This window comes from Myodes glareolus, chromosome 1 (assembly GCF_982192425.1).
Source record: "Myodes glareolus chromosome 1, mMyoGla1.1, whole genome shotgun sequence".
Lineage (NCBI taxonomy): Eukaryota > Metazoa > Chordata > Mammalia > Rodentia > Cricetidae > Myodes > Myodes glareolus.
Window position 1 is genome coordinate 76,571,100 of NC_142026.1, and position 51,448 is coordinate 76,622,547.

Genomic DNA, 51,448 nt, shown 5'->3' on the forward strand with positions numbered 1-51,448 from the left:
TCTGAGTGCCCAATTGGTCACAATGTATTAGGAGGTTTAGTTGTTGGAGCATTATTGATATAAATTATGTCACTGGTAGTTGGATGAGAGGAAAAAAAACCACAAGTGTCCTTATTTTTAAATCTCCCACTTAGTGATTGGGAAAGAAGATATAAACTCTCAGCATTGTATCCCACCAACATGACTGTTGGCTGTCATCCCTCCCTGCCATGATGGGCTCGTTTGTCTTTGGAACCATTAGTCAAAGTAAATACCTTCTTTTATAAATTGTCTTGGTCATGGTACTTTATGAAAAAAGCAGAGAAATAATTCCTATGAAAACTATTTTTGAGTGGATTTATGCTCCCTTTGAGAGATAGAATTCATGCAGATTCTGAAACCTGGTAAGAAAAGGAATAATATCTTAAGTCATGTGCACTTACTGTTGTTTTCCAAAAATAGTACCAATGGCAAACCTCCTTGTAAATATTTGCTTATATATTTTTTTTAAAAAGTGCTGTGCTAAGTTTCCATCAGTGAATTTTCTTGCTCTAGTGCAGATATTAGTACAGAAAACCATGAGGGGTTAAACTGAGATATTAAATGGTGCCAGAGTCCCCTATGTTAAATGGAGCATATGTATTACCCTCTCCAAATAAATATGTATTACCCCAATGCTAAATGGAGCACATCAGTTAACCCCTTCAAAAGAAGGATTTTGAAATCCTGGTTTAATCGTTTGAAGGTTCTTTAACTCTCTGTGCATTCTCAAAATTTCTCATATAGTTAGGATCACTTTGTTCAGAAACAAATTGCTTAGACTCTATAGAAAACAGACACCTAACAAATTGTGTTCTCTTATTTTAAGGAGAAGAATCTAGCCCATGTGTCACCATTCAAGTGTTATGTATTAATTTTCTGATTCAATTTGCTATTGCTGTTTATATACATTTTGATTTAGACTATAGAGTAATACATCACCCCATCTGATTGGTGATGCCTAGATCAATCAGAGATTTTTCCTTGAGACTCATATATATAGAGAAGGAATACCATTCTTCCTCTTTAATGGAAAATATCCTTGGCAGAGCCAGGAATGATTTGACTCAAGGGACTTGGGGAGTTATGACTTCTGACCTAGAGAATGCCTCTTAACACCATCAGGTGCTAGGAATCTCCGTCTCAAGGCTGCTGTGTGCTTTTCTCTGTTGCTGTTGAGATAGTCCATGTTTCTGTTGTGAAATATTGACTGATTGAATATATCTATACTCTGTCTCACAGTATTATATTCCTTTGCTGACACCATCCCATTTTCATTTTTGTTGGAGAAAAATGGTGTAGAACATGGTGTACTTCTTAATAACCCTGCTTGGCTTAAGATGCTGTGGAACAATCTTTGTACACTGTGAATATGTATTAATCTTGTTAATAAACAGCTGATTAACTGGTAACCAAGCAGGAAGTATAGGTGGGAAAACCAAACTAAACAATCTGGGATCAATAAGAGTACAGTCAGAAGAGTCCCAGACTCAGAATGAGTTGGATACACAAAATGGGATAGAAGTAAAACCACAAGCCTCAATGCAGCACATAGATTAATAGATATGGGTTAAGTTGTAAGAGCTAGATATTAACAATCCTGAGCTCTCAACTGAACATTTACATTTAATATTAATTCTCTGAGTTATTTATTTGGGAAGTGGGTGCCAGGACAGGAATATTTCCACCTACAAATGACTCCCAAATATGTATCAACTATATCTACATAAAACCCAAAAGACATTGGGAAAGGGTTCTATGTGCACAGAAACAGAGCCAAGAGTGACTTCTTAGTCTCATGCCAGCTAAGGCTGCCTCCTACAGGCTTGAACCTCTAGCTCGCCATAAGACAACCTGCATAGCAGCTTTCTGTAGTCTCTTGCATTGGCTATGTGGCAGGTTTCTGATATCTCGTAGGTTCCTGACATCTCTCATGCAAGCCACCTCTTCTGAGAACTGCCCCCAACCATCACATGCTACCATCATGTGCTATGCAAAGGAATGGCAATAGGTGATGTGAGATTCTGTTTGCTGTGATTACCATTAATGAATAAATAAACTTCTTTGGACCCATAGCAGGGCAGAACTTAGCTAGGTGGGGAAAAATAAACTGAATGATGGTAGGAAGAAGGCAGAGTCAGAGAGAAGTCATGTAGCCCTGATAGAGACAGATGCTGGAACTTTAGCCAGTAAGCCACAGTCACTTGGCAATACACAGATTAATAGAAATGGGTTAAATTAACATGTAAGAGCCAATAAGAAGCTAGAGCTAAAAGAAGCTAGAGCTAATGGGCCAAGCAGTGATTTAATTAATGCAGTTTCTGTGTGATTATTTTGGGGCTGAGCTGCCAGGTGGCTGGGAAACAAACAAGTGGCCTCTTTACAACAAGTAGCTGACATAGCAGTTTAAAATATGTCTCATGTGATCAAAAAATACTAAATACACAATAAATACAGATTAAACTTGAATAACAAAACTGATTGGGTTACAGTGTTTTAAAAAATATACATAGATGTGGGCGAGAGAAGAGAAAGGGTATATAAAAAATAGTTTAAGAATCAAATAACAAAATCCTTTAAAAAGGAATAAAAATTATATAAAAATATAATAAGACATATAAAGATGGAAAATACTCAGAGTCTGGGTTCTGTATGTTATTTTGTTTCCTTTTAAATTTTTGACTGCAGAACCAGGAGGTGTGGTGCACACCATTAATCCCAACACTCAAGTGGCAGGCAGATATCTGTGAATTCTAGGCCAGTGTGGTCTACAGAGTGTGTTCCAATACAGGCTCCAAAGCTTCACAGAGAAACTCTGCCTTGAAAAATTTTTTTTAAAAAATCCCGCTTAAAGATGCTTCAAAGACCTATAGAATATGGCATTTAGTATGTTAAATAATCTAATGCTTTTCCTGACAGTGAGACACATCTGCTACTGGCAGTGTCCATTCACTTCAAAGGAATGTGAAGGAACTGAAGAACCTCTATTGCTGTGGGACAATAGTTTGTACCCTGTCACTTATATTTTAAATAAACACTGATTAGCCAGTAGTCAGGCAGAAAGTATAGGCGGGGTGACCAGGCAGGAAGTAAAGGTGGAACAAGAATTCTCAGAAGAGGGAAGTTTCAGTCTGCAGTCGCCACCCAGACATAGAGGAAGCCAGACACAGAACAAGCAAGGTGTGACTGCCTTGTCGAAAAAGGTACCAAGCCACGTGGCTAACACAGACAAGAATAATGGGCTAATATAACATGTAAAAAATAGTTAATAAGAAGCCTGAGCTAATAGACCAATCCGTTTATAATTAATGTAGGCTTCTGTGTGTTTATTTGAAACAAAGGGATGTGGAACTCAGGCAGGACAGAAAACCTCTGTCAATACTCCATATGGAATTTCTTTTGTTTATGACAAAAGCTAGCCATTTGTGCAATAAAAAACTGTTCTCTCCTCAATTTGCTAACAATGCACTGTTCAAAGTAGACCAGCAGGATGCAAGAAAGGCAACTACCAAACTTTGCTAAGACAAGGTAGGACAGTTCTTCAGAATTCCCTGCTTCATAGTTCAGTCTGTCAGATATGCTAAGCTTGAAGGCCAGAGTTGAATGTCCCAACACTACAGAGGAAACGTTGGGTGTCTGGCAAGGAAGCCTGATGTCCCAGTCATTGGGTACCATTTCATCCTTCTGGGTTCTTTGATGGAGTTAAAGACTAAATAGTTAAACTTATAGTTTTCCTTAGTTATAATTGAAAGCATATTAGGTATAAACTTTGGAGACTCACAAAGATAGAATAATAGTGGATTACTTTCTCTGATTATGCCAAATTCAAATGGACTGTATATAATAACTGTGTTTCTTGATAAATGTTTTGTTGCATATAATTTTACTAGGTTAAAATTAAAACCTTCTTTTTTATTAGACAAAAAGCAGTAAATGTTGTGGAACAATCTTTGTACTCTGCAAATATGCACTCATTATTAATAAAAAGAAGATTGGTCAGTAGCCAGGCAGGAAGTACATGCAGAAAAAACAAACTAATGGTGCTGGGAAGAAGAACAGTGGAGTCAGAGGAGTCAATAGCCAGATGCAGAACGAGTTTGACATACAAAATGGGATAAAAGTAAAATCCGTGAGCCTTGGGGCAGCACAATGATTAATAACTTCTTTACATTTTTTTGAAATGGAATTGTGTCTTATTTCAGTCTTTGACAAAAAAGACAAGAAATTCTGTTTACATTTCTCACACTTATATGTACATTTCTAAATTTTTGGTGAATTCCAGAAGTGGTGGTTCATATCTTTAGTCTCAACCCTCTGGAAGCAGAGGTGGATTAATCTCTATTAGTCAAGACAAACCTGGTCTACATGGTGAATTCTAGAACAGCCAGGGATTCTCAGTGAGGCCCTGGCTCAGAAAAAAAAAAAATATCTGAGAACTGGAGAGGTGGCTCAATGGTTAAAGCACTGACTGCTCTTTCAGAGAATCCAGGTTCTACTACCAGCACCTACATGACAGTCCACAATCATCTGTAAATCCAGTCAAGGGGATCTGTTGACCTTTTCTGGTACTTTCTGACCTTTGTGAGTACTGCATGCATATGGTCCAAAGACAAATATGCAGCTAAAGCACCCAAATATATATGCTGTGGGATAATGCTCTTGTACACTGTAAAGATTTGTCACTCATATTAGTTTAATAAAATGCTGATTGGCCAGTAGCCCGGCAGGAAGTATAGGTAGAGCAACCAGACTAGGAAAAAAGCAGAGACACAGTCACCAGCCAGACACAGAGGAAGCAAGATGAGAATGCCTCACTGAGAAAAGGTACCAAGCCACACGGCTAACCATAGACAAGGATTATGGGTTAATTTAAGCTGTAAGAGCTAGTTCATGATAATCCTGAGCTAATAGGTCAAACATCTTATAATTAACATAAGCCTCTGTGTGTTTCTTTGGGACTTAACAGCTGCAGGACTGGGTGGGACAGAAACTTCTGTATACACACATAAAATAAAAATAAATAAATGAGCTGGGCATTGGTGGCACACACCTTTAATCCCAGCACTTGGGAGGCAGAGGCAGACAGATCTCTGTGAGTACGAGGCTAGCCTGGTCTACAATAACTAGTTCCAGGACAGGCTCCAACTTCAGAGAAACCCTGTCTGGAAAATACAAAAACAAACAAACAAACAAACAAATGAATAAATGATTTTTTAAAAAGCCCAATAGAAGCCAGGTGATGGTGGCACATGCCTTTAATCCCAGCACTCAGGAGGCAGAGGCAGGCATATCTCTGTGAGTTCAAGGCCAACCTCCTCTACAAAATTATTTCCAGGACAGCCCGGGCTGTTATACACAGAGAAACTGTGTATGTATGTATGTATATATACATACATATATATATTTATATGTGTGTGTGTGTATGTGTGTGTACACACTGTCCCAATATATATATATAACAAAAAAACAAAGAAAAACCACAATGGAACCATCTGTGGTATGGTGTTCACTCGATGAATAACATCTACAAAGAGAAAAAGTATATCTTCTTTATCTGGCTTTAACAGATAAACCTGAACTTAATGCAGTCTTATTTTTTAACAGATTTTATTTATTTGTTATGTATACAGTGCATGTATGCCTGCTATCCAGAAGAGGGCACCAGACCCCATTACAGATGGTAGTATGCCACCTTACTGGGAATTGACTCAGGACCCTTGGAAGAACAGGCAATTCTCTTAACCACTGAGCCAGCCCTCAGTGTAGTCTTAGTTTTACAGGGACTGCTCTAATACACTGCTACTTTGGTTTTTAATGTTACTAATGATTTGTTCTGCAGTTCTGGGTGTCCACTCCAGGGACCCACACATAACAAGGATTTTATGACCCATATACCTCAATAGTCTTGCTAGCAATTTTTGAAGTTTTTGCTCACAAATACAATCTGCCTGTCTCTTGTGATGAACAGTGGAAGCATCAGTTTATGTATCCCAAGAGGCTCACTATAATTGGAAACTTGTATTTTCAGGAAGGGATTCAAGAAAATATGATGAAATCAGAACAGATTTTCTGACTTAATTAGGGGCACACTGCACTGTAAGGTATTCCCTATCTTTTAGATGAAATCCTTTCTGAAGAAGACACACTTCACTAATCCTGTTGGGAAAGCAGTGAATATGACCAGAAAGAAATACTGCAGGCAGAATATGACATTTTCCAGATTTGCAATTTCCCACATAGTCTTGGACTTAAGGTGAAAATAGAAAAGTTTAGGCAATGACTTCCACATGGTCAACAGCTCTACTATCTGAAGATATGATAGAATGTATCACAGGAAGTAGACAGTTGTGTTTGGCCTAATATTACTGATTACAGCTGTAATCATTGTCAAGTGGATCTATTTGTGCTTCCTAACTCACTAAACTGAAATGAATTGTTAAATAATCAATTTTTCTCTCTTAGAACTGTCACAGCAAAAATCATAGCTGTAAAATGTATTTGGGGTCACATACATCCAACATTTCATTTGCAGATTTCCAGAAAATGAGTTCTTTTCTCATTACCTATATATTTTATTTAGGTTTTTTTGAGACAGATTCTCTGTAGCTTTTGGAGCCTGCCCTGGAACTCACTTGTCCCGCCCAATCTGCAAAACCCACTCTCCAATACAGGTGCGCGCTTCCCGAACCAAACCAAATATTGAGACTGGATCAATATCCTAGGAGTTGAACAGACACACACAGAGAGACCAGGCTCATTCACCCAAAGGGTAAATGACAACTTTATTAAGCACAAGTCGGGTATATATACTTGGGGGCAGAAGGATGAGAGCCCCCTTCCATCCGGGACAGGAAAAGAGGGTGCCAGGCACTAGAGAACTGAGGGGAGGGAGTGTCAGCAGCTGCGGTGTCAGACCTTTTAGGTGTGCATGGGAACCTTTGCTTGCAGGTGGAATTACCATATCAAAAGAGGACAAAGCTCTCTCTAAACTAATCCCCCAAGCTGGTGCAGCAAGCAGAGAAGGCATGAAGCTAGGAGAAAGACAGCCCTGCATAGCACCTCAAAGAAAGGGGAAAAAGCCCGGATACCAACACTCACTCTGTAGACCAGTGTGGCCTCAAGCTCACAAAGATCTGCCTGTTCTCTGTCCCTTGGGTACTGGGATTAAAGGCATGTACCACCACCACCTGGCCTCACTTCCTCTTTTAAAAAGGGCATTTTTACTTATTATTTGAGTATTCCAGGCATGTATACAGAAATATTCTCTTGGTATCATTCTGATTACTGCACAGTTCTTCTCTTCTCTACTGCTGAATCTCTGACCCAGATGCTGAAAAGATTGAGGCTAATTGTAAGTAAGGAGTTAGAGAAAAAAGCATGCAGGTCACTAATTTATATTATAAAATATTGTTCAAGCAATTTTTATATATTTATTATGTATTCAGTGTTCTGTCTGTATGTATCCCTACAGGCCAGAAGAGGGCACCAAATCTTATTACAGATGGTTATGAGCCACCACGTGGTTGCTGGGAATTGAACTCAGGACCTTTGAAAGAGTAGGCAAACCTCTTAACCATTAAGCCATCTCTCCAGCCCCCTTGTTCAAGCATTTTATCAAGAGGATATGAACTTCTAACGTCTCTAAACATACATTAACATTTTCATGGCCCACAATAGATAGATAGTTTATGAAGTAATCTTGGGTTTACTTAGATTTATTTATTTTCATTTTATGTGCATGAGTGATTTACCTCCATAAGTGTGGATGCAGCACATGACTGCCTGATATCTGTGAATATCAGAAGAGGGATTCGGGGCCCCTGGAAATGGAGACAGCTTTGACCCCCTCTGTAGGTCTTGTGAGCAAAAGCTGCATCCTCTTCAAGAGCATCAAATGCTGCAGACAACTGAGTCATCACTCCAGCCCCCAACCCTAACCCATAGAGGAAGTGCTCAGCTGATGACTCTCTATTTGTCTCTTTCCTTCTTGCCAGTTCCTTTAAACAAACAGGTTGTTAATCATCTTTATCTGAGTGAAAAAGTATAGGAAGTAAGTGTTCTTAACCTCTGAGCCATCTATCCAGCCCTCTTTTTCTTTTTAAAGAGAAAGAAAACATAATGTTTAGTAAATATGGAGTTTTGGGATATTTGGAGCATTTGTGAGGTTATAAAATTGATCAAAATACTGTATGAAGACATATTTCAAAAAAGATACTAAAAGAAAATGATTCAAATCTCTAAATAAAGAAATAGAAGATTTCAGAAGATGGAATATGTCTCATGCTCATGGACTGGTTGGAGTAATATAAAAAACATCATGATCATCCTAAATAAAGCAAACAACAGATTCAAATCCCCATCAAAATTTCAACATAATTCTGGTATTTTTTTTTAAGTTCTGGTATTTGGAGACATGGTTTCTCTTTATAACTCCCTTTGTAGTCCAGGCTGCCTTCAACTCAGAGTTCTGCCTCCCTCTGCTTCCAGAGTAATGTGATTGAAGGCATGCACCACCACTGCCAGGCATCTTCACAGATCACAAAGGGACAATTTTCAATTTCATATGAAAATACACACACACACACACACACACACACACACACACACACACACACACACCAAACCAGGATAGCCAAGACAAACCTGAATAATATAGAAACTCTGGGATGATGCACTAAAAGCTTTAGCAGTAAAAACAGCACAGCATTGGAAAAGCAGACACAATGATGAATTGTGTAGTTACTGGGCTAAAAATCAGCTAAAAAAAAATTGAAATATTGGTGGACTTCCTGCTCTAGGGTGTTAACTCCCAAATCAGATGTTTTGTTGATATGGCAGCCAGGGAGACAGACTGATCTTCAGAAGACAGAATGAAAGTGTGCTACAAAATTCTGTAAGTGGCATACATTCTCCAAACCGAGCTGTACCAGTGAAACACTGAAAGTATGGTTTGACCATTATGATTCAGTGTCTGCAAAACATTTATTTATTTATGCAAAAATGCAATAATTTATTAGAAAAAACTCACAAAAAATGACCATAAAAGACAGCTTTTCCTTACACTGTATGAAATGTCTTTCCCTAAGTCCCACGTCCTATTCTGTAGTTGTAATTCTCGCTGAATCCTTGCCTGATTATCAGGTAGGGTTGATGTTCTAACCCAATAATGACCCAGAATTTCCATATCTCAACTTCTCAGCCTCTCTTTATGCAAATGCTATGGTTTGGGCTCACAATATACACGTAAGAAACCAGGACATGACTAGAATTCCAGGTCTGAAATAGGGTGTCCACAATCAGCTCAGGGATAGTCAGCAATAGTTTCATGCAATCGAGCTTTGCTTAGTAATTATTTTGGACATACAAATCAGTTTAAAGAGTACTTATTCTTGTAAACATTGTTTAAAAGACAAAAAAGTTTATTTCCTCCAAAGGTGAGAAAAACTCCAATTAGTTTTTTGTTTGTTTTCGAGACCAAGTCTCTCTATAGCTTTAGAGCCTGTCCTGGAACTAGGCCTTTTAGCTGGCACACGCGTTTAATTCCAGCATTTGGGAGGCAGAGACAAGCGGATCTCTGTGAGTTTGAGGCCAGCATGGTCTGCAGAGCTGGAACTCCGCGGGGGGGGGGGTGTAACCGGAAGTGGGTGTGGTGGGCGGGGCCCGGAAGAATGGCTCCAAGGAACCAGGCTGAAGTGACAGGAAATCTCGCTAATCCCTTTTGGACTCAGGGAGCTGTGTCTGGAACTGGGTGAGGAATTCCCCGCTGTGTGTTCGGGGACCTGAAAACTCCCGGAGCCGCAGTCGCCGCGGGGCGGCCTGGGAAAACCAGCAGTCAGCAGCACAGTGGGGGAACCGCAGCCCGGGGCCCTGGAACCTCACAGGTCAGAGGAGCTGCGGGGCTGGGATCCAGGAGGAAGCGATGGGGCTGTGCTCGCTGAGGCTGCTCAGGTCACTATCAGCTCTCGCAGTCCTGCCCGTGGCTCTGACGGAGGCGGCGTCAGCTCACGTCTTCACCTGCAGCCAGGTGCTTTCTTATGTGCCACGCGCGTCCCTTAAACTTGTTCATCCGTCCGCCACAGTTTTCGCTCTTGCTCCTCGCAGGCTCTCTTACCTGGTCTCTGTCCGCCTCTCTCTCAGTCTCCACGCGAAAATGGCCTTTCGCTGTATTACTCATCCTCCTTCCCGAGCGTGTTCTCTTAGCGGCTACCCTGGCCTGCCTCCAAAGATACCCGGTTTTCCACTTCTTTAGCCTTATAGACACTGCTTTCAATATTATGTTGTCAGTATCTGTCCATTGTTGGTAAGTTTGAGATTCCATGAAGTGGGTCTTATTATGATTATTTTTCACTTATCTTACGGTTGCCAGATTATTCTGTCATAATATAATTCTTAAAATAATCTAGCAGAGCATTTGCATTGTGTGTTGTTTACAAACAGGGTTTTCTTTGCTATTGTGACTGTTCAAATGGTCCTAGAAGTTAAATTCATTCATGCTTTCTAGTTCCTGTTTTACCACTTGACTCTTCAAGAGCATGGCCCTTGTCCCTGAGACTAGGTAGCCCCGGAGAGGTTTGTAGATAGTAATCACATGAGAAACTAATGAGATATGATTAAACTGAAAATTATATTTTATGGAGTACCTCAGATACGTTTCTAAGCGTTAAGCAAGCCGTTTACTCCCCATTCTTTTCTGTCTAAGACATGCAGTCTAGGATGTAAAGACAGCATTCACAAATGTGTCTTGGTATGCTGTGTTCTTATGTTACACCTAAGGACCAGGCAAGCCTAACATGCATGCTGCGAGAGTATATCAGGCCACACTATTTTATAGTTAGCAAATGCACTTTAAACAAAATTATAAAGCATCTTTTAAGTATTTATGATCACTCACCTGTATCATAAAAATGTCTCTTTTGTTGGACTAGTGACCAACAATTTTTTTTTTTAAATTTCAGGATTTGCTGACATTTAGTGCTGTGACTGTGAACTTCTTGTAGGTGTGGGAATGCCTAGATCCTACTCACGGGGCTTTTAGCTGAGATCTCCTGTTGAAGAACTGCAGCAGCTGGGATTCTGAGGGTGAGAATAGTTTTTTTGCAGTCTCCCTTGCTTCTGCTCCGGGTTCCTGGGAAAACTACTGTGGATGTGTGGGAGTTGTGTGTGAATGAGTCTCACATCTCACAGAGTAAACTGAAATCCAAGGAGAAAGAGACATTTTTCTTTTCTTTCTTTTTCTTTTCTTTTCTTTTTTATTTTATTTTTTGTTTGTTTGTTTGTTTGTTTGGTTGGTTGGTTGGTTGGTTGGTTTTTCAAGACAGGGTTTCTCTGTAGCTTTGGAGCTTGTCCTGAAACTTGCTCTTGTAGACCACACTGGCCTTGAACTCACAGAGATCTCTCTGCCTCTGCCTTTAGTGCTGGGATTAAAGGCATATGCCACCACCGCCCGGCTAGAGACCTTTTTATTAATATTTTCTCTTTCCTTGATCTTTTTCCTTTTGGCAGATGTTAGCATCTTTACTTTTTGCTCCTTAAAAAGCTCCAAGTGCTTTCTGAAGACTCTTTCTCCTGTGCAGTCTCACATTGCTCAGCTGGACCTGCTCACCTGGGAATCAGAACAAAGAGCCCTGGATGGTGAAGAGAGGGGAGACAATAGCAAAGGATTCAGGTATGTTACAGTTTTTGAGGAAGGCGTAAAGAGACTGAGAAGGGCTCAAGTGACAGAAAAATAGGACGTGAAATTGGTTTTGCTACATTCTGTTTAATTCTAAATGATTCTAAAGAATTCCACGGACAGTAATCTCAGGATTGTCCTATTGGTAGGTGTTTGAAGACTGTGTATGTAAAAAAATTAATACTCAGAGGCAAATATAATTTTATTTGACATTGCATGGGAATGATGTCCCTCTCTAATTTCCATCTCTGGTTGTGTTTTTATATCACTATTAAGTGGTTTCATTACTATAATTTTTTAGAAGATTTATTTATTTATTTATTATATAGTGATCTACCTGCATGTATGTCTGCACACCAGAAGAGGGCACCAGATGTCATTATGGATAGTTGTGAGCCACTATGTGTTTGCTGGGAATTGAAATCAGGACCTCTGGAAGAACAACTAGTGCTCTTAACCTCTGAGCCATCTCTCCAACCCCCTCATTATTATAATTTTAACATGCCATTTAGTTGGGACTATTTAAGTCTCTTGGTTGATCCTGTACACAGGTTTTTTTTTTTAATGTTTTTTTGATTGATATTTATTGAGCTCTACATTTTTCTCTGCTCCCCTCCCTGCTTCTCCCCTCTCTTGTTCAACTCTCCCCTAAGGTCCCCATGCTCCCAATTTACTCAGGAGATCTTGTCTTTTTCTACTTTCTACTTCCCATGTAGATTAGATCTATGTAAGTCTCTCTTAGTGTCCTCATTGTTGTCTAAGTTTTCTGGGATTGTGGCTTGTAGGCTGGCTTTCTTTGCTTTATGTTTAAAAACCACCTATGAGTGGTATGTGATAATTGTCTTTCTGTGTCTGGGTTACCTCACTCAAAATAATGTTGTCTAGCTCCATCCATTTTCCTGCAAAATTCAAGCTGTCATTATTTTTTTTCTGCTGTGTAGTACTCCATTGTGTAAATGTACCACATTTTTCTTATCCATTTTTCAGTCGAGGGTCATTTAGGTTGTTTCTAGGCGTTGGCTATGACAAACAAAGCTGCTATGAACATAGTTGAACACATATCCTTGTGGCATGAGTGAGCATCCTTTGGATATATACCCAAAAGTGGTATTACTGGGCCTTGTGGAAGATTGTTTCCTAATTTTCTGAGAAATTGCCACACTGACATCCAAAGGGGTTGTACCAGCTTGCATTCCCACCAGCAATGCAGAAGTGTTTCCTTTCCCCCACAACCTTTCCAGCAAAAGTTGTCATCAGTGTTTTTGATTTTCCCATTCTTACAGGTTTAAGATGGAATCTCAGAATTGTTTTGATTTGCATTTCTCTGATGACTAAGGATGTTGAACATTTCCTTAAGTGTCTTTCAGCCTTTTTAGATTCCTCTGTTGAGAGTTGTCTGTTTAGGTATGTACTCCATTTTTTTATTGGATTATGTGATCTTTTGGTGTCCAATTTCTTGAGTTCATTGTGTATTTTGGAGATCAGACCTCTGTCTGCTGTGGGGTTAGTGAAGATCTTTTTCCATTCTGTAGTCTATCTGGAGGGCTGCTAAGCATTATTGGTTTTCTGTTTATGGTAATCTTTCTCAGTGATAGATATTGAAGCTTCCTGTATCATTGTCTATTTGCTTCTTACACGTCAGTCATTGATTGCTTCATGTAATTAGAAACTTATAAAATATATTCATATTGATCACATACCTGTCTGGAAATGGACCCTTTGATTATTTATTAATATTCTTTGTTTTTTTACATTTATAGATTTGTCTTTTCCTGTTACCTATCATAATCATGACCAACCCTATTCACAGGTAATCTTTATAACGTTTCTTCATTCTTAGCACTATGTATACTTATGTTTGAAGTAAATACTTTCATAGAAAGTATATATTTTGATTTTAGGACCATTTAGGGCCTATTTTGGTTTTAGTATTATCCTGTTTTCATGTTTGGTTTAACACATATATACATTTCAAGAAATCACTGAAGAAAATTATAAACACTTAACTATTTTGTTATTTTTCTGTATTATGTTTCTTTTCCTCTTTCTGTATTTCTATTTCATTGATAGTTTGCAATTTATTTTATTCCTTTAAAATTTGAGTAGTATCTTTACTATGTTTTATCTTTTTATTGTTTAGTTTTTCATAAAATTGCACACTGACTTGCCTGCTGGTTGCAGTGAGTTAGATTCCCACTGAAGAATACCGTCTCTGTATTCTTTGTTCAGCTTTTCTCTGTGTTTGCTGTTTAACACCCTGAGTGTAGTTACTGATTGGACAGAGAATTGTCAGTGTATACAAGAGGAGCATTTTCTTCATCAGTAAATGTGTGGAACATGTGCTATTTACATTTAGGCTATGCTACAGCTTTTTTGCATTGTCACTTTTTTTGGTTTATTTTTTTGATTAAAATATTTACTTTGCTTTTTTAACTTCTTGGTAAAATCTGGGCATATATGTATTGTAGTATAATATGTTTGCTAATAAATTTCACCATTTAGTATGCTGTTTCTTTATACTTTCAGGTATGCATTTTTTCAAGTTTCACACAGTCAAATTTAACCAATTCATTGATTTTTACCTATTTTCATTCTTTTATATGTGGATATGAACCTTTCCCTTCAACACAGGTCAATGATGCTGTCATCTGTACGATAAGTTTTTGGTATTTCCAGTTGGTCACCCAGGTTGGATTGGTTCTGGATCTGCTGCTCATAGTGCTTTAGGTGTCCACTCTTCTGTCCCTGCCATGGTGCTGTTGTTCCTCTAGTTCTACAGTATCATCTGAATCACAGCTGGGATGACTCAAGTTTTACTCTCTTTGTCCGGGCTTGCTCTGACTCTTAGGGTCTTTGTTATTTGTAAGTAATGTAAATTTGTATTAGTCTCCTTTCTGTACCTGTGAAGTAAATCATGGGTAGCTTGTTTGTCACAGATTTTGAGCTAATTATATGAATTTTGTAACACTGTCCTTCCCACAAGAATGCATTCTGTTCTATGTGCATGCCTATTTTTCCCATCTTCCAGTGTTATCCTCTATTCTTTCAGTGAATTCAGGTTTCTATTCCAATGATCTCTCTTGTGCTGTGTTAGTTTTTTTCTTTTTTTTAAACTATTGTTTTGATTGTTTACTGCTCGGTTTGAATTATATAATAGAAGCAAAAATAGATAGTATAAATCTTCTCTAATTGGTTGGTTGAGTACATGAAAAAACAAAAGTTCTACCTCCAAACAGACATTGATATCTCCTCTTAAGTTTTATTTCTATAAATTTTGTTCAATTTTGATAATAAAATATTGATATTTAATGAAAGCACATTTTAATTTGCTTGTTCTTACCCTCTGGTCACGCCCTGTCTTTTCCATGGGTAGACGTGTTTTCTTCCCTGTTGTCCTTCTCATATTTCATGTATGATTTGGGGCAGGTTTAGGCTGTGTACCAGGCTGTAATGTGTTAATAATTCTAATTGTCATGTCATATGGCAAAAGAGTTTTTCATGTGTCACCTTCCTATCCTCCAGCTCTTAAATCTTTTATCTCCTCTTCTGTTATGTTCCCTGCAATTTAGATGTGGGGATATGTAATTCCCATCATAGACTGTACAGTTAGCATTCAGTTTTTCTCAGTTTTTGATGAGGTATAATTCTCTGAAATAACTATTGTCCGTTGAAAACAGTTTCTCAGACCCTTGCCGAAAGCAGCACCAAGCTGTGGTGTGATCAGAATCAGTAAAAGGCAGTTTGAATATTTGTACATGTAGCAGCATGTCATTAGTGAATTCTGTGTTAGAGCATTTCACTTTCACATCACAGGCTTTTGGCCATCCATGTATTTCCTTCTGTGAATCTGCTTCAGATCAAACCAGAAGACCTGTTACCCACAAAATAATCATGCTGCTATCACACCAATGGGCTTGTTTCGCCTCGCAGGCTGGGATTATAGCATACAGCATCCAAATCTGATTGGCCTTTGATAACTCTGCCCCCTTCCCCAGCTTGCATAACATTTTTGACACTATGAGTGCTACCATGTTTGTATTGGGAAACAATTCAGGTTCTTGATTTAACACTGCTAAATCTGAAACACAGTATCTTTTACCGGAGCAGGAATTTTTGATTGGCTGCCGATAGCGCTGACATTTCTCAGCCTGTATGTTATCCTGGTATTCTCCCATGAAACTCATGCATTGCTGTACCCATTTTTCCTTGCCATTCTGATGCTGATCATGAGCCCCTGTGCATCAAATTTTAAATATTGTAAATTCACCACAACTTTCTATTTAACCTGGCTCTCAAAATTCTGTTGTGCTGTCACTAAATTTTCATTTACATGAGCTGAGGCATATCCTGATCTTTTCACTCTTTTTGTGGTTGTTGAAGAGTAGTGTTCTAGTAGTGTATTTTCATTATCCATTTTCTTCGGTACTGCGGCTATTACAAAGTTCCTGGAGCTTTCTAAAGTGTGCGCAGTTACTCATCATCCTCTGTTAGTCTAGTTATCCATGTGTTCATTGCATTAGTCCCCTTGTATTTCATGTGTGTTTGGAGGCAGATGTTTGTATCAAGGTAAAGCCAGCTTTGTGTGATGATGGTCTAGCATTCCTTTTCCTTCAGTTTTTGACAATATTTTTCTTTTCAGGGTTAGTGTAGGAATTTGTAAAGGAATTAGGGAAAGAAGGGAACCCCCGCACCCTGGCCCCCCCAAAGCATATCCAAACACCTGTTTTTACAGAGAGAAATTTTATTGAGCAGGAAAGAAAAGATAAAATGACCACTTTCTGTCTCTGGCAGAAAAACAGCAGTAAATGACTTCGCAGGTGGAATATTTTGTTGTTGTTGTTATTTTGTTTTGTTTTTTTGAGACAGGGTTTCTCTATGTAACATTTCTGACTGTCCTGGTACTCATTTTGTACACCAGACTGGCCTCGAATTTAGAGATCTACCTGCTTCTGCCTTCTGAGTTCTGGGATTAAAGGCGTGTGCCACCATTGCCCAGATGCACGTGGTTTTTTGTTGTTGTTGTTGTTGTTGTTTGTTTGTTTTTGGACAGGCCCTAAATATCTTTATTGTCAAACAGCACATATAGATTTCATCTTTTCTATGTTCTCTGCATGTAGCACTAAGTGAGCAAGCAGAAAAAACATGGCAAGCAGCTTGCATGAGGCACGGGTGAGAACAAGAGCCAGGCTTGTGAATAAAAAGGATTCATTTTCAAGTCCACTTTGTGAACAGATGTCATGATTTTCATGGCCAGGACCATCGGTATGCTGGGAGCCCAAGCATCTCATCAGCTCAAACAAAAGAGAAAACGCCATTCCAGGGAAAAAGGCCCCCATATTCCTTTTCACCCAGGAATCAGAGACAGACAGAGCCTGCTGGCTTTTCATAGCAAAACCTGTCTAGATCGCGTCAGTGCTGTGCCATTATCAGAGAGTATGTTTCTTCTCATGGGGGCAAATTGAAATTGCAGTGGAGCCACTTTTATTCCCTCGCATTTGTGTGTAGAGAAATGCATTTCTAACAATCGGCCAGAAGAAAGGGGAAAGTTATCATCTCTTCAAACAACTCAGAGAAACGTTCTAAACAGGACATATAGTCGATGCTAAAGCTCCAGTTAAATTGCTCAATTAAAAATGAATTTAATAACTGACAAGTGCCAGCTGCCATCCTGCCAGCCCTGTGAATGGGAAGAATTAGGTTCCCTCCAACTGCTGCTGACACCAGCTTTCATTAGAAGAGCAGCCATTTATTTCCACTAATGTGAAATTGAGTCTTTGTTTACAAGATGCCTAAGGAGCATGATAATGGATCCAAATGCCGAAATTGGCAGCCTGCGCCTTGCATGGTTGCTGGTTGAGTGGGCAGTTTTAAGGCAGCTTCCAAATCAGTGGTTTTCAGTCTTGTGAATTTTGGAGTGCCTCTGATAGCAGTGTGCACCTAAGACTGCATGAATCATGCTTTCCATGACAAGGCCTTGCAAGTGTACTTTGTCTAGCCAGGCGGCCCAGGTATGGGCATCAGTGAGCATGGCACAGGACTGGATGTCTCTGTGCATTGGGCTGGGAAGGTACCCGTATGCTTTCTGCTCTTGGACTGATGGCCTAACTGGATCTTATTTTTAGCATGATATTGATGTATCATGAGAAGGGTTTTGGCTTTTGTTAAATTGTCAGCTGGCTTCCTTGTAACTTTGATACAGAGCAGGTGGAATTCTTAAGAAGAGAAAAAGGGGAAACTTTGTGTTAGAATGGGCTCCTTTGGTAAAGGAGACAGTGGATGAGGGAGAAGGGGAAGGTAACAAAGGAAAGGGGGCAGGGATATTTGTCCTAGAGGGACAGAACACTGCCTCTGAATAGAGGGGACAGAGTAGTGACACATAGGCAAATGTGAGTTCATAAAGGTAAAGGGGGAAACCCCATGTTGGGAAGAAGTGATTAATTTGACATATTAAATAGTTGAACAAAAGGGGGCTTCTGATTGCTAGACTTCAATTTTTCCATTGCTGGACCTTGGGAGAAACCTCGTGAGAATGAAGTGGCCAAATAAGGGAATAGCCCTTGTTGGCTAGATCTAGGGATGTAATCTAATGGGAGAGAGAGCGTCCTAAATTACTTTTCTAATTGACATTATTAATAAATAGAGAAAGTAGTAATTTTGTGTGTTAGTTTTGTTCTTTTTGATAATGTGTGAAACACTTAGTAAATCTAACATTTTCCTGTAGTGACGCTGGAAAGTTTTTGCATGATCACATCATCTTTAAAAGAAAATTTGGTACCTTTCCTTTCTGTTTTTCTTGGTTTTCCTTATTCAGGATTTTCTGACTTACTCTTATGCCTCTAGATTCACTAAGACTGGAGAGCATATGTTGTCTTACTCTCCTTTTAGTTTTTCTGTTATTGCTATTAATCTTTTCCCCCTGCGCTGTACTGTTGGCGTCATTGTAGCGTACCTTCCCTTTACTGTGTTCCACTGTGTTACATTTCTTCATAGTTCCTTAAGGAGTTTATCACACAATCTCTTGATATTTGTCTTATGAAATATTTCTTAATACTTATATTTTCATATTATGGGACTCTTATTCATGATTTGTTTTTTTAATATTTTTGTGGGTAAAATTAGAGGTAGTAATTTTCTTATGTCTGATAAGAATGGTAATTTTCTGGTTTTATGTGTTGGAAATAATCTGTTACTCCCCAGCTCTCCTGTTCATCTATTCCTTTTGTAAAGTGCCTTGTTTTCTGAGTTGTCATGCTTAATTTTCCTCTGATTTTTCTATGTAAACCTTGCCTCAAATTATCATCTGCAGTGCAGCTTGTGAGTGGATGGCCTTATTCGTTTTATAACTTTTATTATGCACTTCCTTCTTCATGAATTTTAAGAGCCCATGTTTCTGTGTGCAGTGATAAGGTTCATAGTCATTTTATTTCATCACTGACATCCCTGAGCAATTTATAGAAATGTAGAATTAGAAGAGACTCGTTTTCTTGAAACCTAATAGTAAATATTTTAGCACCCAGAGAACACAGATTATGGAAGTGTTATGTGATTTGCTCTTGCCAGAGAGTTGCTTTGTCTGTGAGGAGATGAAGGTTGCAGTATTATGGTTTCTCTTTTTGCAATATTATGTCACACAGTGATGATGACTATGTTGACACCTGAAATGTACTTGTCTCAGGACACCTTCTATTCAGAACTCAGTGGTTAGCTCTGATTAGAAAATTCTTATTTTTTTTCTTTATCTTTTGTTTCCTTATTAAGGGGCATAAGCACTGCTGTGTCCACTTTTGTGTGGCATTATGTGGAATATAATAGTGGTGGTGGACGACTTTAATCCTAGCACTCGGGAGGCAGAGGCAGGTGAATCTCTGTGAGTTCGAGCCCAGCCTGGTCTACAAGAGCTAGTTCTGGGGCAGGTCCCAAAGCTACAGAGAAACCCCGTCTAGAAAAACCAAAAACCAAAAAACAACAAAGAATTTTCCAGAGAATACTTAGTGCTGCACATAAGCCATCAGTTTTCAAACATAAACGAATGTCCCACAGTCATTCAGTCCCATAGAAACCTACATTAATTATAAATTGTTTGGTCTATTAGCTCAGGCTTTTTCTTATTAGCTTATTCTTACATCTTACATTAACCCATAATTCTTGTCTGTGTTAGCCACATGGCTTGTTACCTTTTATCAATGAGGCATTCTGATCTTGCTTTCTCTGTGTGGGGGTGATGACTGTAGACTGAGCCTTTTCTCTTCCCAGAATTCTCTTGTTCCGGTCACCCTGCCTATACTCCTGCCTGGCTACTGGCTGATCAGGATTTATTAAACTAGTAAAACTGACAAATCTTTACAGGGTACAAGACCATTGTCCCACAGCACATTACTCCCTGTCCCGCGCTACCGTCTCGCCAGCAAGAACCACGCGGTACACATAGGATCCTTCTGCAGAAAAGCTTTATGTCTCTTGGGAGCTAGAGCATAAGCCACATGGCGGAGACCCAGATAAGATGGAACCCATCCCTTATAAAGGAAACAGATCCTGCTCTGGACGTGTCTTTTCTTGGATTGGTTAACTGCTCCCAGTCCCAGGTGAAACCTCGGGAGTAGGCAGGGACGCAGCGGTAGAGAGTTACAAAGCACGTGCGCTGAGATTAAAGGCGTGTGCCGCCACACCTTGGGGTCACAGAGGTCAATCTCTACCTTTGTTCCTAGAAGCAATGGAGAATGTGGTCCGGCCCTCCACATATCCCCCTTTTTTTACTTCTTTGCAGAAAGGCAACTCCCTAGGAAGGTAAAGATAGAGGTCGCACTTCCCAAAATGAAAACATAAAAATGGGCTTACACGGAATCTGTCCCTAGGCTCATGACACCTGGAACCTATCCGGCCTGCCCTCTGCCATTTTTCTGGGAAAGGGAATATACAGCAGAAAACCCTTAAGCAGAGCGACTTATCTCTCAGAGAGGGCCATTCTCTGTGCGATGCTCTTCAGCTCGACAACCTTCAGGGCTAGCTAAGCCAAGCACTCCACCCTGTGCAATGGACCACAGTCCTAGGGGTGCAGGAGCTGGTTGGCTTAAACCCTACTGCTTTAGATAACCACACATCAGTAGAGGCCCCCTGTTTCAGGGCAGCCAGCGCTTGTGCAATAACCACTTTGTCCCTACAATTTTAGGATTTGAGTCAGCAGACCATCCAGAGGAGAAACACTATTCCATAGCAGGACCGTTCCAAACATTCCAACCCCCACCCATTCTTTGAAGTAGGGGATGAAGGACACAATCCAGGACTGGAATCCTTTGGCCAGGCTTATGTCCACTCGCGTGGAGTTGATTGTCACGATGGACCATCTCAAGGAGGACAGCAAATCATCAAAATTCTCCTGCAAGATACAAAGACAATTCTCGGGACAAGTTAGCCACTTTTATAAAGTTCTCATATGGTACACTGGTCACACATAAGGCTGGAGTTTTCCATTCACAGCCCAATTGGGCAAGCTGTCATAAGATATCCACCTGTTCTTGTACTAGGTTAATTATTTGATTAAGAACCATTATTTCACCTCTAATAGATGTATCTATGGTAGCCTGCTGATCTAGGGCTGTAGCCACTGTGGTAGATAACTGATTGAGGGTCTCTGTTTTTCATGGTATAGGCCGTGCTGTCCCAGTGGCGCCTAGGAAAAACCCAGGCCCTGTTTGCTGATATTAGGTTTAGGATTTATTGGCTCCCGTATTCCTTGCCAGTAAGGTGGCCTCGGGCTCCAGAGCCCGCCCGTCATCCAAGGGCTGTGTGCGGCCCTGGACCTGCTCGCTGCGCGGCTCCCCGTGTCCCGCTGTGCGGCTCCACCCCCAGGCGCCCCTGCCTTCCCCGCGGGGCTAGCCTAGTTCTCTGAGGCTGTGTTGGTGGCGGAGTGTGGCGGGAGCCGACACTCAGACCGAGGCGGCACAGGCAGCAACATCTCAAGGTCCGCGCCAGAGCCGCTGCGGCTCAAGGGGCCAATGGGAGAGGCGGCGAACAGGGCCGCTTTCCTACTAGCCAACTCTCAACACCTGTGCCACAGCAAAAGCAGCTGTAAACAAACTCTCACAGACCCAGCCAACGACCCAATCACTTTAAAAATCTAAGGGCTTTTTGCATCTACCTCCCTGTGGATCCTGAAACATTAGATTTAAAACCAAATAGTTGTAAGCTGCCATGTGGTCACTGGGGAATTGAACTCACGACCCTTGGAAGAGCAGGCAGCATTCTTAACCCCTATGCTATCTCTTCAGTTCCTTATTCAGATGGAAAATCTCTCGGGCTAGTAGCCAGCATTGTTCGCCCCGCCCGTTGCCCCAGGCTATAGGTCCGCCTTTATTACCTAGGATCAGCACAGCTTAGCTCAGCCAAGCGGAACAGAAGCCACTCCAGCTTCAGAGCCCCTCACAGTTTTAGGCACATTGCAAGCCTTCTGGCCTGGCAGCTTGTGGCACCGTTCTCATTCTTGGTACTGCTGTGATACCCTCCAGGCCAGGCACCAACTGAGCCTGCGCAATATGCCTCCCACCATAGCCACAGAGCAAAGCTCCGCTCCAGCCGCCCTCCAGCCCCAGCTGCACCCACTCCGAGCCCAAACCGGTGCACGGAGCAAAGCTGAACTCAGAGAAGCAGGCTTGAAAGGACCTCATTTAATCTTTAAGGGAATTTGGGCGTCGTTTAGTCTCTTTGGCTGCTTCCTGCTGTTATTGGGCCGCTGAATTTTAGGGGTATACATTACAACATTTCAGGAGGTCTCGGTGATTCAAACCACGTAAATCCCAAGTACACCCTTAGGCTCTCCCCCTCCGTGGAGACGAAAACAGAACCTCTCCCCCACAACATCACACTCTCAAGCCCATGCCTTAAATCTAAACTACCTTTTTTAGCAGCTCCCAAATTCAAATATCCCTCTCCTGTCCAGTACACAAAAAACAACACGAACAACACAACACAAAGCCTTCGACCCTGTAAATCAGCCTTCTCCCCCATCTCCACTCTCCCAAAATCACCGGGAGGTCCTTTTTAACTTATTTTTTTTTTCTCCCCCATTCTTTACCGGAGGGTCCTTTTTAACTTATTTTCTTTTCTGTCTCCCCCATTCTTTACCGGGGGGTCCTTTTTAACTTATCTGGGTGCGCGCACAACCTCCCACTGCTGCTCAGTTTCTGATATGCTCTCTGGACTTTAGAGCGTACCTCTCTAAGCATGCATGCCTACAGTTCTGAATCCTCCTTGTGTCCAAGGGGTCTCCGGTGGTGCAAAGTTCTTCTTTTTCCCGGGTATCAGCACCAGATGTCCCGCGCTACCGTCTCGCCAGCAAGAACCACGCGGTACACATAGGATCCTTCTGCAGAAAAGCTTTATGTCTCTTGGGAGCTAGAGCATAAGCCACATGGCGGAGACCCAGATAAGATGGAACCCATCCCTTATAAAGGAAACAGATCCTGCTCTGGACGTGTCTTTTCTTGGATTGGTTAACTGCTCCCAGTCCCAGGTGAAACCTCGGGAGTAGGCAGGGACGCAGCGGTAGAGAGTTACAAAGCACGTGCGCTGAGATTAAAGGCGTGTGCCGCCACACCTTGGGGTCACAGAGGTCAATCTCTACCTTTGTTCCTAGAAGCAATGGAGAATGTGGTCCGGCCCTCCACAACTCCCTTCTTTTCTTTTGGAGAAAGAAGGCCCTCTCTGGCCTATGTTTTTCTTTTTCTCTCCCTCAAGGTTTGTATTACAAGGGCAAAATTCTGAAGAGTTGTATCAATGTTTCTATTTCTTGATTTAAAATCATATTTTATTTACATATATGAGGGTTTATCTGCATATTATATATACTGCATGATGCGGTATGCATCTCCATCCCTGAGGTCAGCACCAAACCCTTGGCACTGAAGTCAGACACTGTAGCTAATTGACTTTTGTTTAGAGAGAATTAAATTTCTCTGCAGTAATAGCAAGTGCCCTTTATCTCTGAGCCATGTCTTCAGGCTCCAGGTTTATATTTCTGGTGAACACTTTTGATAGCATATAACCCTGTGTATTCCAGTTTTTGAAAAATGAATGTTTAATCATAAATACTTATCTAAGCTTAAATCATGTTAGATGAATGAGCTCAAATACTGAAGTGAAGAATAAAGTTGAAATTAAGAGGCTTAAAATTTCATCTGAGTCAATCACATGAGCAATAATATATTCAAAATTAATGAAGAGTTAGAATATTTCTCACTCTATTTAAAACATTTGTTTTGGTAATAGAAAATATTTGTACTACATCTGAATGCACTATCATATAGGCCATGTATATTTCTAATTATTCTGTACTGGAATACTGTGTGGAATTCATGAAATTGTTATTTATCTGTATTATTTATGTCAACAATTTGAAAATGTAAATAACATTAATGTTGTATAATTCTGCTTTTTCTATTTACTTCATGGTTGTAAATATTTCTCAAAACGTATCTTCTCAAACTTGGGTGTTTGGAACTTTGGATGTGTGCAATGATTTTAAACTCCTTACTCTCAAGAAAAAAATGACTTAAATCATCCATAATTTTTGCATTCCAGCCGGGCGGTGGTGGCACACTCCTTTAATCCCAGTACTTGGGAGGCAGAGGCAGGCAAATGTCTATGAGTTCGAGGCCAGCCTAGTCTACAAAAGCTAGTTCCAGGACAGGCTCCAAAGCTACAGAGAAACCCTGTCTCAAAAAAAAAAAATTGCATTCCATGGTCTACCGATTTGTTCTAGAAAGGGAGCATCATTATATCAAGGCCTCAGGATCTCCACTGAACCTTTTAGATTAGAGTCAGATAAATCCAGCTTCAAACAGGATTGATCTAATGTCCATATTCAAGTAAGATCAGCTGTTGTATAATTTCAAAGCATACCTTTAATCGTTACAACTTTAACATCTGAGTTGTGGTTCTGGAATTCTGTTTCTTGTCAACACATACTTCATAAAGGTACTTTCCTGTATCTAGACCACAAATGTGTATATTATATTCCCTAAAAATTGGGTGATTGCAAGACTATTATGTCACCCTGTATTTACAGAGATTGAAAATACAATAAAGACTGAATAGTTTAGAAAATATCTTTTATTAAACTTAAATTGTAATTTTTATTTTATATAGATATATCCCTGAGTGTTTGTGTGTGTGCACGTGTACTGTGTATGACCCCTACCTATAAGGTTCATCCGAGAGCATTGGATCTCCTGGATCTGAGATTAAATTCTGTTTTATAGTACCGTAAGTGAAAACTTCAAACTGGACACAAATTTTCAAATTTATTGATTGTGGCACATCTTTTTTTCTGCTACTCAGGTCTTAGAGTACATCAGAAAATTCCTGGAGGAGGGAGTCCTAATGGATGTTTGCAATGTAGTAAGTCAAGTCTTTCTATACATTGTCTCTGAACGAATAGCAACACAGCACTTCTAGAAAATTCTTGACCTCTAAAACTTGCCATGCCTCATATATATCATAGACACGTCTCCGTCTCTAATTCTTTAGGTCTCTTTTACTCAAGATATCATTTGTGGAGCAGTGCATGGTAAATAGATAATTCTCCGTTGCAGGGTCTGTTATCCTTCAGAGATGTGGCTGTGGACCTCTCTCAGGAAGAATGGGAATGTCTAGACTGTGCTCAGAAGGCATTGTACATGGATGTGATGTTAGAGAATTACAACAATCTACTCTTTGTGGGTAAGGATTCTCTTATTGTAGAATTTCTGATTTATCCTTTTCATTTACCTAATTTGTATATGTGTAACTCTTTGAACCTAGATAATCCCAGAAATGAGGAAAATTCTGGTTACAAACATAACTTTTTAATAGTGCTTTACTTACATTTTTCTGTGTTTTCTAGAAGAGTAACCAATCCTATATTCTCTGTGGTCTTTTTAGCCCTCCTATGTAATATAGAAAGAATATTTCAAAGTTCAAAAAATATTGACTGCTCATAGCAAGGTAATGTATTGCAGAACTCATAATAATTAGAATGTTTTTATTTTGCTACTGCATTAAACTCTTCCTATTTCTGATTATAAACAATGCAAAAGGTTTTAGAAACAAACTGCTGTTTGTGCGAATGCTGTTTTTGTTTATTTTTGAGATGTGGTTGCTATGTTTAGTTTGGTGCAGTATTATTTTTAATATTTACACTTTGGAGGCTGAAGTGGGAGGACTTGGTGAGTTCCTTGCTAACCTGGAATTAGCTGACATAAGTTGTACGGTGTGACTCTGTCTCAAAAACATAAGAAATAGTGAAACATTCTTCATATGACCCTTTACAGAGCTTATTTCTCAAATTCTTTACTGTTCAAACACCTGTTTGTCTTATGAAGTACAAGGTACCATGTTTAGATAAGAATGAGAAAGCTATGCATGGAACTGATGTAGATCCTCTACATATGTATGACAATTGTTTAGTTTGAAGTATTTTTGGGACTCCTATCAATTGGATCAGGGCATTACCTGACACTTTGGCTTACTATTGGGAAGCTATTTCTCATAATGGGTTGTGTTGCCCAGCCTTAATACAAAGGGAGGAGCTAAGTCCTACCCAAACGTAATATGTCAGTACTTTGTTGACACCCATGGAAGGCCTGCCTCTTTGAGAACAGAAACAAGGATGCCTTGATGGGAGGATAGATGGGAGTCAGGGAGAGGTATCAGAAAGAGAGGAGGGAGTTGACACTACATTCAGAATGTCAAATAAATGAAAAATATTGATAAAAGGATGAAGGGAATGAGTTGGCCATTATTAGCCCTTGTGATTTGATATAAATCAGATTGGGAATTCTTGATTTAATTGATTAAATTGAGCATCCATTTAGTGATTATGAAGTAGAAAAGTCCTCTATTAAGAGCTCTGTCCCTGAAAGTTACTAGTTTATATGTCATAGAAAACCTAAGAAACCATCATTTGGTGAATCTGTTGCTCATGCATTAATTGTTATTATTTACAATTGTACTAATTTTTCAGAGAACCATCGCATATGTGGTAAATGTGGGAAGGTCTTGTATCAAGGCACAAAGCATTTTATTCATGATCATGAAAATATCCAAGAGAAGTTGTATAAATGTAATGAGCCTTGCAAAGTGATTCATGAGTCCTGCCAGTGTATATCTCATAACACAAGTGATACTGCAGAAAATTACAAGTACAGATTTAGTAACCACAGAAATGCCTCTGGTGAAACCTTAAACCTCAACAGACACAAAAAAGGAAATGCTGGAGAAGAACCTTGCAAATATAAAGACTCTGTAAACTGTTTCCATCTGTGTTCCATCATAAGCCAAAATCGAAGAACTCACACAGAAAATAAAAAGCACAAAAATACCAAGTATGATAAATATTTTGATTCTAAACATAAATTCAAGCTAAAACAAACCAATAGTGGAAGAAAATCACACCAATGCTGGAAATGTAGGAAATTATTCAAGACTCACTCAACTCTCATTAAGCATCAAAGAACACATGCTATAGAAAAAACCTATAAATGTACAAAATGCAGTAAATCCTTTCTGCATTTTTCGCAACTCAAAGTACATTACAAAATCCACTGTAGAGAAAAACTCCACAAATGCTCAGAATGTGGTAAGTGCTTTTGTCACACCTCAGACTTGGAAAGACATTACAAGATCCACATTAAAGAGAAACCTTACAAATGTAATGAATGTGACAAATCCTTTCTGAGTGCCTCCTATCTTAGAATACATCAAAGAATCCATACAGGAGAGACTTACAAATGTAGTGAATGTGACAAATGCTTTACCACAAAAGATCGTCTTAGAAGTCATCAGAGAATCCACACAGGAGAGAAACCTTACAAATGTAGTGAATGTGACAAATCCTTTCCCCAGAAAGTTCATCTTATGTCTCACCAGAGAACTCATACAGGAGAGAAACCTTACAAATGTAGTGAATGTGACAAATGCTTTACCACAAAAGACCATCTTCGAACTCATCAGAGAATCCACACAGGAGAGAAACCTTACAAATGTAGTGAATGTGACAAAAGCTTTACAAGTGCCTCAAATCTTAGATCACATTTAAAAAGACACACAGGTGTGAAACCTTACCAATGTAATGAATGTGACAAAAACTTTAAAAGTGGCTCAAATCTTAGAATTCATCAGAGAATACATACAGGTGAGAAACCTTACAAATGTAGTGAATGTGACAAATCCTTTACAGAGAAAGGGGCATTTAGAAATCATCAGAGAATACATACAGGAGAGAAACCTTACAAATGTAGTGAATGTGACAGATCCTTTACTGAGAAAGGGACATTTAAAAATCATCAGAGAATACATACAGGAGAGAAACCTTACAAATGTAGTGAATGTGACAAATCCTTTGCCAAAAAAGTGGCATTTAGCGTTCATCAGAGAATACACACGGGAGAGAAACCTTATAAATGTAGCAGATGTGAAAAATCTTTTGCTGGGAGAGGCAATCTTAGAACTCATCAGAGAATCCACACAGGAGAGAAACCTTACAAATGTAGTGAATGTGACAAATATTTTAACACAAAAGACAATCTTAGAAGTCATCAGAGAATCCATACAGGAGAGAAACCTTACAAGTGTAGTGAATGTGACAAATCCTTTACCTGGGACTCATCTCTTAGGATACATCAGAGAACACATACAGGAGAGAAACCTTACAAATGCAGTGAATGTGACAAATCCTTTACCACCAAAGCCAGTCTTAGAACTCATCAGAGACTACATACGTTACAGAAACTTTAGAATTGTGGCAAATGTGAGAAATCTTTTTTGGTTGGTACAACTCTTAGAATATGTTCTGGGATATTTGGTCACATTGTAAAACCCAAGTGTTAATAACCACCTTGGATCAGGAGCAAGAACCCGGAACTAGTTGACAAGAATTAGCTATAGAGAGTATGAAGCAGTATGGAAGACTGATAGATGCACGGGAAAGAGTAGGAAGTGACTTAGGGTTTGCAATCTTCTGAATAGAGATGGTTGAAGAGACACTCTCTTCCTGGGTCTCTGGCCAAAAAGGAAGTTCATTGGTTGCTTCTTGGACTTTCTGAATTAGCAGGTTTTCACCCTAACATCTGACTACCATGTCTTTATTGGTAAATAGAAAAATAGAGATATAGTTAAAAACTATGCATGGTATCTATGGCAGAGCCAATGACAGTAGAACCAAAAATCCCACCAAGCCACAGCCTAAGCAACAATGTTTAATGCTAGTCCATGACACCACACTCAGATGTAACTGTTAGACTTATGGGAGAACATTAGCACATCAGAGAATATATACTAAAGAGAAGTCTTATGAATGTAATAAATGAGAAATCCTTTACTATTTGCTCATTCATTAGAAAACAGTAGAGAATTCATTCGTGAGAGGAACATTACAAGTTTAATTATCTTAGTTTGGGTTTTATGGCTCTGAAGAGACACCATAACCATGAAAATTCTTTTATTTTTATTTTTTATTTGATTTATTTTTTAAGGAAAACAATCTATCTTTTCGTTTTACATACCAATCCCAGTTCCCTCTCATTCCCCTCCTCCCATTCCTCTACTTATCCCTCCCAACCCAATCCATTCCTCAGAGAGGGTAAGGCACATTGTTATGGGGAAAGGTCCAAGGCCCTTCCTACTATATATAGGCTGAGCAAAGTATCCATCCAAAGAGCCAATACAAGCAGTAGGGATAAATCTCGGTGCCACTGCCAGTGATCCTGCAGTCTGCCCCAGCCACAAAACTGTTATTCATATTCAGAAGGACTAGTTTGGACCTATACTGGTTCCTTTCTTGTTCAGCTGAAGTTGGTGAGTTCCCATTAGCTCAGTTAACCTATTTCAGTGGGTGTCCCCATCATGGTCTTGACCTCTTTGCTCATATTCTCACTCCTCCCACTCTTCAATTGGACTTTAGGAGATCAGCCCGGTGCTCCGCTGCAGATCTCTGCTTATGTTTCCATCAGTTGCTGAATGAAGCTTCTATGGTAACATTTAAGATATTCATCAATCTGATGACAGGGCAAGGCCAGTTTGGGCACCCTCTCCTCTGATGTTTAGGGTCTTAGCTGGGGTTATCCATGTGGATTCCTGGGAATTTCTCTAGTACTGGGTTTCTTGATAGTCCCATACTGGCTCCCTCAATCAAAATATCTCTTTTCTTGCTCTCATCTCTGTCCCTCCTCTATCTTGACTATCCCATTCCTTCAAGTTCTTCTCCTTCCCTTCCACCCTGCCTCTGCCCCCACCCCCATGCTCCCAATTTTGTCAGTTATCTCATCTATTTACCTTTCCAGATAGATCTATGTATTCTTTTTAGGGTTCACCTTGTTACAGCTTCTCTAGGATGATTAATTATAGGCTCACTATTCTTTGCTTTATAGCTAGTATCCACTCATGAGGAGGTACATACTGTGTTCTTCTTTCTGGGTCTGAGTCACCTCACTCAGGACTTTTCCCCCATCCATTTGCATGCAAATTTCAAGATGTCAGTATTTTTTACCACTGAGTAGTACTCTAATGTGTAAATGTGCCACATTTACTTTTTCCATTCTTTGTTTAAGGGGCATCTAGGTTGTTTCCAGATTCTGGTTATTACAAATAATGCTGCTATGAACATAGTTGGACAGATGTCCTTTAGTTTGATTGATCATCTTTTGGGTATATGCCCAAGAATGGTATTGCTGGGTCCTGAGGTAGGTTGATTTGCAATTTTCTGCGAAACTGCCATACTGATTTCCAGAGTGGTTGTACAAGTTTTCATTCCCACCAGCAATAGAGAAATGTTCCCTTTACTCCACATTCTGTCCAGCATAATCTATGATTAGTGTTTTTGATCTTATCCATTCTGAATGGTGTAAGATGGTATCTGAGAATCATTTTGATTTGCATTTCCCTGATGGCTGAGGATGTTGAGCATTTCCTTAAGTGTCTTTTGGCCATTTGAGATTTTTTTTCTGATGAGACTTCTCTGGTTAGGGCTGTACCCCATTTTTTAATTGGGCTGTTTGGAATTTTGATGTCTAATTTTTTGAGTTCTTTATATATTTGGGAGATCAGTCCTTTGTCTGATGTGGGGTTGATGAAGATCTTTTCCCATTCAGTAGACTGCCTTTTCATCATATTGACTGTGTCCTTTGCTTTACAGAAGATTCTCAGTTTCCAGAGGTCCTATTTGCTCTCAGTGTCTGTGCTGCTGGTGTTATATTTAGGAAATGGTATGCTATGTCCATGGATTGAAGGCTACTTCCCACTTTTACGTTTGTCAGGCTTGGTGTAGTCAGTTTTATATTGAGATCTTTAATTCATTTGGACTTGAATTTCATGCATCGGTATAGATATGGATCTATTTTCATTTTCTACATGTTGACATCCAATTATGCCAGCCCCATTAGTGGAAGATGCTTTCTTTTTTTCAATTGTATAATTTTAGCTTCTTTGTCAAAAATTAGGTGTTCATAGGTGTGTGGATTAATATCCTGGTCTTCGGTTCAATTCCATTGGTTATCCTGTCTTGTTTTCATGCCATAACCTGTAGTAAGAGGCTGCTTGTACATTCCCAGCTGCCCAAATTCAAAATAATCACACAGAAACTGCATTAATTAAATCACTGCTTGGCCTATTAGCTCTAGCTTATTATTGACTAGCTCTTATATCTTAATTTAACCCACTTTTATTAATTTCTGTATTGCCGTGTTGCTGTGACTTACTGACAAGGTTCTGTTCAGCATCTGTCTCTGACAGAGCTACATGGCTTGTCCTGACTCCACCTTCTTTCTCCCAGCATTCAGTTTAGTTTTCCCCACCTAGCCCTACTCTGCCATCTCACTGGCCAAGGCAGATTCTTTATTCATTAACCAATAAAAGCAACACATATACATAAGGACTTCCCACACCATTTCTACTTTTTGTTTAAATAAAAAGGAAGGTTTTAACTTTAACATAGTAAAATTACATATAACAAAACAGGTATCAAGCAAGAATTACAGTTACAATATTTATATCTACTTTATCTTTTATTATAACTAAGGAAAACTATAACTATCTATTCTTCAACTCCATCAAAGACTCCAGAATGATATAATATTACCTAAGATAACAGGAAGTGCACTGTAAGCAACTTCCAAAACTAGAATTGACAGAGATATCTCGCTGCCTGGACAGTCACCTAAAGTTCTTCTGTATCATTGGAGAATCCATCTTCAGCCGACAGGCCCATAATATTCAGTAGACTTCCACAAAGCAGGAAATTTGAAGATTTATTTTGTCTTGTAATGGCAAAGTCCATCAGTTGCTTTTTTCTCTGTCCTGCAGAATGTCTGGCAGACTCTTTCATGAAGCAGGAACCCTGAAGGACTGTCTCACCTTCTTTAGGCAACTTCAGCAGTCTTTTTTCTGTGGGCTCTGCAAATCCAATTCATACATCACAACAGCAAGCAGTCCAGGCAAGAGCAGTTTCTTGCTCAAATAACTGGTAACCAATGCCATAAAGAGGCTCTTCTGTGCCCATTATCCTCTTGAAGTAGATTGGTGCTGCAAGGAGCAGATGTGTCTCATTGTCGTGAAAAATCCTAACTTCTTAAAACATTCTAAATCCCATATTCTGAAGATCTCTGAAACATTTGAATAATACCTATCTACCTGAAATATATCTCTATATGTATAGAAAATCTAGCGTGACTAGAAGCTTGACTATTACAGATTATTATCTATTAACCTGCACTTCTTAATTATACATTACATTTTAAATGACCTGTACAAACACTATACCTTAACCAAGATCAGAAATACATATACACAGTATAACAAAATTAACCTTAAATTTGTATCAATAACCAATATCCATACCAATGCAAAGTATTTATCTCTATATTCCCCTTTAAATGAAAAAAATTATAAACAATATTTGGAAATTTGGATGTAGTTCTCTCCAAACTGCTTACTGCTTTTTTGTTGAGTGAAATATTTTGGGGGGTATTCACAATGACTTTTTGAGGGTTCTTGGTTCATCAAACTACATTAGTCTAGAAGAAATCCATCAGTTCTCATCTTCTGTGGAAAGAAAAGCAGAGCCTCTTTTCCAAAGCAACATATCCTTAGACTCAAATTATGAATTCAAGAAACCTTTAAAATATATAGGTTGGTTTAGCTTAGCAGCGCATAAAATCAAATGTCTCTCTGTACTTAGCTCCTTCACAGTCAAAGAATTCAGAGAAAAGACAATAATATGCACAATTCAGACTCTGTGTATTTTCCATCTTTTTATTTGTTTACTTATTGGTTTTTTGAGACAGGGCTTTTCTGTATTGCTTTGGAGCCAGTCCTGAAACTGGCTCTTGTAGACCTGGCTGACCTCAAACTCACAGAGATCCACCTGCTTCTGCCTCCTGAGTGCTGGGATTAAAGGCATGCGCCACCACCGCCCAACTTTTTCATCTTTATATGGCTTGTTTTTCTTTATTCCTTTTAATCTATGACTGTCTATGCTCTGTCTCTTTTAAGAATTTGATTTCTTTTTTAAAAAATGTTTACTTCTCTTTATACTTCTCTATATTTTTTTCTTCTCTCTCCCAAGCCTATGTACATTTATCCAGCACTATGACCCATTTAGAGGTCTTTTTTTTTTTATCTATATCTGACTTTATTGTGCATCTGTAATCATTTTCTGACCAGAAGCACCCTTTTTTAATGCTAAGTGGGTGCGGCTAGTGCCAACATGACCCTGCCTGCTTGCTCTACCCAGTTCAGCATGGCGGGGCTGTTCACTGCCTCTGAGAGCCATGTACATTGCCCCATTTTAAGGCACACAGCTGGTCTATGTTGCCATTAAGCAAGTTGTAGCACTGTGTGCCCCGTTTAAATGCTCTGCAGCCAGATCTCCCAAAAGAGAGTTGATGCTGGTCTGAATAGCCCTGGAAGCTGCCATTTCAAAATCACACTTTTTTTTCGGCTATCACTGAATCGAGAAGACCTCTCTTAAAGGATCTGTGGCACACCGCCAGGAAACAGCATGAAGCTGTGTTAAACTCTTTTGTTTGTTTGTTTATTTGCAAAATTCCTTTTCAAGTCCTCTCAGGTTTTATGTAGATTTAGCTAGCACATGTGGGAGCACCAATTTGTAGTAGGAAACTTTTCATTATTTATTAATGGATAATAAATGGATAATAATGGAGAGACTGGACAGCCTTGTCCTGTTCCTGATTTTAGTGGAATTGCTTTGAGTTTCTCTCCATTTAATTTAATGTTGGTTGTCGGGTTGCAGTATATTACTTTTATTATGTTGAGATAAGTTCTTTCTATCCCTGATCTCTCCAAGACCCTTACAAATTTTGTCAAATGCTTTTTCAGCATCTAATGAGATGATCATATGTTTTTTTTTCCTTTGAGTTTATTTATATGCTAGATTCCTTTGATAGATATTTGTATGTTGAACCATCCCTGCATCTCTGGGAAGAAGCCAACTTGATCATGGTGGATGATTTTTTTTATGTGTTCTTGGATTCGGTTTGCCAGTATTATTGAGTATTTTTGCATCTGTGTTCATGAGTGAGATTGGTCTGTAATTCTCATTCTTGGTTGAGTCTTTGTGTGGTTTTGGTGTCAGGGTAACTGTAGCCTCATAAAAAGAGTTTGGCAATGTTCCTTCTATTTCTAATCTGCGGAACACTTGAGGAATATAGGTATTATCTCCTTTTTGATGTTCTGGTAGAATTTTGCAGTGAAACCATCTGGACCCATGACAATTCTTTTAAAGGAAAACATTTTATTGGGGCTGACTTACAGTTTCATATTTAGTCTTAGAACTTTAAATCTTTGAAGGAAGAAATCAAAGAAGACATCAGAAAATGGAAAGATCGCCCATACTCTTGGGTAGGCAGAATTTACATAGTAAAAACAGCAATCTTACCAAAAGCAATCTACAGATTCAACACAATGCCCAGCAAAATTCTTCAAAGACTTTGAAAGAATGGTACTCAATTTCATTCGGAAAAGCAAAAAACCCAGGATAGCCAAAATAATCCTATGCAATAAAAGAACTTCTGGAAACATCACAATCCCTGACTTCAAACTCCACTACAGAGCAACAATACTGAAAACAGCCTGGTTTTGGCATAAGAAGAGTCAGGAGGACCAATGGAACCAAATAGAAGACCCAGATATCAATCCACACATCTTCAAACACCTGATCTTTGTTAAAGAAGCAAAAGATATCAAATGGAAAAAAGAAAGCATATTTAACAAGTGGTGCTGGCATAACTGGATATCAACATGTAGAATGAAAATAGACCCATATCTATCACCATGCATAATTCAACTCCAAATGGATCAAAGACCTCAACATAAATTTAAGTCCTTTTCTAAAGCCTTCTGATCTTCTGACCAGATGCCTTCTGACCTCAGCAGGCATGAGTCACAGAACATATACATGCATGCTGCAAAGCAGTGAAATATAAAAGCTAATATACATGATCTAATAAATGTTTTTAAAATAAAAATATGCAAATGGGATGTGCAATTTCGGTTTCCCATATTGTTTCTCTGGAAATGAATCTGGAATAGTGTACCCTGAATGACGTCAAGATTATCCTATTTTATGTTACTGACAGCTTATGTGAAAGGTATTACTCAAGGAAATACAATTTTACAATTTAAAATATTAATTTTATTGTTCATTTGTCCTATGTATTTATGTAAAGAAAGAATCTCATCAGATTTATTTCAGGATAATGTATAACTAGTAATATTCCTGCATCTAACTTTGTTTCCTAATTTCCCAATTTTGATGTTTCTGTAGTTTCTTTAGATTCTAATTCTTTTTGTCAATTTTCTCATTTCCTAATGTACTCTCAAAAGAACTTTGATAAAAAAAGATTACTCTTTCTACACAGTAATAAACTTTGTATATATTGTTTTCCCATTGACTATTCCTGTTGTCTCTCTTCACAGCATTTCTCAGTGGTTTCCTTTACAATAATTTTAATAGATTTTGAATTTTGGTTTAACCTTCTGAAGGTTTTTGAAATTCTGTAGTTTTCTCAAATTTTCTTATCCTTTTAGCATTACTTTGTTCATTTTGCATAACCGGCCAATTACTGTTGAAACAAATTGTTTACAGTCTTTAATGAAGAGAAAACTCTTGCTGATTGTGTTCTCCTGCTTTAACAAGAACTTGCTGGTCATTTCTCAATGTTCACATGTCATGTATGTATTTTTCTGTTTTCTGTAATTGCATACATTTTGGTCATTGAGTAATTATTCATTATTTCAAAAATGTACCATTATTAATCATTTCATACAGAAATAATGTGTGATAGGTGTAGTTATTTTTTATGTGAATTTTTTGCTTGTTTGGTTTTGGAAGAAGCACATTGACTTGGACGGTGACTACAGTTAAGTTGAATTCCCATTGATATATCTTAGGTTTTTTTTTGGTTAAATTTTCTGCAGGATTTATCTTTTAGTACAGTTAATGTGTGGACAGTGACTAGACAGAGGGAATCTTTGTGCACTTTCTTTGAAAATTTTGTTCAAGAGTAATGGTGTGTAGCATGGATTTTCCCCAAATGAAATTGTAGGATTTATCACTGGGAAATACAAGGTATTTGCCAATTGTGATGAATTCTGCTCAATGAACAGATGTAATAGGAGCCATGAGAGGTATGAGTGGGTCATCAGCTCCATTTCTTTCTGTTTCTTGTATAAAGGATATCAGGGTAGTTAAAGAATAAAGGTAGTAGCATGTATTAAACAGGTGGAAGAATTGCTCATCTATTTTAAAAGGGCTTAATGAGTGGGGTATTAATTCTATGGAGCAGCTTCAGGGAAACTGTTACAGAAAGGAGAGAGGTGTGACCCGGTGATGCTGTACATGATCCTGAGTCAACTAATAGCTTCTATAGGAATGATGCAGAAAGAAGCTGTAAAAATGAAAGTATCCTTTCATTACAATTCTTTGAGTTTGATGTACTGAATTTAACCCTGAGTTACCTTCACTGGGATGGGAAGTTACTTTTGGGTCTTCCTCATAATGACTCTACCTCATAATGATACCCCTCCCATAGATATTCAGGGGTCTTAGCAGGAGCCCCTCAGTTAGCTCTGATGAAAATTTGATGGTCCCAATGTAATGAGACATTTGGTGGGTGACCAGAATGGTGTAGTCTGATGCATAAGTGTTTTCTGATCATTCTCATCCATTCTCTAGTTCTGGCTCTTAAATTTTCCCACTGTTGCTTTCAGCATATTCTTTTGTCCTGTACCAGCAAGTAATTCATCAGTGACAGGTTCCTGAGGCGGAAAGTTCACAGGATAAGAATAAAGAAAATAGAAAAGGTGGGATCTAAAACTCTTACATGAAATATGTCTTATGTAAACAAGGTTATCAAGAAATGCCATAGCTTATACATAGTCTTTTCTTAAAGTGAAAATGGGACAGTGTCAGGAAAAGCCTATCATTTAATGACAAAGTTAGTGGTAATCTAATCAGTGTTGCACAAGGGGTGCAAAGAATGTCTAACCAGCATCACAAAAAAGCAAACAGCAACTTTGGAACAGATACTCCCAGCTCCTTATGGTGCTAAGAGTTGTGTTCCATAGAATAGAAGCCACAACACCCCAAATTTTTTGCTCAGATCAATCATGGCTTTATTGAGTATATTCTTGGTTTTAGAGTAGGAGGAATGTTTTTTCTCCATACATCAGGGATATGGAAAGCTTCAGGTTGATCGAGGCTTTATGATTCCTTGATCATTTGAGGTGTGTGGTTATATAGATGTTCCATTTATTATAGGTGAATATGGTATAATTTAATATATCAGTTATCCCATTATCATTCACTTATGTCTTCACACTGCAATAAAGAGATTCACTGGTGAAGTCTGGTCACAACACTTTACTTTGAATATAAGCAAGTATGTTCAAGGAAGTTTGCCATTGGCCTTTTTTTGATTTGTCTTCCATATTACTCATGGTATAGCATACTACATTTTACTGGGCTTATCAGAACCTGACAAAAAATTCTGTCTTCAAAAAGTAGCCTTATACTCAATCATAAAACAGTTTACTGTAATTGTTTCTTGTCTTCTGCTTTCATAAATCATTATGGCAAAGGGAAAGAGCTTACACTGATTAATGGTTCCAAATAGCTAAGACCTCACTACAGGAAGGCAGCCTAACAGCAAACAGTCACATTGGTGTAATGGAAAGTTGAGAGATTACATTCTCAACCAGAATTCCTAAGTAGAATGTTAGAACTGAAGTGACTTGAGGCTTTTTATTTCCCCTCAGAGTCTGTCCCAGTGGCAGACTTTTTCCAGTGATTCTCCAGCAAGTAATCTAGCCCAAACATTGTGACAACCTGGAGAATTAGATTTCAAATTCAGGAGCCTGTGGGCAACATTGTCATTCAAACCAAAACGCAGCCTCCTAGAATTCATACTACCAAGGCTGCTTTTCTTCCTTGTGGGAAGATAGCGAGATTTCCTTAGGGTGACAAATAAAAATAAAGCTACAAAACCGACGGAGTGAGAGACATCATTCAAACTGGGCTGTGTTTGTGTATGATCGTGAATGACTGCTAATATGCCATGATTTAACTAAACTCCACCCTAACAATGCTACACATGAACAAATAATTGAAATGTTTGTTGTGTCCTCATGTCCTGTTTTACCTTACAAATTCCACTCTATGAGCTCCAAAAAATGCATTGAATTTAATTCTTTTTGTAAATGTTTTCCCAACGCTAATATTTTAGACATCCCAGGAAATTCATGATGAAATAAAACTCAATGAAATGCTTTAATAATCAGTTTTATTTAGGTTAAGCTCACACGTGGGTCAGTCTCTACAACTAATAAGAAACTAAAGTTTTAAAAGCATAACCTATGATAAAGACAACATTTACATGTTCATTTTACAACTCAAAAATCCCCAAGGTCTGCTGGAATATAATTTTGAAGTACTTAAGACAGGGATGTTGTTACATCAATTCCAAAGCACTATCATAGAGTACAAGTACTAAATCGACAAGACACTTAGGATTGTTTCCTAAAATAAACAAAACTCCCACATTTGCATAAACATTTTGGTGATTTTGCTGCAAGAGGATAAATAAACTCAAATGGTTAGTACTATCTAGAGTAAATTTTGGCTCTTGTTGCCATATGATGACTTGTATCATATCAATTGCTACTCTGTCAGGCTTGATGAACCTGAGTCAGGAGACAGTAGAAACTTAGCCTTCTAGACTGCTTTTTTAAAAATGTGGAGATTGCAAACTGGGAATGAAAATTTTAGGTGTTTTATTCATTAATGCTTATGTTCTTGATGACCGTTAGATCATTAAGCTAATTCACCATAAATTTTCAGTCAAATGTGAAATTAGTATACTGGTTGGCGCAAAATAAAAGGCATTTCAACTTGTACCAGTCATACAATATTATGTCCATTCTGTAACAATTTATAAACACAGTTCCTGTTATCCATGGCAGTGATCATGTGGCAGGCTTTGTGAAGGGGGTCCAGGGAAACCTGTGTGAAAGGCAACTTGAGAGAGTGAGGTGAATAGGTACCATTGGGGCTGGACAATGTCAACAGAGGAGTGAGGGTAAAATAAACGGGAAGCTATGTCAGCATGGAAATAGCAGCATTAGTGGAAGAGAATTTTGAAAAATTAATTATACCATCCAGGTTACCTGAACCAGAACCTGATAGGCCAGGAATTCTCTCTGGTAGCCAGGTTCACAACCAAAAACAGAGTAAAGGTGGGATCTAGCAGGGATGGAGAAACTACCATGAATGCAGGGTACCTGTGGGGTGGCCTTTGAAATGTTACAAGTCAGCAGTACAGTGGGTGTAACCACAGTTTGTCTGATGTGCAGGACTGTGGAAAATGCAGATTGGACTGAAAGAGAAGTGTGGTCGATTTCTCTGCTGCTATGTAGGAAAACATTCCGCCCAGAAAATTCTGCCATATCTACCCATTAGGTGAACTTTATGGCTCATGAACTGGGGCTTATAAGGAATTGTTTTCACTCATCTTATTCATGCTAAAATAATAATCTTTAGAGCAATTGCCTTATCTGTTGTTTGAAAACTTGAATCTCATTCTATTGTGGCAATTACAAAGATCTGGAATTTATCTTCATATATGTTTTCTAGCTCTTGTGCAGAGAACCATGGAGTTTGCCTAGAGTGGCTGCCTTGAGAGTCATGCACCATAGGTTTTTGAGGTTAGAGTTATGACTCCTGGGACACTGTGTGCCTTTCAGTTTCTGAGAAAATGAGTCACTCCCTCAGGCAAGAAAATGTTTAGACTATTTTATGTTTCTCGGTGATCCCTTAGAAGTCAATTTCTTGACAGAACAAATACACTTTGGCGTAAATCTTTTTTTTTAATTCACTCACTTATTCATTTATTTATTTTTATTTACATACTGACCACAATTTCCTCTACCTTCTCTCTTCCCAGTCACCTCCCCCAACTTCCCTTCTGTCCCCCACCCTTTGTTTCTTATCGGAAAAGGGCAGGTCGCCCATGGATATCAACCAAACATGACATATCAAGTTGCAGTAAGACTAAGGCAACCCAGAATGAGGCATATGGTCCTAAAAGCCAGACAAATGTCAAAGACAGTCTCTACTCCCACTGTTAGGAGTCCTACAAGAAGACAAAGCTACAAATTGTCATATATACTCGGAGGCCCTAGTTCAGTCCCATGTCTGTCAGTTTAGTCTCTGTAAGTCTATAATCCCATTTTACAAGGAGAGGGCCCCTTGTTTGTCCTGGCTGCCTGGCTAGATTATAGCCAAAATAACAACACAGAAAGTGTATAAATTAAAACTCTACTTGGACATTAGCTCTAACTTCTTATTGGATAACTCTTACATATTAGTTTAATCCATCTCCACTAATCTGTGTATCACCACATGGCAGTGACTTAACAGGTAAAATTCCTATTATCTGTCTTCAGCAGCTCCATGGTGGCTCTCTCTCACTCTGCTTTCTTCCTCCCAGCATTCAGTTATGTTTTCTCTGTCTACCTAAGTTCTGCCCTATCAGGCCCAAATCAGCTTCTTTATTCATTAACCAATAAAAGTAACACATGAACAGAAGAACCTCCTACACCATTTTCCCTTTACTTTTTAAACAAAAAAGAAGGCTCTAACATAATAAAATTACATATAATAAAACAGGTATCAAACAAAAACTATAGTTACAATATTTATATCTATTTTATATTTTATCATAACTGAGGAAAACTTTAATAGTAACTATCTATTCTTCAACTCCATCAAAGACTCCAGAAGGATATAATATTACCTAAGTAAACAGGAAGTACATTGTAAGAAACTTCCAAAACTCTAGAATTGACAGAGAACTTTGCTTGTACAGTCACCCAAAGTTCTTCTGTACCATTGAGGCATCCATCTAAAGCCTACAGGCCCATAGTAGTCAATTTCTTGACAGAACAAATACACTTAGGCATAAATCTTGTATAACCTGTAAAGTCTGCAAATATCTTTGTATTTTGGCAACTACAATTGTTTTGATACTGGCGATTGTCACTATATTTTGTTTCTGATAAGTGTATAAAAATTCTGATTGTTCTTAATATAGTTGTCACAGCACCAAACTTGCTGTGATTCCTCAAACAAAGGCCTGATTTAATTTCTCACCTGTCATATCAGGTATGTGCCCATGGGCACTTGCACCCCTGTTATACCATTTATCTATTCCAAGGAGCATCCTTTGTCCCTAGGACTAGCCATCCCATGAAATCTGTTTAGCAATTAGTTTGATGACGAACCAGTGCAGACTTAATCGATTTAGAAAATATACATTCAACATCACAGTAAAGGTTTAAGACAATAACACACAGCTAGAGTCACCAACCCAGTGCTAGGTTTAGTTTTTCTTCTACCCTGGTGGGCTCTTGACTTTCCCTGGACCCTGTTCTGGGGCTACTGCCAAACTTGGTAACTGCCTTAAAATCCACTCAGGCTTCTACTGTTCTACGCAGCAGCAGTTTCCCACTTCATAGTCATCTGAATCATCAATGGCAACAGATTTTCTGAAACAATGGGAATTATTAAAGGGAGGAGTTATTTAAAACAGTTTTTTCCTACATTAAAAAATTGGAAAAACAATTACAATAGAGTTAGGTCTTTGTATGATTATGCAATGCTTGATTTAAAATTGGAACAATAACATGAAGGGGATAATTAACTTTATTGGGATTGACATAATGTTAATTATCATCTTGATAATTCTTGTTGTCATTTTGATAATTCTTGGTTTATCTCTTAAAAAGTTGTTGAATATGAGTGCTAAGATACAGGGATTAGAAAAGCTTAATACAAACAGATTATAGAGATATTAAAATTCAGACAGAGGAATTTAAAGGAGAAGCAATGTCAGCAATGCATTATAGGGACAGAGCAGATCAGCATAATGCTCTCCACAGTCTGGAATGTTTTTGTCTACTCTATTACCTAAAGGATTACCTCTTATAGTTATTGATTTAAAAGATTGCTTCTTCACATTTACAAGAAAAAGATAAAAATTTGCCTTCGTGGTGCCTACTTATAATAATTCTCAGTCTGCTAAGAGATTTCAATGAAATGTTCTCCCATAGGAAATGTTAAAAAGCCTTATCCTGGGCTTATATTTTGTACAACACACATTGGAAATGATACTAAGCTATTTCTTGAGTCTAGAGTTTGCCACTAGATGGACGACATTTTACAATCTGATTCAAATGTAGATACTTTAGAAAGAATGTTTGAAGAAGTAAAGAAAATTTTGCCTTGTTGGGGCTTACAAATTGCTCCTGAAAAAAATACAAAGAGGAGATTCTATTAATTGTTTAGACTATAGCATAGATTTACAAAAGACCTCAAAAGTTGCAAATTACAAACCAAGCTACTGAATTTGTAATTTGGAAATCTAGTGTAAAATCGTTCTATATTTAGAATACAGTATTTCCAAACATATTCATCTAAGTCTTTTTCTAGACAGCATGATGCATGTAGACCTATCTGAGTAGATTGTAAGTATGTTTAAGAAATAAAAAAATATATTTTATTCAAAAAAAGTTGCAAATTAGGTGAGGTTGATTACAAATAGAACTACAGTAATGAAAACAGCTTGGTATTGTCATGAAAACAAACAAGTAGACCAATGGAATTGAATCAAAGAGCCAGATATTAGTCTACACACCTGTGAACACCTGAATTTGACAAGGAAACTAAAAGTAAACAATGAAAAAAAGAAAGCATCTTCAACAACTGGTGCTGGCATAACTGGATGTCAGTATGTAGAAGAATGAAAATAGATCCATAGTTATCCCCATGCATAAAACTCAAGTCCAAATGTATTAAAGACTTCAATATACATCTGACCACATTGAACCTGATAGAAGCAAAAGTGAGGGATGGGCACAGGAAACCACTTCCTAAATATAATACTTCATTACACTCTATAGAATAAGCAAATGGCAGAACAGGGGTGTACATGCCCATGCTTACAATACTGGGCAATGGTTAACTGATATGACTGATGAGGAATCAAACGAGACCTGGGTTTGAGGAGCCACAGAAAGTCTGGGACTGACAAATTTATTGGAAGCAATCAGACTTTTTATACCTTTATTTGAAACAAAATATAGCAGCAATTGCTAGGATCAAAAAAGTTGTATTTGACAGAATATAATGATACTTGCAAACTTTGCATCTAGGACCTGTTTAGAAATTAGTTCTATGAGGAGCCTGTGCAGATTTGATTGATTCAGAAAATATACTTTATTGAGCACCACAGTAAAGGTTTAAAACAATAGCACTTACAAATTTATATTCCTCATTAATTTTCTATCAGATGATGTGAATAGAGCATTCAGAAATGTGTCTTCATATGTTCCCTTTTATGGTAGTTTTTATTATTTATTTTTAATGTATGTATTCATTTATTTTTAAGACAATATCTCACTGTATAGCTCTATCTGTTCTGGAACTCACTATGTAGAGCATGCTGGACTCATACTCACAGAAATCCACTAGCCTCTGCCTCCTAATGACTGAGTTTAAAGGCTTGTTAACACATTTGGATTTATATGCTGGCTTCTTAATGTTATTCTCTAGAGTCTGAAAAATCATAATATGTATTTATTTTGTGGCAATATATCATGCCCCACTCCTTTACAGTTAGATTTTTCAATATATTAGAGCAAAATAAGAAATCATCATTTAAATAAATGTGGCCACTCAGCAATATGAAAGTCATTGTCTGTAACTTTCTTTCATCTCCTTTGTTCAACAAGAGCACTCTTCCCAACAATGCATGGTTACATTGGCTTGATGTTATAAATTGGTTTTGGATTTGTTTTGTTGAATAAATAATTCAGTGTATTGCCCTGTCTGCTCAGAACTCTACATGTAGGTAAAGCCTGATCTTGTAAGGGATCTGCCTGCCTCTGCCTCCTGAATCCAGGGATGAAAGTAATGAAGATACACAGCTGTCTCATACGCTTACAGCTCACATTTTAGTTTCAAGATCTGACATTTTTTTACTAACTCACTTCTTTTAGGAGGATGGACAATGCACTGGCCAATGCACAGACCCTGCTCAATGAATGTTACAGAATTGCAGCTGTTTTCTGTATGTGAGGATACTTTTCTTGTATTCTACATTGCTTCTTCTCAGAATTCTTGGGAATACGGCTCTGAAAGCTTTTGAGCTTTGTGTGACTGAGTCCTACTTCTCACAGAGTAAAATGAAATCCTTGGAAGAAAAGAGTGCTCCATATAATGTCTGTTCATGTTTGCTGTTTTGGGAAGTATAAGGCTTCTTTCATTTTTGTTCTATTTTAAAGTAAGAATCTCAGGATTGTAAAATATTGTCATCCCATTCATCCAGTTCCATTTCCACTCTCTTTTAGTACTTCTATTATTGTTTTATCAAATTAAAAAAACCCAAGAGTTGAATATTAGGGAATAAACCTGAGAGTTCCATGGACTGATGAAGAGATGATCAACTGACCTTCTCTTTTCACTTCCCAGCTTCAAAAGGGCCTGTGTATCTCCCCTGTGTCTCCTATTACTCCTGTGTGCCCCTCGATATCCTCTGAGTCAGCCATAAAACTGTGTGGTCCACTTCTGCCAGCTGATGTGAACCTCACCTTCCAAAGCAAAGTACTACTCCATTTGTGGTCTTAGAGCAACAACACAAACAAAGCTACCAAAACATTTCCCATTTTTACCTAAATAAAAGGAAAGGTTTTAACTATAACGCATTACAATTATATACAATAAGAACAATTCTCTGCTAAGTACTATCAGTATAGAATGTAGGGTCTCTAGATATTGGTGTTCCCCATACAATGTGAAGAAAGATCCAGTTAATTCTTTTAATGAAATGAATTCTCTTGCTTTGGGGATATTTGTTGTTAAGCTCTCCCAAAAGATTACTGCTGCCTCTTGGCTAAAGTTCACTTTCTGCCCACAACTTCCTAATTTCATCATTGGTGAAAGGTACTACAATTTCTGCAGAATCTGTTCATGCTAATTGTCAAAGTCACAATTTTCCTTTTATGATCAGCTCAGAGAGCCTTTACACATCAATTTTTTACTCTGTTTACATGGTAAAAAGATCCATTCTTAACTCTGTATTAATATTGCTGTAGGGGAGTGCTTATAGAGTAAAATAACCAAAATATTTGCCTTATGTTTTCTCCTAATTTTTTTTTGCTCCTCTCTCTTCTCTATAGCTTTCCTGTCATCCAGAGAAATAGGCTTCTTATTAGAGGTATCAGGTTCTTGAAGAAAGTTACTCCACAGTTATAGAAAATGACTAAACTGAATTTGGCCTGGGGATGTTTTGAGGCCCTTCAAGGAGTTTCCCAATAGCAAGGAATTTTCTTGACTGTTCCTTGTAGACTTAACAGTCATTGATCCTATGCCTCCCTTTGCCACACCTTCTGCATAGTTCAAAAGGGAGAGACATTCTGTTTGAATTGTGCTTAAGAAAACATTGTTTTGTGATTGCCTTGATTACAATTTCTTATTAGGTGACCATGCTTGCCACAGCTGAAACACTTGACATTTCATTTTTTTCTTCAAACCTTTGGATAGGATGCTCTCCTATCCAAGCATCATCATGGTCATAAGATTCAATATTGATTGTATTTTGGGTCCATTTCTCCAAAGGTACTGATCCTGCCTTTAATTAAAAAATGACTACTTACTGTTTGGGTCACAAGCTCAAGATTTTAAATTTCTTTTAATTGTCTACACACTTTTAACCCAAATCTATGTTTTTGCTACGAGTTAAAGGTATGAGTCTATTTTTGCTGTTTTTATCTGTTCTTTGCTTTTTCTATAATATGGATTTTAATATGGGCCTAAAAGTTTCAAATGTATTAAACTTCTGTTCCTAGTTTGAATTTGTCTCGACAGGTTTCCCCTTGGTTGGCAGATAAAACCAAGCATTAATTGTTGACTACGATCTGCTCCAAATGACTGTGGGCCCTGGACTTGCTGAAAACTGATATGGACCAGTCTAGCCGATGTGAATGCTCCCTGGCTCCCTGATATTGAGGGAGTCGAGAGGGTTATTTATGATGCATGGTCCAAACGTTAACAGTAGCAGGACTGTAGCCTAGTTATCAACATTGTTAGCCAGAGGGAGGATGAAAACCAGGACTCAAACCATCCTTGGGAAGGGTCTAACTTTTCTTTCAGTTTGGCCAATTTTTCCCTAGCTTTGGTCAAACTGTCTCTTATAATTTCTGAATAGTTAATGTAAAAACAGAATTTCTCTCCTAAAACTGCAGAGTCTTCCTATGTAAGGGAGTTCCGTTTTGACTTAGAATCTCAACCAGGATTACAGGATAATGTATTCTTTTAATTACTTCTAGCTGACTTGGGTCAACATTGTCAATAGGAAAGAAAGGTGATATGCAAAAACAAAGAGAAAACTTAGGCAATGGGGTATTTATCAGCAGCATTTGGTTTGTGGACTCTGTTGCAGAGTCAGGGAGCATTCACATTGGCTAGACTGGTCCACATCAGTTTTCAGCATGTCCAGGGCTCACAGTCATTTGGAGCAGGTTGTAGTGAGCAATTAATGTGGAAGTTCCTGTCCCTTCAGCCTTGTTTCTTTGAGAGGCTCCGCCTGGTCCTGCTCAATACACTTTCCTACTGGTACCTTGTTTCCTCTAAACCCACCTTCTGCAGGCTGTTTTTCCTATTTAATTTTCTAAGTCTAACTCGCTGTTTCTTTTTCCCTAAACTCCTCTGACTGCAAGTTTTCCCTGTCCCTATCACTACATCTCAGGCTGCTTTCCATACAGCTCCAGCTGTCAGGTTGCCCTGGATCCGCTCTACATAGACAACATGCTTGCTGCCAGCCTAAACTGCATCTATGAAGACACTGCACCCGGGTATCTGACCCCCAAAGAGAGTTCTGAACCCTTCAGTTACAAGATATCCTGCCAAACATCTCATCTTGGATGCCAGTCTCCTGGATCAAAGCAAAAGACAACAAACACCCTAAATTCTTATGCTCAAGTTCCATTCCCAAAACAAATTAAAACTAAGATAAAAAGCAGTTGGCTCAAATCACAAAATATATCTGCAACCCCTAAGGAGAGCATTTTAAATGATATTCAATATACAGAACTCAGAAGGATGATTCAAGTTCAAGGAGGTCAAAACATGTAAAGCACATGAATCAACTCAAAGATAGGAACAAAATGATTCATGGGCAAGAATACACTAGCTAACAAATGAGGACACTGTAGGATATGAAAAATGAATTCATTAAATAATCAAATATATAAAAACAAAAAAACAAATTAAAATGAAAAATTCAGTAAGCCTAATAATAACTCAAAGAGAATAATCAGATAGGAGACAGAATATCACGCTTGAAGACAGGGTAGAGGAGCTGGATAACTCAGTCATAGAAAATAATTAATGATCCTTGCAAGTAAGAGGTTAAGGTGAAATTCAACCAGCACATTCTATTTCTATATGAAGTATTTTAAATTTTAGACACAGCTACTCACTCTGGATAGCTTTTCAGGGAAACTGGAAAATCATTTCTATCACTATGCAAATGAAGTGGCACTAAAAATCCATCTTTATCCTTCACTCACAGACCTCCACTGTTGCCAGCCAAATATCCAGAATTACATTATTACCAATACTGACTCAGAGGAAGACATTTCAGGAACTCAGTATTTTGAAAGGAAATAGTTATTAGTGGTCAGCCTAGTGCTGAGTTTATCCTGTGCTGTTCTGCTTTCACCGCTAGATGGTGATATTGTGGTTTTTTCCTAAATCAGAAACAAGATTGTCTCCTGGAAAACATGCTAAAGGTGCTTTATGTAAAACACAGAAAATTCAATTTGAAAACTCAGTGGTGAATGCAGAAACTTGTGCCTGTCCAAGATGCAGAAAATAAGAAATGTATATGGCCACAGCCATAAACAATGGCAGTTATACCAAGCCATCTATGGTTCTGTGAATATTGAGGAAGAAGAGGTGGGAAAGAAATAAGAAGGAGTAGTGGGGAATGAGCCTGACTTGCTATTCTTTAGACTGCACAAACTATAGTTGTAGTGGATTAAGTAAAAATGCAGCAGGTTCCCGAATGGCTGCAGCAGGCAGCAGGACATGTGACCATGTTGCAGGTCCCCAAGTGGGGGCAGGCAGCAGACAGCAGGTTCCAAGAGTAGCCAGTCCCAGGCAGGGATGGTGCAGCTTCCTATGTGGCTGCAGTGGGTCACGAGGGACAGCAAGTCCCAGAAGGAGAGACAGATGTATGGGCATGCCATGAGACCACTTTGCAGGTCTCTGAAGGCAGCTGGTCTTGGGCAGGGAGCCACGCGGCAGGCAAGAGACAGATGAATAGGCACACCATGCAGAGTGAGGTAAGATATTTAGTGGGTTATGGAAGGGAAGAGGAGAAGGAAGAAGAGAAGAGAAAGGAGAGAGAGAGAGAGAAGCAGGGAAGGGGAGAAGTGGGGAAAGACAGAAGCCACCTCTTCGAGAGGGAGATGGAAAAGGAAGGGACTCATGCTGGATGATGAAGATCAGCTTGCCTTGTTGGACAGAGGAAGGAGGGAGGGAGGCAGAGAGAGATAGTGAGAGAGAAAGAGAAAGAGAGAGGTTGGGGACCAGCCTTGACAAAAGTACCACTTGCCAGGGTAGGGGCATTAGGATGAGAAATATAAAGAGTACAAAGATGTAAAAATAATTAAACAATATACATAGAATAGTACTGTGAGGGAGTTCCAGTGAGTACTGAAATTTTCCACATACCCCAATTCAAAAAGAGGAAGTAGGCAACAAAAGACTTCCTTAACATGATACAAAGGACAGCTCAAATAGTTAATTGCTTTAACTCTTTGAGACATCAAGCAGTTAGCATTCTGTTTCTTAGGCTGTGAAGCTACCCTAGACCAAGTGTCCTAAAAGCAGTCATTTCCCAGGTATCCTCATATTACAAAAAAAGGAGCAGAAGTATGCTTACATATCCTGACCATCTGTCAGAATGGAATGGATCTACTTCTATGAGTCATCTTAATGTCAAAAGAACCAAGTAGTCACATCCTAAATCAGGATGTGTAGCTATACTTGTTGTCAACAATTTTGAGCAACCTCCAAACTCTCTGACCATCAAACAAGGTGAAAATAGGCTCACATTTTTGGGCCTTCAGTCAGAGAGAGAGAGGGACCTTGGAATACAGAGCTCTAAATGGATTATTTCCAGCAAACCCCACATCTCAAAGCTCAGGGAAGCCACAGAAGAGGAGGCGGAAAGAATGTAAGAGCCAGAGAGGATGGAGGACACCAGGAAAATAAGATCTCTAAATAAACTAAGAAAAGGTCATATGAACTCACAGAGAATGAATCACAAAGCACAAGGTCAAATAGATCTTCACCATGTCTGCTGTGTATAGATTATGGCTTTCATTGTAGTTATAATATTTGATATATATTATGGGATTTCTGAGTGTATGAACCAGTGGCTCCCTAATTCTTGTTCTTTCCCTTGGGGCTCTTTTTTTTTTTTTGGTGGTAGTTTACTTGCTGTGTCCAACTTTGAAGTGGTTGTTTTGTTTTAGCTTATTATATTTTATTTCATTATGTTTTGCTGTTGACTTTTTAGAAGGCTGTTCTTTTCTAGTGAGAGACAGAAAGGGAGTGATCTGGATGGGAGGAAAAGTGGGGAGGAACTGGGAAGAATAGAGGGAGAAGAAACTGTAATCATGATATATTGCCTGGGGAAAGTATCTATTTTAATCAAAGGAGAAAATAGAAAAATGTTATATTTAAAAAATTAATAAAGTCAATGATGTCCCTTTAAGATGAAGCTGACAAAAGAAAAAGATAAAGAATCTCAACTTTGGTGAAAATAAACTTTTTTTTCTTCTAAATAGTGTTTGCATTGTAAAGTTCTCTATTGACTGATTTGAATGTTCAAAATAATTCCTAAGGAAGGCTCAATTGTATGAAACCATTCCTGGACACTCATGAACTTATTGTGGACACCTTGCTTAAGACATGGAATTTCACCATGTGCTGGTTCTCTTATGTGTAACATGTGAGCCAAAACCACAGAATTTTCATAAGGAGAGACTGAGAGATTGAGATATGGGAATTCTAGTCCATGATTGGATTAGAAAGCCAACCTGCTCTGTTTATCAGACAAGGATTTAGCTTGAATTACAGCTACAGAATAGGAAAAAAAAAAAGGATGGGGGAAGTGCTGTGGGACAATGGTTTTGCCCTGTAAAGTTTTGCTTCTTGTACTTGTTTAATAAAATGCTGATTGGCCAGTAGCCAGGCATGAAGAATAGGCAGGGTGACCAGGCATGAAGTAGAGGTGGGACAATGAGAACAGGAGAATTCTGGGGAGAGGGAAACTCAGTTTCCAGTCATGACCCAGCCTCAGAGGAAGAAAGATGTGACTGCTTCGCCAAAAAAGATACCAAGCCCTCTGGCTAACACAGACAAGAATTGTGGAATAAAATAAGTTATAAGAGTTAATAAGAAACCTGAGATACTAGAGCAATCAGTTTACAATTAATGTAGACCTCTGTGTGATTTCTTTGGGACTTAACAACTGTGGGAACCAGGAAGGACAGACACTCCAGTTAACAATATGGGAATTCTGGTCCATGATTGGATTAGAAAACCAAACCTCCCTGATTATCAGTCAAGGATTTAGCTTGAATTACAGCTGCAGAATAGGGTATGGGAAAATAGGCATTCCATACAGTGCAGGGAAAAGTAGTCTTTTGTGATCATTTGGGAAGGTTTTTTTCCTTATAAAGCATTACATTTTTTGAAGAGAAATGAATATTTTCCAGACATTGAATTCATGATTTCAGTGCTATTCTCTGACACAACAGAATTTGAAGAATGTGTGTCACTTATAGAAGTTTGTAGCAGATGTCCAGTCTATCCTCTGAAGCCTCCAACCCACTTCACTTTGTACCCCTGTATGCCATATTAACAAAACTATCTGACTTGAGGCTAAAACCCAGGAGCAGGCAGCCCAACAATATGTCATTCTTTAGCTATTATTTAGCCCAATAACTATGTCATTGATCCATGTATCTGTTTTCCCAGTACTGTGCTGTTTTTATTACTATAGCTTTGTAGTGTAATATTCCACTGTTCTTTTATTATTAAGGTTAGTTTTGGCTATCCTGGGTTTTTTTGTGTTTTTATATGAA

General features: G+C 38.6%; 1 protein-coding gene across 1 annotated transcript; it reads left to right on the forward strand.

The window, feature by feature from the left end:
• The first annotated feature begins 9,662 nt into the window (after nucleotides 1-9,662).
• LOC125411816 (uncharacterized) lies at nucleotides 9,663-35,625 on the forward strand. The gene is given in 8 exon segments (XM_087910234.1): nucleotides 9,663-9,899; nucleotides 10,974-11,097; nucleotides 11,521-11,683; nucleotides 13,450-13,499; nucleotides 25,022-25,081; nucleotides 25,276-25,402; nucleotides 26,685-28,363; nucleotides 28,365-35,625. Coding segments are annotated over 6 exon segments (2,124 nt in total). The 5' UTR covers nucleotides 9,663-9,899; nucleotides 10,974-11,097; nucleotides 11,521-11,646; the 3' UTR covers nucleotides 28,536-35,625.
• Nucleotides 35,626-51,448: the final 15,823 nt, after the last annotated feature.